The 67,803-nt window shown below is 63.4% G+C and overlaps 2 protein-coding genes across 2 annotated transcripts in view; one reads left to right on the forward strand and one right to left on the reverse strand.

Moving 5' to 3' along the window:
- The window catches only part of TOLLIP (toll interacting protein), a 15,035-nt gene extending 5,162 nt beyond the window's left edge, over nt 1–9,873 (forward strand). The window contains exons 2-6 of the mRNA XM_052661866.1: nt 2,833–2,982; nt 4,623–4,805; nt 5,428–5,580; nt 6,152–6,242; nt 7,956–9,873. Coding sequence (XP_052517826.1) covers nt 2,833–2,982; nt 4,623–4,805; nt 5,428–5,580; nt 6,152–6,242; nt 7,956–8,167 — 789 coding nt within the window. The 3' untranslated portion in view covers nt 8,168–9,873. The remainder of the gene's footprint in view (nt 1–2,832; nt 2,983–4,622; nt 4,806–5,427; nt 5,581–6,151; nt 6,243–7,955) is intronic.
- A 1,883-nt stretch (nt 9,874–11,756) lies between these two features.
- MUC5B (mucin 5B, oligomeric mucus/gel-forming) lies at nt 11,757–51,575 on the reverse strand. Its single transcript, XM_052661712.1, is given in 61 exon segments — nt 11,757–11,849; nt 11,852–11,884; nt 12,022–12,139; nt 12,224–12,379; nt 12,425–12,468; nt 13,014–13,124; nt 13,514–13,621; nt 13,738–13,824; nt 14,148–14,264; nt 14,635–14,672; nt 14,752–14,856; nt 15,225–15,405; nt 15,662–15,693; nt 15,967–16,067; nt 16,265–16,334; nt 16,405–16,586; nt 16,677–16,905; nt 17,128–17,314; nt 17,672–17,919; nt 18,677–18,848; nt 19,118–19,299; nt 19,413–19,708; nt 19,710–19,812; nt 19,815–19,983; nt 19,985–20,115; nt 20,118–25,360; nt 25,445–25,951; nt 26,225–27,359; nt 27,492–29,486; nt 29,982–31,709; nt 31,938–33,273; nt 34,021–34,202; nt 34,413–35,549; nt 35,761–35,958; nt 36,033–36,076; nt 36,167–36,314; nt 36,499–36,627; nt 36,897–37,053; nt 37,907–38,146; nt 38,533–38,712; nt 39,515–39,628; nt 39,706–39,844; nt 40,178–40,329; nt 40,433–40,533; nt 40,641–40,693; nt 41,110–41,243; nt 41,245–41,366; nt 41,582–41,708; nt 42,658–42,752; nt 43,086–43,250; nt 43,547–43,684; nt 44,006–44,075; nt 44,183–44,293; nt 44,550–44,624; nt 46,546–46,655; nt 46,884–46,974; nt 47,084–47,198; nt 47,302–47,563; nt 47,866–47,916; nt 48,353–48,406; nt 51,506–51,575. Coding segments are annotated over 61 exon segments (20,001 nt in total).
- Nucleotides 51,576–67,803: the final 16,228 nt, after the last annotated feature.

Raw genomic sequence — 67,803 nt, forward strand, 5'->3', positions numbered from 1 at the left:
GGTGCCGCTCGCTGTCCGCCAGCGGCGTGGCCTGGTGCCCGTGTGGCTGGCGGTGCCGTCTCTCGCGCTCGCCCTCTGGTGTCCTTGTGCACACTTAATGCCTCCTCTCAGCCCCCTGCCTGGGGCTTGTGTGGACTGTCCGCAGGGCCGGGGCAGCCAGACGCTTGGGCTTCAATGGCTTGTCCGAATCTGGGCTGTTTAGGAAGTTGGGGCGGCCTGCAGGATAGGATGGCACCCCACTCCAGTACTCTTGCCTGGAAAATCCCATGGATGGAGGAGCCTGGTAGGCTGCGGTCCATGGGGTTGCTGAGAGTCAGACACGACTGAGCAACTTCACTTTTACTTTTCACTTTCATGTGTCGGAGGAGGAAATGGCAACCCACTCCAGTGTTCTTGCCTGGAGAATCCCAGGGACGGTGGAGCCTGATGGGCTGCCGTCTATGGGGTCGCACAGAGTCGGACACGACTGAAGCGCCTTAGCAGCAGCAGCAGCAGCAGGGTAGGAAGGGGAGGAGAGCTGGCCTCCGGGAAGAACGGGGCTGTTCGCAGTGACACCTGGCAGAGGGCAGGGCTGGGGGCTCCATGGAGCCCTTTGGGAGCCGCCCCCTCCTCAGCCGGGTTTGGAGGCGCTGATGATACCCGCCTTCGCTTTGGTGGCTTCCAGGTTTTTGCTTCTCTTTCCTTGAGGCAGGAGGACGGTGGGGTGGGCAGGGAGGGTGAGCGGCATGGAGACCCACGCCGTGGCTACAGTGACCCGGGTGGTGATGGTGGGGGTCGCAGGCCTCAGCGGGCACGTCCTGTGACCTCTCGGGGGTGGGGTGTGTGTGGCTTGCTCCTCCCCACAGGCCACTGAGGCTGCTGTCCGGCTGGTGGGGCCGTTATCAGCCACCCCGGGGCAGGGAGCCCCCAGGGCCTGCCCTGGCCCGCTGCTGACTCAGGCCTGTGCCGCCCGTGGCGCCTGCAGGTAGGCAGCTGCCTGGACTGGGAGTCTCTGGGTTCTGTGCTGCTGCACCAGCTCTCAGCTGTGACAACCCCCCGCCCCCCACCCAGGCCTGAGCCTGGCCCGCTGTCCAGTGGCTCCCGTGTGGGCTGTGCGGACCCAGAACCAGCATGAGGACGATGAAGGGGGTGCACAGCCCCGGGAGTTGGCTCATGGCAGGGCACACAGGGGCTGGAGGAGTGGAGCTGCCGTTCCTGACCATCACCTGGCCCTGCGCGGCCTGTTCCCCGCGGGGTCCTCGGGTGGGTGGGCGGCCGCTCCGAAGGAACAGCGGGCGTGGTCACCGGGAGTCAGGGCTGAAGCGCCGGGCAGGCCAAGGCGGGGCTATGGGCAGCAAGTGGCCCGAGGGCTCTCGGCGGGTGTGTTGTGGGCACAGGGGGTCTGGTCTTGGCGCCGTGGAACTGGGAACTGGTGTGTCCCGGGTGCCTCAGCCCTTCCCGAGGGTGCGGCCGCAGGGTGTCACAAGCTGCCTGCCTCCCGGGGCCCCGGGCTGGGGCCTGCTCTGCTGCGCCACCGCCCAGGAGACGCACCCCACAGCACCTTGGGGAGCAAAGGAAGGTGCTGAGCTTTTCCTGGCAACGCGGGCTCCAGGGCGCCTGGGCCCTGCCCTGCGCTGGGCCTTGAGGCAGCGGAGCTGGGGGATGCGGAGTGGAGCCCGGTGTCCCCAGGGAGCAGGCCACCGGGGACAGTGGCGAGAGTGCCCGTCAGAAGGGCCTCTCTGCCCCCACAGTTCCCGTCTGTCCCGCTGTTGGCATCAGACTCTCGGGGCCTCTCTTCGTTGTACGGGTGCTGGTTCCTGGGTGAGCGCCAGCACGCAGGAGTGAGGGCACCCTAGAGCCGGCAGGCACGCTCCCAGGCAGGTGGATGCCGTCTGGACGCCCACCCCATGCCGTCTGGTCAGCCTCATGGGAGCCTTGGCGTCTGGCACCGTCTGGTGGTCCCTGGCAGCCACTGTCCATAAATGCAATCGCCAGGGCTCACCATGACATGCAGGGTCTTCTCTCCCGTGTTCCCTGAAGCCGCCACGTTCTTCGGGCCCCTGCGCAGGGGTCTGGGGCCCCTGCGCTCTGGGCACTGAGGGGGGCTGTGGCCCTGGTTCCCCACTGCAGCCACGCCTCTGTCGTGGGTCCTGGGCCCTGGCTGCACTGTGCCCCCCGGCCCTGCACCCCCCCCACCTGGCAGAGAGCAGAGGCGGGGGGTCCAGGTTCCTGAGCACCCGGGGGGTGGGCCGCCTGCCCTGGGGGGCATCTCTCTGTGCTCACCGCCCCGGCGGAGCCCAGCTGGCCCGAGCTTGGTCTCCTGTGGTCTCCTTGGAGTTGTCGCCGTCAGACCGCACACCCTCCGCGCGCGGGTGTGTGCCCAGGCGCCGGCGCCCTCCCGCCGCCTTCCCTCTCCAGGGCTGGGTCCCGTGGCCTCTGCTGGTCACTCTGCCGGCTTCTTGGTCCCCAGGGCGCTTCTGTGTATGAGCTGTTCTCCCGAGGCGTCTGCACAGAGGCAGCTCCGAGTCTCTGGGCATCTGGGCCTCAGGCTTCACCCAGTGAATACCTTGCGGTGGAGAGGCGTGCTCGCCATGGTCCTGGTCTGTGGCTGGGACCGCCAACACGCGACAAGCGCATCTGAGGCCTGAGAGCGGCTTGCAGCCCCAGCGAGGATGCGAGATGTGCTTTCAGGCAGGGACGTGCTTGGGCCTCCACGGAGCCCCATGTGCTGGGCGCCCTGCCCCCGGGAGCACAGGCCCTAGGGGGCCTGCAGGCTGGAGCCCCAGACCTGCGTGGTGCAGCAGGGGGCTGGGCCAGGGCGGGCGGTCCTTCGCTGATGCCGTGGTCCTGCAGGTGTACGTCGGGGAGCTGCCCCAGGACTTCCTGCGCATCACGCCCACGCAACAGCAGCAGCAGATCCAGCTGGACGCACAGGCCGCGCAGCAGCTGCAGTACGGAGGGGCCCTGGGCACCGTGGGCCGCCTCAGCATCACCGTGGTGCAGGTGGGTATGGCCCTCGGAGCCCATGGGGCCGAGCGCGGACGCTGAGGGTTGGGGGCAGCAGTGGGCGGCCCTGAGGCTACTGTGGAGAGCGTAGGTTGAACTGGAGTCCCCACCCTTGGGGTGGGGGCAAGGGTGGGGTATGGGGGGCAGCGAGCAGCGTGGAGCAAGTAAGTGGGAAGCAGACAGCTCGTCCCGAGCTGGGTCCAGGGCTCCCTCGGGCTCTGTGTCAGGAAGATCGTGGGCAAGGCTGGAAGGGCCCCGCATTTGGCCTCCTGGGGGGATCCAGCCCAGTTCGAGAGCTCTCAAGTTGGGGTGGGAGGAGGGTGTGTGACCCCGCGGCCTGTCGCCGGCACCAGGGGTGGTGGGCAGTGGCCAGAATGGGGAGACTGCAGGAGCCAGGTGGGGAGGAGAGCCACACTTCAGTGTCGGACACGTTCAGTCGAGGGTGCTTGAGAGGATGTGCCTGAGGCTGAGAGGACTTCAGGGGGAGGTCCTGCGGTGACATGAGGCGCGTGTCTGGAGGTGGGCCAGCTGGTCCTACGTGGAGGGGCGGCTCTGGGGCATGATCGCGGGCAGGCGCGCCGGAGCTCGGGGTGTCAGCCCGAGAGGGGTGCAAGGAGGCTCCCAATGGGCGGGGCTTCCACAGAGCCTTCGTCGGGAAGAGATGGCGTCTCACAGGCAGCAGGCTCTAGGGGCTTTTAAAAAGAATCGGCCTGTTGAGTGTGATATACGTGTCAGGACGCACTGGTTTGAATTAACGTGCTTTTGTTTCTGTGACCTCTCGACACGTGTGTCCACCCCTGTGATAAGAGCATTTCTCCAGCACCACGGAAAGTTCCCTTCCCTCTGGCTGTCATGGGCCTACCCTCAGGCCCCAGGGTGCTTCCTGGAGTCTGTCCGTTGCTCAGCAGAAACCAGGGCGCTAGCCCTGGTCACCGTGACGCGTGGGCTCCAGGGGATCAGGCCCCTCGGAGCGGATTCCCGGCCCCCCGGGCACTGGGCAGGGTCAGTCACTGCTGAGAGAGTCCTGCCTGGTCAGGGGGCCCCCGACCCCTGCTTCTCTGGGGCTCAGACTATGTCCCAGGACGGCCTGCCCTCTCCACGCCCCTCCCCAGGAGTCGGGGGGACCCAGCCCCGCCCAGCAGCGGGTGTGTCCTGAGACGCTGGGCCCAGCCCAGACCACCTCCTTGTTCCTGGGCCCCGAAGCACAGTTGTCCTCGGAACGGGCTCTGGGACCCCACAGACAGCACAGTCTGAGGACGCTCAAGGCCACTACCTGAAACAGTGCAGGTTTGCACGTGGCCTGCACAGATCCCATGTACTCAGAGCCATCCCTGGGTTACTCATGACACCTAGCATGCCGAACATGCCGCGTGAGCTCAGTTGTCATAGGGTACAAGGCTGTAAACCCAGTTGCTGGTGTGGCAGATTCAGGTTTTGCTTTTGGAAGTTTCTGGAATGTTCTTTCCTGGTCCAGCGCCTTTCTCTTTCACTTTGGACCTGTGGTTGTGGAGGGCCGACAGCACAGTGGTGGCCGTGTCCAGTGGGTCAGCACCCAGAGCGCCCTGGAAGCCGTGGGTGGCGGGGAGGCTCCCAGGCTCACGGCTGCGGCCCCGTCTCACGCGGCGGCTTTGTTTCAGGCCAAGCTGGCGAAGAACTATGGCATGACCCGCATGGACCCCTATTGCCGCCTGCGCCTGGGCTACGCCGTGTACGAGACACCCACGGCCCACAACGGCGCCAAGAACCCGCGCTGGAACAAGGTCATCCAGTGCACCGTGCCCCCGGGCGTGGACTCCTTCTACCTGGAGATCTTTGACGAGGTGGGCACCACGCGGGCCACTGCAGCGCAGGCTCCCGGCTGCTCCAGAACGCCGGGCGTGTGTGCAGGCGCGGTGCTGTGGTGTGACAGGTGCTTTGTGCCCCCAGAGTCTCTGGAACCTACACTCAGACACGTCACCACCATGTCCGGAGTGTGGGCGTCGCCTGACCAGTCAGGCCAGGCACTGCTGTCCGCACGTGGCTCAGGGCTGACACGGTCAGGCCCTGGCAGGGTGGGCACTGGCCTCTTTGTGGGGGAATGGCAGGAGCCTCCTGAGTGTCCCCGGGGTGTCGGGAGCCCCAGGCCCTTCTCAGCCTGGCCCTCCACGTGCCCCAGCCCTTCTGAGGCTGGCTCAGAGTGGGGTGGGCGGCAGGGCTGGGAGAGGCTGCGGTCCTCAGGGATTGGGGTGGAGCGGGAGGGGAAGGCGTGGTTCAGGGGAGCGCGTGTCTGCGGGGGTCTGGCCCCGCGGGTTGGTGCAGGCGACGGTGGTGGCTCACCGGAGCCCCCTCCCTCCGCGTGGACCCGCAGGAGGGCAGCAAGGCGGGTGCTCCATGCTGTGCACACCCTGCGGGGGGAGGGCCCTGGGGGCTCTGGGGTCACGTGCCTTCTCCCGTCTCCCCCAGCGGGCCTTCTCCATGGATGACCGCATCGCCTGGACGCACGTGACGATCCCTGAGGCACTGAAGCAGGGCAAGGTCGTGGACGAGTGGTACAGCCTGAGCGGGCGGCAGGGCGACGACAAGGAGGGGATGATCAACCTGGTGCTGTCGTACACGGTGAGGCCGCCGCTCCTGCCCCGGTGCTCCCCGTGCGGGGGGCGGGGCGGGGGACCTGGGCTGGGGGACCTGGGCCGGCTGACCCCTAGCCTCGGGGCCTCCGCACTGGTACCTGTTCACCCCTTCCTGGCACTGGACCAGTTACTGTGGGTTCCCACATCAGCACATTTCTGCTGGGAACATCCTACCTGTTCAGCAGACGCTTCCATGTGGATGGGACGCTGCTGCTGTGTCTAACTAACTGCAGCCAGAGAGAGGCTGTCCTGGGACGGCAGGGGTTTGAGCCTGAAACTTGTGCTCCGGCTTACAGCCTTGAGCAGCGTCCTTTGTTGATGGCCTCTCAGTCATGGTTCTGCAGCTCTGACGACAGACACCTTCCACCTGAGTTGTCCTCTGCCCGCAGAGGAGCCTGTGGGGAGGCGGTGTGAACGGGCGTCTGAGGATGGGGACCGGGCGCGTCCCTGCCTCGACCGTGGGGCCCCAGGCCTGGTGCTGCCCCCCACCCCAGCTTTTGGTGAGGCTGGGGGGTGTGTTCTGCTGTGACCCTGGGGTCATCTTTGGTGTGTTTCAGTCGCTGCCGGCTGCCATGATGATGCCGCCTCAACCCGTGGTCCTGATGCCCACCGTGTACCAGCAGGGTGTGGGCTACGTGCCCATCACAGGTGCGTCTGCCCTCCTTGCGGCGCGTCTCCTGGGGTGGCGTCAGAGCAGGAGGAAGGTGCGTGGGGTGTCAAGCTTAGAGGCTGGGCCTGGTCTGCAGGCGGTGCCTGGAGAGCCTCCCCAAACCGGGGGTCTGCTGTCCTGTGTCGGCTTCTCCTGCACGCATAGGGGATAGGATTGTTTTTTTCTCTGTCAGCGCAAAGAAGTTGAGTTAAATGTATGGAGATGGGGAAGCATGATTTCTGAGTCGCTGTAGCACAAGGTCACGTCCTTTCGGGTGGATGGACGGACTGCACGCCTGAGCCTTCCTGTGTCTGTCGCGTTCATTCCCCGTGCGCGGCTCTCTACCTCTCGTGGTGTTCACCTTTGTGAGCCGGCGGTTCACGTGCAGCAGAGTCAAGTAGGGTGTGGCTTTTCTCTCGGATTTCTGTGCCTTCACGTCAGCCTGTGGTCGGTTCCCACCCAGGCTCTGATTGGAAGTGACTCAGTCCCCCTGGCTATGAACGTCTGTAGGACGGAGTGGGACGCAAGCGTGGGAGGCTCAGAGCCTGGGAGACGGGTGAGGATGCAAGGATGCTGTGCACACGGTGGTGGCCGTGTCCCTGAGAAACCTCTGAGCTCTTGAGCAGAGTGCGGGGAAGAGTGAGGGCTGGAGCGGGAGGGAGGGGCCGGGGGGCAGCGGGAGGGGGGCTGGGCCCCGCGGCTGCCTCGGGTGCACGTCCGGCCCCGCAGGCAGCCGTGTCCATCGCAGGCTTGGTCCCACCCCTGCGGCCGGCACCCCTGTACCTCAGCGCTTGTCGGCTCTTCTGCTGGTTTTGGCTTGGAGGGTTTTGAGCTGCCGTTAAGGTCTTCTGAGCTCAGACAGGAAAGGAGACCCTGTGAGCTGTTGGGCCTGGTTGGGGGACTGTGCTTTTGAGTTTCTAAAGACGGGTAGTTTTGCAGCCGCTTCCGCCCTTCCGAGCGCTGTCTGGCCAGGGCTGTCTCTGAAGCCGCGGGACCTCAGCAGCACTGTCTTTCCTTTTGCTGGTCTGTTTTCCTCACGAGACAGTCGGAGCTTTGACTTGGGTTCTGGTGGCTCCAGATCTGAGTCTTCCAGCAGCTGAGATGCCTTGAGCTTCTCAGCGTCCACACGGGAGTGAAGGGGTGCGGCTGGTGTGGCGAGCTGACACCGGAGCCCCACGTGCTGCCCGTGTGGAGCATGGGGGGGGCTGCCGTCCCCAGGACGCTGGGCCCAGTGAGGTCTCCTTCCTCGTCGGGGTCTGACTGGGACTGGGTGCCCAGCTGGGAAGGCCTGTCCTGGAGCGCCGGCAGAGGGGCCGGCGGGGGAGTCTCGGTGCTCGGGGTTGGGGTGGCAGCTGGGGGTGGCCGTGGTGGGAGGGGTTGACCCCCGTGGTGTAAATGGCTGAGGTCTGCTCACCCCCATTTCTCCTCAGCATCTGGCCTATCTGAGAGGTAATGTCCGGGGCTGAGACCTCTGGGGTCATGTTGGGGTGAGGGGGAGATCTCTGGGGTCGTGTCGGGGGTGGGGGAAGACCTCTGGGGTCATGTCGGGGGTGGGGGGAGATCTCTGGGGTCATGTTGGGGTGAGGGGGAGACCTCTGGGGTCATGTCGGGGGTGGGGGGAGATCTCTCGGGTCGTGTTGTGGGGGAGACCTCAGGTGAGACCTGGGCCCCGCAGCAGAGGGGCTGCCCGCTGAGCTCGCCTCTGCTTGCAGGGATGCCCGCCGTGTGCAGCCCCGGCGTGGTGCCCGTGGCGCTGCCCCCAGCCGTGAGCGCCCAGCCCCGCTGCCGCGAGGAGGACCTGAAGGCCATCCAGGACATGTTCCCCAACATGGACCGGGAGGTGATCCGCTCCGTGCTGGAGGCCCAGCGGGGCAGCAGGGACGCAGCCATCAACTCCCTGCTCCAGATGGGCGAGGAGTCTTAGACATGCCCGCCGTCTCGCCGCCTGCCCGCCCGCCCAGCTGCCCCGAGCACTGTCCCCAGCAGATCCCCGTGAACACGCCCCGCGTAGCCCCTTCCTCGGACGTTCGTGTTGCCGTCCTCGCCCTCGTTGGGATGCATGTGGTTTTGGTTCTTGGAGCCGTTCTCCACGTGGTCGGGGCGGGTGGGGTGGCTCTCCTCTCGCTTTCTGAAGGGTGGAGGCGGCGCGTCCCTTGCACACGCCCACTTCCTGCCGGCCGTCCTCCCGGGAGGCTCTCCTGGGAGCAGCTCCCCCGCAGGGCCTCGGTGCTGGGCCCCTTCTGGGTTGACAGGTGGTGTCTCATGATGCCACCTGCCTGGGTAGACACACTAACGTGAGGCACAGAGAACCCACTAACAGCTGCTATGGGTCGTGTTAGGGCTTCAGGACAAGAAGCTCCGCTCCTCCCCGTGGTGGTCTCCCTGGGCGCCTCGCTGGGGTCGGGTGGACCTTGCCTCGGGGCCCAGCCTGGCGTCTGCAGCCACGTCCTGAGCCCGAGGCCCCGTAGTCTTTCCTGCTGCCTCGCCCTCCATGCCATGTTGTCCCGAGGGGTCGCCGCCCCCAGACGCGCTCTGACTGCAGAGCTCGGTGAGGTGGGTGTTGGGAGCAGACCCAGTCCTCGTCCTCGTCTATCAGAGGTCTCTGTGAACTCTCAGCTCACTGCCGACCTTGTGTAGGAAGCTGGGCCCCAGGCTGGGTCAGCACAGTGACCGCCGGCACTGGGAGGTCTTCCCGAGGGGCAAGAGGCAATCTGCGGTGTGGGCGGCATCCTGCCGCCTCCGGCCGTGGACACCGAGGATGGGGCCAGCTGGGTGGAGCCCCATGGAAATGAGAACACGGTGCGGCCAGCCACGGTTGCCGCTCTGCTTGGAGGCCTTGCCCGGCCTCTGGACATGGAGACAGACCCCACCCCGAGGCAGTGAGGACTCAGACAGACCCCAGTCCTGTCCCCAACGTAGGCTTAGCGTGAAGCTGGCCAGCGGTCAAGCCAACCAGACCCCTCCTGTGGCGGCCCGGTGGCAGGGAGGCTTGCGAGGGGGGTTCAGACCACCGGTGCCTTTGCCGCAGGCGCTCGGTAGATGCGTGAGACCAGCGGCTGCACAGCCGCACGCTGTCTGCAGCAGGGTGACCACACAGCGCAACTCTGATGGCTGACCCCAGCCCGGGCGGCCCCATGCTGCCTCCTCACCACCGCCTCCCCCTGCCTGGGCCTCCGAGGACAGGAGACTTGGCTTCAGGGTGGGTGAGACCTGCCAGCTCGGGGTCCTTTGTCGCGGACGCCTGCTGCTGCACTGGGTCAGAGGAGGGCGCATCTGTGGGGCCTCGAGACGTCCGGTGGCCCTGCTGTCCCTGCTGCTCTGCTCACGTCCGTGCTCGCATCCAGGCCACCCCTCGGGGGACACTCAGCACGGCGCCTGTGGCTGCCGGGCCCAGGACTGGGGCGCCTGGGGCAGGTCGTTGTTGCTTGGTGTCGGAGAGGAGAGGCGTGTACAGCAGGCTCCCCACCCGACTCCCGTTTCAGGAGCCCTGCCGGGTGTTGACAGAAATGGTCCTTGGAGCTTTGCGTTTCAGATCATTCTGTTGGGGTCCAGGGTCCAGATTCCTCTTTGATTGTAAGATATGTTTGTACCTTTCAGCCTTCTAACTTAATAAATGATCTATGTAAAAACAGAGAAGTCCGGTTCTTCAAAGAGAGTTTACTGTTTTTCTTCCGCTTTAATCTGGCTTGTGATAAGCCAGTTGGTGAAATGGTCACCAGCAGACTAGTGAGTGAAGGCACAGGGCAGAGGCTGGACTCTGCCCGGGAGCCTGGAGTGTGAGCATGGAGCTCAGAGTGTGTGCACGGAGCCTGCAGGGAGCAAGCCTACAGAGGATGTTAGCACCCTCGGTTCCAAGGTGAGCTCCGACCTGCGGAGCGCGAAGACAGTTCACACACAGGCGCTCCAGTCTCTGGAGAGTGAAGACACTTCACACGCGTGAGCTCCAGTCTGCGATAAAAACAATTCACACACGTGAGCTCCGGTCTGTGATAAAAACAGTTCACATGCATAAGCTCCGGTCTGCGATGAGTGAAAATAATTCACACGCGTGAACTCTGGTCTGTGATAATTCACACACGTGAGCTCCAGTCTCTGGAGAGTGAAGACACGTCACACGCGGGAGCTCCGGTCTGCGATGAGTGAAAACAGTTCACACACGTGAGCTCCGGTCTGTGATAAAAACAGTTCACGCGTGAGCTCTGGTCTGTGGCAAATGACAGTCCTCAGGTGCCTCGAACACATGCTTAGTTCTGGAAGAGGTCCATGGGTGTAAGGAATCCGCTGTGCCTTGAGGATGACCGAACTACAGGGAACGCTGCTGTTTCACTCGGAAATTAGGAGACTCAGGCCAGGGCAGAGCCCAGCCACAGTCGCCCAGGAAATCAGACTGAGACGGGGGAGTGCACAGACCCCAGTGGCGGCCGGAGGGGGGCTGCCAGCTCCGACTGCAGTCTGTCCGTAAGCTCGTCAGCCCTGCTGGACCGTTTCCAGTCCAGCCCCAGGGGGGTCCCGCCCCGCCTAGACCTTAGTGGTTAAGTAGGAAAGGCCATGAAGAAACCCAGCCCCCACCTTCCCTGGGCGCTGAGGACCGCAGCCCCTGGGGGACGACAGCACGAGTCACTGGTTCCCAGGTGGGCACCTTGGGAGGGCCCCAGCGCTGACAGCGGAGCCAGGCCCTGTGGTGTGCGGGGCCTAGAAGACCCTGCTCTCACCCACCGGCCTGGCTTGGCTGCAGCCAGCGCTGCCTTGCCCTCTGCGGGGCAGCCTCCCCTGTCTCACAGGGAGGTGCCCGTGCCATGCGGGTGGGTCAGGCCAGGCCTGCCACCCGCCCCTCGCACCCAGCTCGTCCTGCCCCGCCTGGTGCAGACCGCTTTCTCCAGTCAGGATGGAACAGCGCAAAAGAAAGGCAGCGGCCCCTGCCCTTGGTGGAGAGGAGACAGCAGCGGCAGAGACGGGGCGGGCCGGCCGGTGACAAGTGCCTGCAGGAGGTGCGGACAGCGTGGGGAGGGTCTCCTGCGTGGACACACTGTGACCCCCCCAAAGGCTCATCCAGTCTTTGCGCCTGTGAACAACTTCCTTCTAAACCCTTCATGTTTGCAATCATGGTGACTGTTTCTGAGCCCTCGTGCCACCCCGACTCCGCCCGTTAACTCCCAAAGCCTGAGACGGACCCTGGGGGCCTCCTTGCCGCCTGCTCCGCCCGCCCCTCCTGGGGGTTCCAGCAAGAGCCTGAGAGGCGGGGTTCAGGGACAGCCTGGCCACCCCCCTCCCCCGGACGGCGGGGGAGCTCAGGGACGCAGCTGGTGGGAAGAGACACCAGGACCAGGAAGCGTATGTGATGCTCGGCCTTTATTTGCAAAACGGGCTGTGTGAGCACGGCATACTGTGGGGGCCACTCCCTCCCTGGCCTGCCCCTTGGCCCTCGTAGCCTCAGCCCAGGGTCCAGACACCGGCAGGCAGCCAGCCTGGCTGATGCAGCTCCCTGGAGGCAGCCGGCCTTGCCTGGCCCGGCCTCAGTCTGTGGTTCGCTGTAGGAGGTAGCCAGTGGGGGTCTGTGCCCCGGGGCCTTCGAGGGGCACGGAGGCCGCCGTGGGGCCCGAGAGCAGCAGCGGGTGCGGTTTTCTCCACAGCGTCGCCGCCTCTTGACGCCGGTGGGGTTGAGCCTGGGTGTGCCCGTGTTTCAGATGACGGTCACCTGACCCTGACGGCTAGGGAGGTGGCCAAACAGGCGCGAGGGGCTCTGAGGGCAGGACCTCGGGTCCTCAAACCGACCCCCACTGCGCTTATCACCCTGCAGGGCCCGGGTTTCACCAGGGCAAGTGCAAAGAGGGCGGGGGCAGCAGTACCCATGGAAGGCGTGCGTGGGCGCCCGTGGTTTCTGTGGTTGGGGGGGTGCCTGGGGGGCGCAGAACGTCAGACAGCGGTGGACCCCAAGGTTGGGAAGGTGGACGCGCTCTCCTCGAGAGTCTGGGGCGAGGACGCGCAGGCTGGGACGCAGCTGCACTCGTCCACGTGGGTGTAGGTGTGCTGGAAGGCCGTCCCGTCGGGGCACTGCATCGTCACCACCTCCTGGTGGGTCCTGGTCTCCTGGCAGCAGCTGCAGCTGCACTGCCTGGCCTGTGTCTCCATGGAGTACCTGCAGACGCACGGCCCTCAGGACCTGCCCTCCCGCCCACACCGCCCGGCTCCTGGCCTCTCAGAGGTCTGGAGACAGTGGCCGGCTCCCTAAGGAGCCGGGGCTGCTCGCACTGGCCCGGACAGCGCTCTGGGTCACTGAGAACCCCAGCCTTCCCCAGCCAGGCCCCGCTCTTTCCCAAACCAGCTCCTCAAACTTGCCACCCGTGGCAGACCCCTCCTCTGGGAACCTGCCCTGGGCCGTCCACCCAAGTCCAGACCCTTCCTCCTGCCTGTTCTGCCTGGACTCACAGCGGGCCGTGGCCTGGATTTCTGGGGGTTGGACTCTGCCAACAGCTCTGCCCTGACAGTCCGGCTTAGGGAAGGCGCAGATTCTGCCCGGCGCCAACACAGGCAGACCTCCCCGTGGTAGCCCTGGTGCTCTGACCCCCGTGGCCCCGCCCAGCTGTCTCAGGCCTGGCGCCGGGGGTTAGGGAGGCTCAGGGTTTCTGCAGCCCTGCTGGGCGGCCCTTCCCTCTTCCCTGTGGCAAGCTGGGCCCTCCGGCCTCAGCCCCAGCGCAGGGGGTCCCGCTAAAGACGGTCACGTGGGGCACCGGGTGGTGACCATGTGCGTGTCTGGGGCGGGGGTGGAGGGCAGGGGCGGCTCACCGGGACACTTGCGGGCAAGAGCCCTCGCAGAAGGAGACCTTGACGGCAGTCTGGGTGACGCAGCCCCGGTGTCGCAGGACCGTCATGTTGGCGTGGACCTGGCAGGCATCTGCGCAGAGGGAAGGCAGTGGGGGCAGGTCTCCGAGGGCCATGTAACCTCCCGCTCGGGGTGGAGGTTCTGGCGGGGGCGGGCAACTTTGGGAGGAGTCAGTGGGCGGAGCTGGCAGTGCTGAGAGGCAGGAAGGTGAGCCTTGACTTACCCGTTTGCACACAAGAGTAGCAGCAGCCGATTTTCTTGAGGATGCCCTGCAGGGGGAGGGGGCAGAGGCGGGGCTGGAGTGGGCGGGGCTCCGTGGTGGGCGGGCGGGGCCTCTGGTGATGGACTCTGGGAATGGGTGGGTGTGGGCTGTGGTGTGGGCGGGGCTTCTGTGCCAGGAGGCCCGGCTGGCTAGCCTGAGCCCCAGACACACACCTTGCAGGGGGACACGTCGGGGCAGACCACAGGCGTTGGGGTCAGCATAGGGGGTCCGTCCCTGGCCTGGCAGTGGTACTCCGTGCAGTTGTCCACAAGGCTGTTGATCCAGGTCTCGTTGAACTGGAATGAAAGGGGGAGAATGGGTGGGGGCCGGGCTGGGGATTAGCTGGAGGGCGGAGAGGAGCTAGTCAGGAGGGTCTCTTCAGGGCAGGGGCTGAGACTGAGTGCTCCCTTACCTGGACCAGCTGACCATCTGGTGCAAGGCAGGAGGTCTGCACGCACTTCCCACAGCATTGCCCGGCCACCGTGGAGTACTCAAAGCCCTGGGCAGAGGGGTGGTCACGTCCCACACCCAGCCCTCCTGCTCTCCCGCCCATCCTGGGGCACCCCCTTTCCTCTGTGAGGCGTGCCCCTGCCCAGCCACAGGGTCCTCTCTTAGCCTAACGGCGCCTTCTCCACTTCGGCCCTCCAGAACCTGATCCTAGCAGCCTACAGGTCTGCCTGCAACCCAAGGCCCCGTACCCCACCCTCCTGCTTCACTCCCTCCTTTTGGGAAGAAAAAGCCTCCGTGAAGGCTGAGCTGGAGGCCCTCCCGGGGGCCCAGGGCCCGGTGATGCGGCTCCCCAGGGACCTAGCCTGGCCTCACCTGGAGGCAGGTGGTGTTGCAGGCCTCCTCCTCACACCACACGGTCGGGTCCTCACTGTCTATGGACAGACAGGTGCACGTGTGGCACGGAGTGACCCCTGGGATGGTCGCACCAACCTGCAGTGGACAGAGTGAGGGGAGGTGACCCTGAGGGGGCACCAGGGCCAGGCCACCTCCCTGTCCCCGCGAGACCCACAGAGCGGTCTCCTTCCTCTTCACACGGGATCAGAGACGTGACCCTGGATCACATAGACCGGGGCAGCGGGGACCCCGGGCAGGTGGGAGGGGCACTCCTGCCCTGAAGCTCTTGCTGGGAGAGCCTGAAGCTAAGCTCCCAGTGGCTCTCGACAGCAGCTGCCTCTGAAGGGCCCAGAGCCTCGACCCATCCGCTGTCATGGTGAGAGGGGCACAGGGGTCCTCGGAGGATGTGCCGAGTCTGGAGCCCACCCTCTGCCCTGTTCCGACTGCCTGGACGCGGAGCCCTTACCCCGTAGAACGTGCCATTGAAGCTGCACAGCAGAGGCTCTGGAAGGAAAGGGGTTGCTGAGGGCCTGCCGGGCGGGCCCCAGCCCCAGCCCCACTGCCCCCCAGCCTGGAGACTCACCGCAGATGAAGGTGGGGCAACAGTCACCCTCCACCTGGGTGCGGACAAGCTTCTCTCCCCGCCTACATGCAGGGGGGCTCTGGGGGCATGTGCTCGCATTGCAGACTGCGGGAGAGTCAGGGGGCTGCCTGGGGTGCCCCTGCGCCCCTCCTCCCGCAACTGTGGTTCCCGGGGTAACACCGCCCCACGCTGGACCGGAGAGGCCCTTTCCAGAGGAGCTGATGGCTCCCTGCGGCCCTTCTGGGCCACACTCTGTCGTCTCCCCAGTCTTCCCCAAGACCCTGCCTGGTAACAGGGACACCAGAGGCCGCCAGCTTCATTTTTAGGTGGAAAAGTGAAGGAGCGAGAGGCCCCTCACCTCAGGGTTCAGCCTCAGCCCGGCCACAGGACCCCGAGGCACTCCCGCCCTGCTGGTCAGGTGGCTGGAGCCAGACACCGTGCCACCCACCCGCCCACTGGGGTGCAGGCCTCACCACACAGATTCTCCACGCAGCATGGGTTGTCCGCCAGAGGCCTGCTCACGGCCACGAAGCCGGCCCGGCTGCATTCCTGTGGCTGGTCTGGGGCCGGGCACTCCATGGGCACGCACTGCACTGACACGGTGCCCTTGTCACACACGCAGTTCTGGCAGTTGCTGACCCACCGTTCTCCAGGCTGCGACAGACCAGATCAGGGTCCCCAAGGGCCCCAGGTGGCACCCTGGCCTCTGGGGCCGCGTCCAGCAGCAGGTCGGGCCCCGGCCTCCCTGTCCCAGGAGCAGCCATAAGGCTGACATGGCTCACACCTGGGGGTGCCACACCCGCCCCTGCCCCGCCACCCAACCCCGGGCAGAGCCAGGGCCCTGGAAGGGGCATGCCCGCCCTCCTTCCGCTCAAGTGAGGAGCCAGGCCGCTGAGCGCGGAGCACTCACGACTTTGGGAAGCCCATCCGGTCCCACACAGGCTACAAGGCAAGAATCGGGAGAAGGGGGTTAGTGGGAGCACTGGGGTCGGGGCCCAGCCGGCCTGGCCACCCCTCCCCCAGTGGAGGCCTCTTCTCCCTGCTTGGGGCAGGGAGAGCTCGAGGGGGCTCACTTAGGAGGGGGCTCAGGAAGGCTCCAGGCCACGCTGAGCTGCTGGCAGGACTGGGCAGGACTGGCCCCAGCCAGGGTCTGCCCGCCCCGGGGCCCCTCCCGCTCTCCAGGGCTGGGGGGGGGCCTGGCCACGGGCTGCTTACAGCACTCGGGCACACAGATGTCCCTGTGGGAATTGAAGAGGATGTGGCCGTCGGGACAGAAGCAGCCCTCTGCCAGCCCCACGCTCTGCAGACTCTGGCCCCTGCAAGGCAACGAAGGCAGGCTGAGGGGAGGGCGGTGGGCATGGTGCAGGCCCAGGGTAAACCTCGGGTCCGGGGCCGAGGTCGGGGGCAGGGCACCCCTGAGATCTGGGTCTCCTCCTGGCTCCCCACCAGGTCCTCTGGGCCGGCCCAGGAGGCCCGCTGTCCCCGCCGTGCTCGCCCTGCCAGCTGGGCTCACCTGGAGTCGCAGGACTCTGGCTGCACAGGGCCGCAAGACTTGTACACCTTGGCGGGCGGGCAGGCTAGGTCTGGGGGCACACAGACAGGTGTCAGGCAGGCCGAGGAGGCCAGGGCCCGCGGCGGCCACGCCTGACTCACCACACAGCCCGTGGGTGGCATTGCGCCAGTCGGCGCAGACGCCCCGGGAGCGGCAGAGCTCTGCGTAGGTCTCCAGGCTCTGGCAGAGCACCTTGCGGCCGTGGCCAGGCCAGCAGCTGTCACTGACACAGGCATTGAAGTACGGGCCAGGCGGGATGAGGCTGTGGCACCCGGCGAAGACCCTGCAGGCAGGGCCCATCAGAGGCTGCAGCGGAGGCCCCTCGGGGTGATGGCGCCCCACCACCACCACCCAGCCCAGGCGGAGAACTCACGAGCTCAGCATCAGCTCGCAGAGGGGCTCTGGGGGGCATGATGGGTGGATGGCGGGCGTGCTGGTTCCCGGCAAGAGGGGGCTGGTGGTTGGGGGCAGGCTGGTGGGCTCTCCGCAGCCCTCCCCGCTGCTGTCGGAGACCAGCCAGGACCGGGCCATGTCCCGGCAGGTGCGGGCCATGGTGCCATCCGGCCGGCGACATTCATCCCTGCGGTTGTTGGTGCAGGTGCCTGGGGAGGGCGGGGTTCGAGGGGGGACACACACTGGACCATCCTCACCTTCCCGCTTCATCTCCCAACCTCCCCAGCAGCCGCTCAGCTACCAAACAGGGCTTCCCGCCTGGGGCAGGTGCGGGGGCCGGTGTGCGTCTGGGGTCCCCTGGGGGGACTGCGCCCGCAGTGGTGGTGCCGGCCCCTCGCCGCCCCCGCAGGCGTCCTGCAGGCCCCACTCACCGCACTGGCCCTCAGTGTTGTGACGGAAGTGGCTGTACGAGAGCCGGGCCTGGAAGACCCTCCCGTTGAAGGTGATGCTGACACCGATGGCGGGAATATCGACGCGCATCCCGGTGGCCCCGGTCAGGGTCACGGCCACGCCGTTCTTGCTGAAGCTCTGCCTCACCCGAGTTTGGTCCAACAGGATCTGGGGGCGTGACCGGGGGACCCGTGACGGGGGCTGCAGGCCTGCCTTCGGGGCTGTCCTCCCACGTGCTGGGCCCCCCTCCTTGGCACTCGTGCCCTGAAGAGCAGATGCCCACCTCGGGCTGGGGTCAGGCTCAGTGTGTTCGGGTCCCGGGTGCTCTCGGCTTCGGGCGCCCCCCGTGCTCCATCCCTGCCCTCTCTGGAGTCACCACACTAGGGCCCCCAGGTCCCAGTGTGCCCTCTGTCTTCCCCGAGGCCCCTGAGGCTCTCTGGCGGGGGGGTGACTTGGTCTCTGTGCCCCAGGGCCCCCCTAAACCAGGTCGGGACTGGCCACCACCGCTCTGCTGCCCGCGCTCACCAGGCTTTCCTCCTGCCCATCGGCGCTGGTGGTGGTGGAGAGGACGACGTCCGTGGACTGGTAGTGGGTGCTCAGGGCACGGGGGCAGTGGGCGGCGGCCTCGCAGAAGCGGTTGTGCAGCAGGACGCGGAAGTTGCCGTGGCGTGACTGGATCTCGCGCACGAGGACGTAGGTGCAGTTGTCCCGGAAGGTGTAGGAGGTGCCGTCGAAGGTCTCATAGTGGCTACTCCCCCAGCCGCTGCAGACGCCTGCAGGCGTGGACGGGCCTTACCCAGTGCCACCTGGAGCTACCACTTTGGGGGTCGCTCAGCCCCGGGGGCCTCCGTCCCTCCTTCGGGACACGAGTGGACCCGGTTGGATGGGGGGCCCCCGGACATGTCCACCCAGAGCCTGTGGACGTGACCTCCTTTGGGGAAAGGAGGGTCTCTGCAGCTGTGATTCAGTGAAGGCTCGGGGGGGAGGTCATCCTGGATGACCAGGGTAGCCCTCAGTCCATGACAAGGGTCCTTCTAAGAGGCAGGGAAGAAGCTGCGTGGTCACTGGGTAGAGGTGGGGCCACAGGCCAGGTGCACCCAGGGCCCCAAGTCTGGAGGGCCAGGCAGGACCTCCCACCCTTAAAGCTTTGGGGACGGCTCGGTCCCTCTGACTCTTTGCTCTCTGACTTCTGGCCTCCAGGACCATGAGAATCAACTCCTGCTGTTTGCTTGGGGGGGGGGGAGGTCATTTGTTTTGGCTGCCCCAGGAGCCCAAGGACTGTAAAGCCACCCACCTCCTCCCGTGGGCCGTTCGGCCATGGAAGCTGCTGAGGACCCTCAGGACGCGATCCTCTCAGCGCCTCACCTTCACCCCTACTCTCCCTGCTCTCAGAAACCCCCGGGTTCCCTTCAAACCGTCAAGCCTGATGGGGATGGGCCCAGCGACCCCAGGCCTAGGGCATGGCGGGTGTGTGCACGTCTCAAACGCCACCAACCCTCCCCCCACCCAGAACCAAGGGCGGGCGCTCACACTCGCACTCGTAGCGGTAGGCACAGTGGTGGCTCTGATTCTGCACCTTCACGGGCAGGTGCCCGTTCACGCACGTGATGCTGCTCATCGGCCGTGGCCCCAGCAGGGTGACACGGTTGTCACCTTCACAACGGGCCACCGTGCAGTCCTCCAGGAACCAGGACTCATTCACCTGTGACAGAGCACAGCACTCACGGGGTGGGCTGGCAGGACCCCTTCTCACTGCCCCCACCTCAACCGCAGGAACCCCCCCCGCCCCCCCGCCTGGGGCAGGGCAGCCACTGCCTCCTGGCTGGGCTTGGACCCTGCATGCCTTCCTCCAGCCAGAGCGACCCGTGGAGTGGCCACTGAAGGCTGGGGGTGTGCCAGCAACCTTGATAGATGCCCGGGCCCCGTGCACACAGAAGGGCCTGGCAGGTCCTGGTGGAGTGGGAGGCACACCTTTCGAGGAGGGACTGTGCGATCACAGCCGCTAACTGGGGTGGTTGGGGGCACAGAGGCTGAGGTCCCTGTGGGTGAGGAGGTGGTGCAGGCGCCCTGGAAGCGGTCAAGTTCACAGCGCTGGTTACAGATGGCTAAGAAGGGGCAGCCTGCCCCGTCTGTCTTGTTGTAGACAATGTCCCCTACAAGGTCAGAGGCAACAGGTCAGCCAGGGTGGGGCCAAGGGCATGAGGACACAACCAAGGCAACCAAATGCCAGGGAGGAGGTCTGCAGGAGGGTTGGTACTTCACATACCAGGTAGGAAGAACTTCCCAAAGGCGTGGCAAAGGCAGGGTGTGGTGGGGCTAGGCGAGGTTGCGGGAACAACGGAGGGCACCAGGCTGCCAGAGGTCTCTGAGGACGAGGACGGGGTAGTGAGTGGAGACACAGGAGTAGTCAATAAGGGGGAGGCTGAGATACTGGACAAGTCTGGCTTGGTGGTCATGGGTGAGGACCCTGGGAAGGGAGACGGACTAGAGATGGACATCCTCTCGGTGGTCACCACGGAGGCGGATCCTGTCACACTCGTGGGGCTGGAGACCCCCTCTGTGGTCACTGTGGAGGAAGGTCCTGTCACACTCGTGGGGGTGGAGACCCCCTCTGTGGTCACTGTTGAGGAAGGTCCTGTCACACTCGTGGGGGTGGAGGTCCTCTTGGTGGTCGCCACGGAGGAGGGTCCTGTCACACTCATGGGGGTGGAGACCCCCTCTGTGGTCACTGTGGAGGAGGGTCCTGTCACACTCGTGGGGGTGGAGACCCCCTCTGTGGTCACTGTGGAGGAAGGTCCTGTCACACTCGTGGGGGTGGAGGTCCTCTTGGTGGTCGCCACGGAGGAGGGTCCTGACACACTCGTGGGGGTGGAGACCCTCTTTGTGATCACTGTGGAGGAGGGTCCTGTCACACTCGTGGGGGTGGAGACCCCTTCTGTGGTCACCATGGAGGAGGATCCTGTCACAATTGTGGGGGTGGAAGCTCCCTCCGTGGTCACTGTGGAGGAGGGTCCTGTCACACTCGTGGGGGTGGAGACCCCCTCTGTGGTCATGGTGGAGGAAGGTCCTGTCTCACTGGTGGGGGTGGAGACCCCCTCTGTGGTCACTGTGGAGGAGGATCCTGTCACACTGGTGGGGGTGGAGGTCCTCTTCGTGGTCGCTGTGGAGGAGGGTCCTGTCTCACTGGTGATGGTGGAGACCCCCTCTGTGGTTGCCTTGGAGGAGGGTCCTGTCACACTGGTGGGGGTGGAGACCCTCTCCGTGGTCACTGTGGAGGAGGGTCCTGTCACACTTGTGGGGGTGGAGGTCCTCTCGGTGGTCACCATGGAGACGGGTCCTGTCTCACTGGTCGGTGTGGAGACTCTCTCAGTGGTCACTGTGGAGGAGGGTCCTGTCTCACTGGTGGAGGTGGAGGTTCTCTCCCTGGTCACTGTGGAGGCGGGTCCTGTCTCACTGGTGGGGGTGGAGGTCTTCTCAGTGGTCACTGTGGAGGCGGGTCCTGTCACACTCGTGGGGGTGGAGACCCTCCCCGTGGTCACTGTGGAGGCGGGTCCTGTCACACTGGTGGGGGTGGAGACCCTCCCCGTGGTCACTGTGGAGGCGGGTCCTGTCTCACTGGTGGGGGTGGAGGTCCTCTTTGTGGTTGCCTTGGAGGAGGGTCCTGTCACACTGGTGGGTGTGGAGGTCTTCTCAGTGGTCACTGTGGAGGCGGGTCCTGTCTCACTGGTGGGGGTGGAGACCCCCTTGGTGGTCACTGTGGAGGAGAGTCCTGTCATACTTGTGGGGGTGGAGGTCCTCTCAGTGGTCGCTGAGGAAGGAGCTGGAACACTCGTGGGGGTGGAGACCCTCTTTGTGATCACTGTGGAGGAGGGTCCTGTCACACTTGTGGGGGTGGAGACCCCCTCCGTGGTCCCCTTGGAGGAGGGTCCTGTCACACTGGTGAGGGTGGAGATCCTCTCAGTGGTCACCATGGAGGAGGGTCCTGTCACACTGGTGATGGTGGAGACCCCCTCTGTGGTTGCCTTGGAGGAGGGTCCTGTCTCACTGGTGGGGGTGGAGACCCTCTCCGTGGTCACTGTGGAGGCGGGTCCTGTCACACTGGTGGGGGTGGAGGTCTTCTCAGTGGTCACTGTGGAGGAGGGTCCTGTCACACTGGTGGGGGTGGAGACCCCCTTGGTGGTCACTGTGGAGGAAAGTCCTCTCATACTTGTGGGGGTGGAGGTCCTCTCAGTGGTCGCTGAGGAAGGAGCTGGAACACTCGTGGGGGTGGAGACCCTCTTTGTGATCACTGTGGAGGCGGGTCCTGTCACACTGGTGGGGGTGGAGGTCCTCTTTGTGGTCACTGTGGAGGAGGGTCCTGTCACACTTGTGGGGGTGGAGGTCCTCTCGGTGGTCACCATGGAGATGGGTCCTGTCTCACTGGTCGGTGTGGAGACTCTCTCAGTGGTCACCATGGAGGAGGGTCCTGTCACACTGGTGGGTGTGGAGGTCTTCTCAGTGGTCACTGTGGAGGCGGGTCCTGTCTCACTGGTGGGGGTGGAGACCCCCTTGGTGGTCACTGTGGAGGAGAGTCCTGTCATACTTGTGGGGGTGGAGGTCCTCTCAGTGGTCGCTGAGGAAGGAGCTGGAACACTCGTGGGGGTGGAGACCCTCTTTGTGATCACTGTGGAGGAGGGTCCTGTCACACTTGTGGGGGTGGAGACCCCCTCCGTGGTCCCCTTGGAGGAGGGTCCTGTCACACTGGTGAGGGTGGAGATACTCTCAGTGGTCACCATGGAGGAGGGTCCTGTCACACTGGTGGAGGTAGAGGTTCTCTCCCTGGTCGCTGTGGAGGAGGGTCCTGTCTCACTGGTGATGGTGGAGACCCCCTCTGTGGTTGCCTTGGAGGAGGGTCCTGTCTCACTGGTGGGGGTGGAGACCCTCTCCGTGGTCACTGTGGAGGCGGGTCCTGTCACACTGGTGGGGGTGGAGGTCTTCTCAGTGGTCACTGTGGAGGAGGGTCCTGTCACACTGGTGGGGGTGGAGACCCCCTTGGTGGTCACTGTGGAGGAAAGTCCTCTCATACTTGTGGGGGTGGAGGTCCTCTCAGTGGTCGCTGAGGAAGGAGCTGGAACACTCGTGGGGGTGGAGACCCTCTTTGTGATCACTGTGGAGGCGGGTCCTGTCACACTGGTGGGGGTGGAGGTCCTCTTTGTGGTCACTGTGGAGGAGGGTCCTGTCACACTTGTGGGGGTGGAGGTCCTCTCGGTGGTCACCATGGAGACGGGCCCTGTCTCACTGGTCGGTGTGGAGACTCTCTCAGTGGTCACCATGGAGGAGGGTCCTGTCTCACTGGTGGGTGTGGAGGTCTTCTCAGTGGTCACTGTGGAGGCGGGTCCTGTCTCACTGGTGGGGGTGGAGACCCCCTTGGTGGTCACTGTGGAGGAGAGTCCTGTCATACTTGTGGGGGTGGAGGTCCTCTCAGTGGTCGCTGAGGAAGGAGCTGGAACACTCGTGGGGGTGGAGACCCTCTTTGTGATCACTGTGGAGGAGGGTCCTGTCACACTTGTGGGGGTGGAGACCCCCTCCGTGGTCCCCTTGGAGGAGGGTCCTGTCACACTGGTGAGGGTGGAGATACTCTCAGTGGTCACCATGGAGGAGGGTCCTGTCACACTGGTGGAGGTGGAGGTTCTCTCCCTGGTCGCTGTGGAGGAGGGTCCTGTCTCACTGGTGATGGTGGAGACCCCCTCTGTGGTTGCCTTGGAGGAGGGTCCTGTCACACTGGTGGGGGTGGAGACCCTCTCCGTGGTCACTGTGGAGGCGGGTCCTGTCACACTGGTGGGTGTGGAGGTCTTCTCAGTGGTCACTGTGGAGGCAGGTCCTGTCTCACTGGTGGGGGTGGAGGTCTTCTCCGTGGTCACTGTGGAGGCGGGTCCTGTCTCACTGGTGGGGGTGGAGGTCTTCTCAGTGGTCACTGTGGAGGCAGGTCCTGTCTCACTAGTGGGGGTGGAGGTCTTCTCAGTGGTCACTGTGAAGGCAGGTCCTGTCACACTGGTGGGGGTGGAGGTCTTCTCAGTGGTCACTGTGGAGGCAGGTCCTGTCTCACCGGTGGGGGTGGAGGTCTTCTCAGTGGTCACTGTGGAGGCGGGTCCTGTCACACTGGTGGGGGTGGAGGTCTTCTCAGTGGTCACTGTGGAGGAGGGTCCTGTCACACTGGTGGGGGTGGAGACCCCCTTGGTGGTCACTGTGGAGGAGGGTCCTGTCACACTGGTGGGGGTGGAGACCCCCTTGGTGGTCACTGTGGAGGAAAGTCCTGTCATACTTGTGGGGGTGGAGGTCCTCTCAGTGGTCGCTGAGGAAGGAGCTGGAACACTCGTGGGGGTGGAGACCCTCTTTGTGATCACTGTGGAGGAGGGTCCTGTCACACTCGTGGGGGTGGAGACCCTCCCCGTGGTCACTGTGGAGGCGGGTCCTGTCTCACTGGTGGGGGTTGGGGTGGAGGTGGTGATGGCCGTGCTGGGGCAGTAGCTCTTCTCACAGCAGAGTAAGCGGATCTGGTAGTTGAGGCACATCTGGCCGCTCTGGTCCTGGTTCCGGCACACCAGGCCCACCTCTCGCTGGCACAGTACCACCTGGCCCAGGTCTGTCAGGGGGGTGTCTGGCAGCTGCTCAGCCCGACACTCCAGCTTCAGAGGCTGCTCGCAGACAGCCCCACCGGCTGCCCGGATGTTAGCATACGTCTCAAAGTCCCCCCCATCAGCCCCTGGGTGTGGGTAGCTCTGGTCCATCCAGTCTGTCCAGGCACACTGGTGCTCACAGGTGGTGGACGCAGTCCCTGGGGATGTGGGGACCAAGGTGGTCCCAGAGGTGTGGGCCTTTGGGGAGGACAAAGTGGCCACAGAGGTTGTGGTGGTGGTGGGGGAGCCCAGGGTAGTGCCCAGTGAGGAGATGCTGGGCTCAGGCCCCGGAGGGGATAGGGAGGTTCTGGTGCCCGCCCCTGTGCTGGAGGTAGCCTGGCCTGTGCTGAGTGTGGTGACTGGGGGTCTGGTCGTGGTCTCAGAGGGCCTGGTGGGGAGCTCTGTGACTTGTGTGGTGCCCTTGGAGGTTGTGGGTGGCAGGAAGTGGGTGTGAGTGGTGGGCAGGCTGGTCACAGAGGTGGACTCAAGAATGTGGGAAGTCACCAGAGTGACTGTGGAGGGGGCACCAGTCCAAGTCGGCTTCGGGGTTGTGGGCAAGGCCTTGGAGGTGGAGAACGGGGACCAGGCTGTGGTGGAGGTCGGAGGCGATGGCCCTGTTGCTGGGGAGCTGCCAGGGGGCAGGGAAGTGGACCGCAGGCCAGGGGAGGCTGTGGTGGGGCAGTGTCGGACATCATCACAGCAGTACACACGGATGTTGTAGTTGAAGCACATGGTGAAAGGCCCCCTCTGGTCCACGTTCCTGCACACCAACCCTGTCTCCAGGCTGCAGGTGAGTACCTGCCCGATCTGGTCGATGCTGACCTCGGGGTAGCTCTCTGCCCGGCATTCGATCTTCTCTGGATCCTGGCACATCTTGCCGCCTGCAGCCCGGATATTGGCATAGGTCTCGATGTCGCCACCTGTGACCCCCGAGGTGGGGAAGTCCACGTCGAACCACTCTGTCCACGTGCACTTGGGTTGACAGCTGGTCGTGGCCTGGCTGGTGGTGGGCCCGGTGGTGGCCGTAGCGGGCACTGGGGTGCTGGTCCTGGGGTGCTGGGTGGACAGGGTGCCTGTTGTGCTCAGTGGTGCTTCTGTCTGCGGCCCAGCTGTGGAGGTTTGAGTCGTTGCCAACACCGAGGTGGGCCCCTGTGAGGTTTCTGGAGTTGGGAGGCCCGACGTGGCTGTCCCCAGGGTGGTGGACCCTGTGGGTCCTTGAGGAGTTGCTGGGAGTGTGCTTGTGTGGCCTGGACTCGAGGATGTCGCTCGGGTCGTGAGTCCCGTGGAAAGGGCAGGCACTGGTGTGGCACTGCTGGCAGGGGACCCAGGAACCACTGTGCTCCCCGTCTGTGTTCTGGTCTGTGTGGGTGTTGGCACAGCAGTGGAGGTGGTGCTGGAGGCAGTGGAGGCAGTGGGCACTGAGCCAGCGGAGATGGTGGCAGTGGGCACTGTAGCAGTGACAACCGCGGCAGTCAGGGCTGCGGCATTGGAGGTGGCAGCTGTAGAGATGGTGGCAGAGGAGGGGGTGGCCGTGGGCACTGTCGCTGTGGTGGCAGTCACAGTGGGCACTGTAAGAGAGGTGGCAGTGGTGCCAGGGGCTGTGGAGGGGGTGGCCGTGGGCAGTGTGGCTGTGGTGGACGTGGGCACTGTGGCAGTGGTGGACGTGGGCACCGTGGCGGTGGTTGCCGTGGGCACTGTGGTGGTGGTGGGTGTGGGCACTGTGGCGGTGGTGGAGGTGGGCACTGTGGCAGTGGTGGACGTGGGCACTGTGGCGGTGGTGGGCGTGGGCACTGTGGCAGTGGTGGTGCTGGACATGGGCACTGTGGCAGTGGTGGACGTGGGCACTGAAGCTGTGGCGCTGGTTGCAGTGGGCACTGTGGCAGTGGTGGTGGTTGCCATGGGCACTGTAGCTGTGGTCGCCGTGGGCACTGTGGTAGTGGTGGACGTGGGCACTGTAGCTGTAGAGGTGGTTGCTGTGGGCACTGTGGCAGTGGTGGATGTGGGCACTGTAGCTGTGGTAGACGTGGGCACTGTGGCAGTGGTGGACGTGGGCACTGTAGCAGTGGCGGTGGTTGCCGTGGGCACTGTAGCTGTGGTCACCATGGGCACTGTAGCAGTGGTCGCCGTGGGCACTGTGGCAGTGGTGGACCTGGGCACTGTGGCTGTGATCGCCGTGGGCACTGTGGCTGTGGTGGACGTGGGCACTGTGGCGGTGGTTGCCGTGGGCACTGTGGCAGTGGCGCTGGTTGCCGTGGGCACTGTGGCAGTGGTGGACGTGGGCACTGTAGTGGATGTGGGCACTGTGGCGGTGGTTGCTGTGGGCACTGTGGCAGTGGTTGCCGTGGGCACTGTAGCAGTGGTGGTTGCCGTGGGCACTGTAGCAGTGGTGGTGGTGGACCTGGGCACTGTGGTGGTGGTGGACGTGGGCACTGTGGCGGTGGTTGCCGTGGGCACTGTAGCAGTGGTGGTGGTGGACGTGGGCACTGTGCCGGTGGTTGCCGTGGGCACTGTGGCGCTGGTTGCCGTGGGCACTGTGGCAGTGGTGGACGTGGGCACTGTAGCTGTAGCGGTGGTTGCCGTGGGCACTGTGGCAGTGGTGGACGTGGGCACTGTGGCAGTTGTGGTGGTGGTGGACCTGGGCACTGTGGCAGTGGTGGACGTGGGCACTGTAGCTGTGGAGGCAGTGGCCGTGGCCGTGGGGGACGTGGTGGCCGTGGGCGGCGTGCAGCGGCTGCTACAGCACAGCACACGCATCCTGTAGTTGACGCACATCTTGAACAGGCCCGGTTGCTCCTCGTTCCTGCACACCAGGCCGAAGCGGACGTCACAGTGCACTCGCTGGCCCACCTGCTCCAGTGGCAGGCCCGGGTAGTTCTCAGCCTCACATTTTATCTCCTGGGGCTGCTCGCACACAGCCCCTCCCGCAGCCCTGACCTTCTCATAGGTCTCAAAGTCGCCCCCGCCCTCCTCGTACTTGGGGTAGTCCACGTCGAACCACTCTGTCCACGTGCACTTGGGTTGACAGCTGGTCGTGGCCTGGCTGGTGGTGGGCCCGGTGGTGGCCGTAGCGGGCACTGGGGTGCTGGTCCTGGGGTGCTGGGTGGACAGGGTGCCTGTTGTGCTCAGTGGTGCTTCTGTCTGCAGCCCAGCTGTGGAGGTTTGAGTCGTTGCCAACACCGAGGTGGGCCCCTGTGAGGTTTCTGGAGTTGGGAGGCCCGACGTGGCTGTCCCCAGGGTGGTGGACCCTGTGGGTCCTTGAGGAGTTGCTGGGAGTGTGCTTGTGTGGCCTGGACTCGAGGATGTCGCTCGGGTCGTGAGTCCCGTGGAAAGGGCAGGCACTGGTGTGGCACTGCTGGCAGGGGACCCAGGAACCACTGTGCTCCCCGTCTGTGTTCTGGTCTGTGTGGGTGTTGGCACAGCAGTGGAGGTGGTGCTGGAGGCAGTGGAGGCAGTGGGCACTGAGCCAGCGGAGATGGTGGCAGTGGGCACTGTAGCAGTGACAACCGCGGCAGTCAGGGCTGTGGCATTGGAGGTGGCAGCTGTAGAGATGGTGGCAGAGGAGGGGGTGGCCGTGGGCACTGTCGCTGTGGTGGCAGTCACAGTGGGCACTGTAAGAGAGGTGGCAGTGGTGCCAGGGGCTGTGGAGGGGGTGGCCGTGGGCAGTGTGGCTGTGGTGGATGTGGGCACTGTGGCAGTGGTGGACGTGGGCACCGTGGCGGTGGTTGCCGTGGGCACTGTGGTGGTGGTGGGTGTGGGCACTGTGGCGGTGGTGGAGGTGGGCACTGTGGCAGTGGTGGACGTGGGCACTGTGGCGGTGGTGGGCGTGGGCACTGTGGCAGTGGTGGTGCTGGACATGGGCACTGTGGCAGTGGTGGACGTGGGCACTGAAGCTGTGGCGCTGGTTGCAGTGGGCACTGTGGCAGTGGTGGTGGTTGCCATGGGCACTGTAGCTGTGGTCGCCGTGGGCACTGTGGTAGTGGTGGACGTGGGCACTGTAGCTGTAGAGGTGGTTGCTGTGGGCACTGTGGCAGTGGTGGATGTGGGCACTGTAGCTGTGGTAGACGTGGGCACTGTGGCAGTGGTGGACGTGGGCACTGTAGCAGTGGCGGTGGTTGCCGTGGGCACTGTAGCTGTGGTCACCATGGGCACTGTAGCAGTGGTCGCCGTGGGCACTGTGGCAGTGGTGGACCTGGGCACTGTGGCTGTGATCGCCGTGGGCACTGTGGCTGTGGTGGACGTGGGCACTGTGGCGGTGGTTGCCGTGGGCACTGTGGCAGTGGCGCTGGTTGCCGTGGGCACTGTGGCAGTGGTGGACGTGGGCACTGTAGTGGATGTGGGCACTGTGGCGGTGGTTGCTGTGGGCACTGTGGCAGTGGTTGCCGTGGGCACTGTAGCAGTGGTGGTTGCCGTGGGCACTGTAGCAGTGGTGGTGGTGGACCTGGGCACTGTGGTGGTGGTGGACGTGGGCACTGTGGCGGTGGTTGCCGTGGGCACTGTGGCAGTGGCGCTGGTTGCCGTGGGCACTGTAGCAGTGGTGGTGGTGGACGTGGGCACTGTGCCGGTGGTTGCCGTGGGCACTGTGGCGCTGGTTGCCGTGGGCACTGTGGCAGTGGTGGACGTGGGCACTGTAGCTGTAGCGGTGGTTGCCGTGGGCACTGTGGCAGTGGTGGACGTGGGCACTGTGGCAGTGGTGGACGTGGGCACTGTGGCAGTGGTGGTGGTGGTGGACCTGGGCACTGTGGCAGTGGTGGACGTGGGCACTGTAGCTGTGGAGGCAGTGGCCGTGGCCGTGGGGGACGTGGTGGCCGTGGGCGGCGTGCAGCGGCTGCTACAGCACAGCACACGCATCCTGTAGTTGACGCACATCTTGAACAGGCCCGGTTGCTCCTCGTTCCTGCACACCAGGCCGAAGCGGACGTCACAGTGCACTCGCTGGCCCACCTGCTCCAGTGGCAGGCCCGGGTAGTTCTCAGCCTCACATTTTATCTCCTGGGGCTGCTCGCACACAGCCCCTCCCGCAGCCCTGACCTTCTCATAGGTCTCAAAGTCGCCCCCGCCCTCCTCGTACTTGGGGTAGTCCACGTCGAACCACTCTGTCCACGTGCACTTGGGTTGACAGCTGGTCATGGCCTGGCTGGTGGTGGGCCCGGTGGTGGCCGTAGCGGGCACTGGGGTGCTGGTCCTGGGGTGCTGGGTGGACAGGGTGCCTGTTGTGCTCAGTGGTGCTTCTGTCTGCGGCCCAGCTGTGGAGGTTTGAGTCGTTGCCAACACCGAGGTGGGCCCCTGTGAGGTTTCTGGAGTTGGGAGACCCGACGTGGCTGTCCCCAGGGTGGTGGACCCTGTGGGTCCTTGAGGAGTTGCTGGGAGTGTGCTTGTGTGGCCTGGACTCGAGGATGTCGCTCGGGTCGTGAGTCCCGTGGAAAGGGCAGGCACTGGTGTGGCACTGCTGGCAGGGGACCCAGGAACCACTGTGCTCCCCGTCTGTGTTCTGGTCTGTGTGGGTGTTGGCACAGCAGTGGAGGTGGTGCTGGAGGCAGTGGAGGCAGTGGGCGCTGAGCCAGCGGAGATGGTGGCAGTGGGCACTGTAGCAGTGACAACCGCGGCAGTCAGGGCTGTGGCATTGGAGGTGGCAGCTGTAGAGATGGTGGCAGAGGAGGGGGTGGCTGTGGGCACTGTCGCTGTGGTGGCAGTCACAGTGGGCACTGTAAGAGAGGTGGCAGTGGTGCCAGGGGCTGTGGAGGGGGTGGCCGTGGGCAGTGTGGCTGTGGTGGACGTGGGCACTGTGGCTGTGGTGAACGTGGGCACCGTGGCGGTGGTTGCCGTGGGCACTGTGGCGGTGGTGTACGTGGGCACTGTGGCAGTGGTGGTGCTGGACGTGGGCACTGTGGCAGTGGTGGACATAGGCACTGTAGCTGTGGCGCTGGTTGTTGTGGGCACTGTGGCAGTGGTGGTGGTTGCCATGGACACTGTAGCTGTGGTTGCCATGGGCCCTGTGGTAGTGGTGGACGTGGGCACTGTAGCTGTAGCGGTGGTTGCCGTGGGCACTGTGGCAGTGGTGGACGTGGGCACTGTAGCTGTGGTGGTGGACCTGGGCACTGTGGCAGTGGTGGACGTGGGCACTGAAGCTGTGGCGCTGGTTGCAGTGGGCACTGTGGCAGTGGTGGTGGTTGCCATGGGCACTGTAGCTGTGGTCGCCATGGGCACTGTGGTAGTGGTGGACGTGGGCACTGTAGCTGTAGAGGTGGTTGCTGTGGGCACTGTGGCAGTGGTGGATGTGGGCACTGTAGCTGTGGTAGACGTGGGCACTGTGGCAGTGGTGGACGTGGGCACTGTAGCAGTGGCGGTGGTTGCCGTGGGCACTGTAGCTGTGGTCACCATGGGCACTGTAGCAGTGGTCGCCGTGGGCACTGTGGCAGTGGTGGACCTGGGCACTGTGGCTGTGATCGCCGTGGGCACTGTGGCTGTGGTGGACGTGGGCACTGTGGCGGTGGTTGCCGTGGGCACTGTGGCAGTGGCGCTGGTTGCCGTGGGCACTGTGGCAGTGGTGGACGTGGGCACTGTAGTGGATGTGGGCACTGTGGCGGTGGTTGCTGTGGGCACTGTGGCAGTGGTTGCCGTGGGCACTGTGGCAGTGGTGGTTGCCGTGGGCACTGTAGCAGTGGTGGTGGTGGACCTGGGCACTGTGGTGGTGGTGGACGTGGGCACTGTGGCGGTGGTTGCCGTGGGCACTGTGGCAGTGGCGCTGGTTGCCGTGGGCACTGTAGCAGTGGTGGTGGTGGACGTGGGCACTGTGCCGGTGGTTGCCGTGGGCACTGTGGCGCTGGTTGCCGTGGGCACTGTGGCAGTGGTGGACGTGGGCACTGTAGCTGTAGCGGTGGTTGCCGTGGGCACTGTGGCAGTGGTGGACGTGGGCACTGTGGCAGTGGTGGTGGTGGTGGACCTGGGCACTGTGGCAGTGGTGGACGTGGGCACTGTAGCTGTGGAGGCAGTGGCCGTGGCCGTGGGGGACGTGGTGGCCGTGGGCGGCGTGCAGCGGCTGCTACAGCACAGCACACGCATCCTGTAGTTGACGCACATCTTGAACAGGCCCGGTTGCTCCTCGTTCCTGCACACCAGGCCGAAGCGGACGTCACAGTGCACTCGCTGGCCCACCTGCTCCAGTGGCAGGCCCGGGTAGTTCTCAGCCTCACATTTTATCTCCTGGGGCTGCTCGCACACAGCCCCTCCCGCAGCCCTGACCTTCTCATAGGTCTCAAAGTCGCCCCCGCCCTCCTCGTACTTGGGGTAGTCCACGTCGAACCACTCTGTCCACGTGCACTTGGGTTGACAGCTGGTCGTGGCCTGGCTGGTGGTGGGCCCGGTGGTGGCCGTAGCGGGCACTGGGGTGCTGGTCCTGGGGTGCTGGGTGGACAGGGTGCCTGTTGTGCTCAGTGGTGCTTCTGTCTGCAGCCCAGCTGTGGAGGTTTGAGTCGTTGCCAACACCGAGGTGGGCCCCTGTGAGGTTTCTGGAGTTGGGAGGCCCGACGTGGCTGTCCCCAGGGTGGTGGACCCTGTGGGTCCTTGAGGAGTTGCTGGGAGTGTGCTTGTGTGGCCTGGACTCGAGGATGTCGCTCGGGTCGTGAGTCCCGTGGAAAGGGCAGGCACTGGTGTGGCACTGCTGGCAGGGGACCCAGGAACCACTGTGCTCCCCGTCTGTGTTCTGGTCTGTGTGGGTGTTGGCACAGCAGTGGAGGTGGTGCTGGAGGCAGTGGAGGCAGTGGGCACTGAGCCAGCGGAGATGGTGGCAGTGGGCACTGTAGCAGTGACAACCGCGGCAGTCAGGGCTGTGGCATTGGAGGTGGCAGCTGTAGAGATGGTGGCAGAGGAGGGGGTGGCCGTGGGCACTGTCGCTGTGGTGGCAGTCACAGTGGGCACTGTAAGAGAGGTGGCAGTGGTGCCAGGGGCTGTGGAGGGGGTGGCCGTGGGCAGTGTGGCTGTGGTGGATGTGGGCACTGTGGCAGTGGTGGACGTGGGCACCGTGGCGGTGGTTGCCGTGGGCACTGTGGTGGTGGTGGGTGTGGGCACTGTGGCGGTGGTGGAGGTGGGCACTGTGGCAGTGGTGGACGTGGGCACTGTGGCGGTGGTGGGCGTGGGCACTGTGGCAGTGGTGGTGCTGGACATGGGCACTGTGGCAGTGGTGGACGTGGGCACTGAAGCTGTGGCGCTGGTTGCAGTGGGCACTGTGGCAGTGGTGGTGGTTGCCATGGGCACTGTAGCTGTGGTCGCCGTGGGCACTGTGGTAGTGGTGGACGTGGGCACTGTAGCTGTAGAGGTGGTTGCTGTGGGCACTGTGGCAGTGGTGGATGTGGGCACTGTAGCTGTGGTAGACGTGGGCACTGTGGCAGTGGTGGACGTGGGCACTGTAGCAGTGGCGGTGGTTGCCGTGGGCACTGTAGCTGTGGTCACCATGGGCACTGTAGCAGTGGTCGCCGTGGGCACTGTGGCAGTGGTGGACCTGGGCACTGTGGCTGTGATCGCCGTGGGCACTGTGGCTGTGGTGGACGTGGGCACTGTGGCGGTGGTTGCCGTGGGCACTGTGGCAGTGGCGCTGGTTGCCGTGGGCACTGTGGCAGTGGTGGACGTGGGCACTGTAGTGGATGTGGGCACTGTGGCGGTGGTTGCTGTGGGCACTGTGGCAGTGGTTGCCGTGGGCACTGTAGCAGTGGTGGTTGCCGTGGGCACTGTAGCAGTGGTGGTGGTGGACCTGGGCACTGTGGTGGTGGTGGACGTGGGCACTGTGGCGGTGGTTGCCGTGGGCACTGTGGCAGTGGCGCTGGTTGCCGTGGGCACTGTAGCAGTGGTGGTGGTGGACGTGGGCACTGTGCCGGTGGTTGCCGTGGGCACTGTGGCGCTGGTTGCCGTGGGCACTGTGGCAGTGGTGGACGTGGGCACTGTAGCTGTAGCGGTGGTTGCCGTGGGCACTGTGGCAGTGGTGGACGTGGGCACTGTGGCAGTGGTGGTGGTGGTGGACCTGGGCACTGTGGCAGTGGTGGACGTGGGCACTGTAGCTGTGGAGGCAGTGGCCGTGGCCGTGGGGGACGTGGTGGCCGTGGGCGGCGTGCAGCGGCTGCTACAGCACAGCACACGCATCCTGTAGTTGACGCACATCTTGAACAGGCCCGGTTGCTCCTCGTTCCTGCACACCAGGCCGAAGCGGACGTCACAGTGCACTCGCTGGCCCACCTGCTCCAGTGGCAGGCCCGGGTAGTTCTCAGCCTCACATTTTACCTCCTGGGGCTGCTCGCACACAGCCCCTCCCGCAGCCCTGACCTTCTCATAGGTCTCAAAGTCGCCCCCGCCCTCCTCGTACTTGGGGTAGTCCACGTCGAACCACTCTGTCCACGTGCACTTGGGTTGACAGCTGGTCATGGCCTGGCTGGTGGTGGGCCCGGTGGTGGCCGTAGCGGGCACTGGGGTGCTGGTCCTGGGGTGCTGGGTGGACAGGGTGCCTGTTGTGCTCAGTGGTGCTTCTGTCTGCGGCCCAGCTGTGGAGGTTTGAGTCGTTGCCAACACCGAGGTGGGCCCCTGTGAGGTTTCTGGAGTTGGGAGACCCGACGTGGCTGTCCCCAGGGTGGTGGACCCTGTGGGTCCTTGAGGAGTTGCTGGGAGTGTGCTTGTGTGGCCTGGACTCGAGGATGTCGCTCGGGTCGTGAGTCCCGTGGAAAGGGCAGGCACTGGTGTGGCACTGCTGGCAGGGGACCCAGGAACCACTGTGCTCCCCGTCTGTGTTCTGGTCTGTGTGGGTGTTGGCACAGCAGTGGAGGTGGTGCTGGAGGCAGTGGAGGCAGTGGGCGCTGAGCCAGCGGAGATGGTGGCAGTGGGCACTGTAGCAGTGACAACCGCGGCAGTCAGGGCTGTGGCATTGGAGGTGGCAGCTGTAGAGATGGTGGCAGAGGAGGGGGTGGCTGTGGGCACTGTCGCTGTGGTGGCAGTCACAGTGGGCACTGTAAGAGAGGTGGCAGTGGTGCCAGGGGCTGTGGAGGGGGTGGCCGTGGGCAGTGTGGCTGTGGTGGACGTGGGCACTGTGGCTGTGGTGAACGTGGGCACCGTGGCGGTGGTTGCCGTGGGCACTGTGGCGGTGGTGTACGTGGGCACTGTGGCAGTGGTGGTGCTGGACGTGGGCACTGTGGCAGTGGTGGACATAGGCACTGTAGCTGTGGCGCTGGTTGTTGTGGGCACTGTGGCAGTGGTGGTGGTTGCCATGGACACTGTAGCTGTGGTTGCCATGGGCCCTGTGGTAGTGGTGGACGTGGGCACTGTAGCTGTAGCGGTGGTTGCCGTGGGCACTGTGGCAGTGGTGGACGTGGGCACTGTAGCTGTGGTGGTGGACCTGGGCACTGTGGCAGTGGTGGACGTGGGCACTGTGGCAGTGGTGGACGTGGGCACTGTGGCAGTGGTGGTGGTGGTGGACCTGCGCACTGTGGCAGTGGTGGACATGGGCACTGTAGCAGTGGTGGTGGTTGCCGTGGGCACTGTGGCAGTGGCACTGGTTGCCGTTGGCACTGTGGCAGTGGTGGACATGGGCACTGTAGCAGTGGTGGTGGTTGCCGTGGGCACTGTGGCAGTGGCGCTGGTTGCCGTGGGCACTGTGGCAGTGGTGGACATGGGCACTGTAGCAGTGGTGGTGGTTGCCGTGGGCACTGTGGCAGTGGTGGACGTGGGCACTGTGGCAGTGGTGGTGGTGGACCTGGGCACTGTGGCAGTGGTGGACATGGGCACTGTATTGGACGTGGGCACTGTGGCAGTGGTGGTGGTGGACCTGGGCACTGTGGCTGTGGTTGCCGTGGGCACTGTGGCCGTGGTGGACGTGGGCACTGTGGCAGTGGTGGTGGTGGTTGCCGTGGGCACTGTGGCAGTGGTGGACATGGGCACTGTAGCTGTGGAGGCAGTGGCCGTGGCCGTGGGGGACGTGGTGGCCGTGGGCGGCGTGCAGCGGCTGCTACAGCACAGCACACGCATCCTGTAGTTGACGCACATCTTGAACAGGCCCGGTTGCTCCTCGTTCCTGCACACCAGGCCGAAGCGGACGTCACAGTGCACTCGCTGGCCCACCTGCTCCAGTGGCAGGCCCGGGTAGTTCTCAGCCTCACATTTTATCTCCTGGGGCTGCTCGCACACAGCCCCTCCCGCAGCCCTGACCTTCTCATAGGTCTCAAAGTCGCCCCCGCCCTCCTCGTACTTGGGATAGTCCACGTCGAACCACTCTGTCCATTGACAGCGAGGCTCACAGGTGGTGGTGGCCGGGAACACAGAGCTGCTGCCCTCTGGGGTCGTGGTTGTGGTCAGCTTGGTGGTTGCGGTCTGGGAGGTGAGCACTGCCGTGGTTGGGTGGGTGGGTGGTCTGGTGGGCGTGGTCTGGGAGGATGGAGGCTGGCTGGTGCCACAGGGCACATAGTCGCAGCAGAGGACCCTCAGCTTGTAGTTGTGACAGAGGGCGGGGCTCTGCTCGCTGTTGAGGCAAGTCAAGCCCTTGTCCTGGCTACACTCCACCTTCTGGCCCAGCTTCTCCAGGGGCATGCCTGGGAATAGCTGTGCCTGGCACTCAATGTCCACGGGGGCCAGGCAGACCTGGTAACCCCTCTGCCTCAGGTTCTCGAATGTTTCAAAGTCTCCCCCGCTCATGCCTGGCTCTGGATGGCTTCCGTCATACCAGTCGGACCAGTGGCAGACCTTCCGCACACACACAGTGGAGGGGGTGGGGGCCAAGCCTGTGGGTAGAGGGCAGGGGTCCCCATCAGCCTCCTCTGCATCCTTGCCAGCCATGCCCAGAGGAGGGGTGACTCATGTCCCCTTGCCCCAGGGTTGGCCCCAGACCATCCTTTGCATCCAGGACTCCTGCGCCAGGTGCTTCCTGGGCCCTCCCTCAGCACCCAGACCACTGTCAGGGGCCAGGCCCAGTGGTATGCCCGCCAGGCTCACCTGTGGTGGAGGGCAGAGCTGCGGTGCTGGTGAAGGTGAAGGGCGTTGTAGACGGGGTTCCGGGACACTCCATGGCCCTCCGGACGATGGTCCCGTTGTCTCTGCAGATGGCGATCAGGCAGGCGCCCAGCCCGTCTGTCGTGTTGTAGATGACGTCCCCATAGGCATAGGTCCTGCCCTCATAGGTGCACGTACAGGCTAAAGACGGACAAGAGCAGGGCTCAGTCTGAGCCCCCAGCTCCTAGGCCCCAAACCAACCGGGCCCCCCTTACCCTCGGGGCTGTGAGTGCACTGGAGGCCGCTGGAGGTGCAGGCGCTGGGGGAGGGAGAGAGAAGAGCTCAGAGCCAGCAGGGCACGAGCCTCAGTGTGCCCGCCTGGCCCCGCCCCGCACCCACACTGGCTCACCAGCTCTGACAGTTCTCCGTGGTGGGAACCCTCGTGCCAACATCATAGTAGTTCCCATCTCTGTCGTAGCAGCCGCTGCACTGTGCCACACACTCCATCCGGTCCTCGTTGAAGAGCGGCTTGCTGGGCGGGCACTCCGGGTAGCAGCCTGGGTGGGCAGGGCAGGGAGAAGACTCACGGCTCGGGCTGGGCAGTGTGCGCTTTTGCTGAGCCGCCGTCTCTGCCTCCCTGTCCCAGGGGCGGACATGGGGCAGCAGGAGCCCCTGGCCCCCTCGCCTGTGTGCCCTCCTGGGGTGGCGAGTTGTGGCCTCCCCACAGAAGCCTGTCCTCACCTTCCAGGCCTGGCAGGTCCATCAGGCAAAGCCCACTGGGGTTCCGGCAGGTCTTCAGACAGGGGGCCCCGCAGGGCTGGTAATGCCACTCGCACTCCCCGTGCGGGTTGTAGTAGTCGCAGAACAGAGCTGAGCAGAGGGGAGAGAGGCTGTGGGCGCCTGCCGGGCTCACCCTCCCAGAAAGGAGGCATCTCAGGCTTACTTCTCATCCCTGCCCTCAGACTGGCCCCGAGGGAGCCTTCCCCTTTGGGGGCAATGTGTCTGTCTGGTTTTTATACACAAGAGCACGTGCACACACAGGCAGTACACGCATGCCCTTGTGTGTGCACACATGCCCACCAGGCCCCCCAGCGGCTGCAGCTGCACCTCCGCCCACCCCCAGGGGCAGCCCAACTCACGGCAGACGTCCGGGGTCCGCCAGGACACGCACACGCCCGCTTCGTGGCAGGCCTGGGCATAGGCGGCCACGGCCGTGCAAAAGCACTCGCAGTCAGCCCCCGAGTCGCAGGCGCAGGCGTCGCTCACGCAGGCCTCGTGGTACCTGGTGGAGTCGACCTGGGGCGGGGCAGCGGCCGCTCAGCGAGGTGAGTCCGCAGCCCCTGGACGGCCGGCTGCCCGTGAGCAAGCCCCGCTGCCGTCTGGGCGCCGCCTCGGGGCTCCCGTCGCCTCTCTGGCCTCACCCCGCCACCCTTCCCCTGCCTCTGCTCGGCGCCACACTTGGCTGCAGGCCAGCCCCCCCGTGACCCTGCTGTGACCTGTCCTGTCTCCGCAGGGCCAGGGGGTGCCCACCCCGGTCCTCCCTCCCAGCCAGCAGAGGCCGGGGAGCCCAGGTCTTGCATTTGCCACCACGGGCACTGCCATCCGAGTCAGAGCCCGCTGTGCCACTTCACAAAGGATCGAACGGGCAGGGCACTGCGGGAGGGGGGGGTGGAGGTGGGGGGCTGCGATCCAGGAGGACCTTGGGGCCTCACACAGGCCGGCCAGCCCAGGGCAGACCAGTCCCACTGGCTGCCTGCTCATCGCCGTGCACAGCCCGGGTCCCGAGATCCGCGTCAGCGACTGCACCCTGCGGCCCCTAAGCAGTAGGATGGGCTGTGGGGAAGGGCCTGAGGCCATCATGAGTCTCTGCTCCCGGGGGGCTGGGCCGGGTGGGAGGCGCCCTGAGGTTTGTCCATGTTGGGGGCTGGCAGCTCAGGGAATGTGCCGGAGGACAGGAGGTGACCCTCAGGGCCCAGGAATTTCCAGGGGGTGAGGCTGAGTGTGGTCAGGGAACATGGGTGGGACTGGGGATGCCGGCACCTGCCAGAGGGGAGGGCCACACAGCGTGTCCTGCACAATGGTTGGGGTCAAGGCCGTCCTCAGAGGGCCAGCTCAGGCCAGACGCAGGTCCCACCCCGACCCTGCCCACCTGAGAATGGCAGGCGCTGAAGGTGGCACTGTTGATGATGCTGCACTGCTTCTGGGCCCACGACCTTCGATACGGGTTGGCGGTGCAGGGGTCCCTGGGGGCCAGAGCGTCCGGGCACGACGGGGAGAATTTCCAGCTGTTGCCAAACTCCAGCACGTCGCCCACCACAGACTGGCTCCGCGTGGTGAAGTCGTTGAGGGCGTTGTCGTCGAAGTTCCCGCACAGCCCGCAGACCCTCCCCTGCAGGGACAGGGCACGTGGGGCAGCGCCCGGGGAGACACAGAGCCTGGCCCAGAGGCACGGCTGCAGGGCACCCCACTCCCTCAGGCAGCACCCAGCAAGCTCTCAGGAAGGCAGGGGCACTCGGGGTCCTGCAGTGGGCAGGCGCCTGCCTCGCCCATAGAGCCTTAGCCCAGCGGGCATGGAGCGGCTGGGTGCAGGGACCAGGGAGCCAAGAGCGCCTTCCCCCCAGGACTGACATGGCCCCTTGGGAACTGGGCGTGTGCCTGCGCCCTCCCCCACCCCAGCCCTCAGCAGTCTGTCAACTGCCAGACCACACTGCTGGGCCTGCTCTAGGAGTGAGAGCTCCGCGCCCACCCGGGGCTCCCGCAGCCTGCGGCCCTCACCTTGTATTCATGGCGCAGCCGGATGATCACGCTGGTCTTCCGGTCCCAGGACACAACCACGCCGCTGTGGGTCTCCACAGTCAGGTAGACGCCCATGTACCGGACCCTGTAGGGCAGGTCTCCACCCGGCCCCCTCTGCAGCACCCTGTGGGTGCCCTCGTGCAGGATCAGCTCGTAGCTCTGCAGAGGGGCATGGGGAGGTGCCACCTGTAGGGAGCTGAGGGACCAGCTCTGGGCCAGACCCCCCTCCCTGGTGTGGCCCAGGCGGGCACCAGGGTGCTTGGGGGCATGAAGCATGGGGCTGGCGTTAGGAGTGAGCTAGCCTCCCGGCATTATCCTTGAGCTGGAGGCGAGAGGCTGGGGGGCAGCAGAGGCCGAGGGGGAGCTTGGGGGCCGTCGGTGATGGGGGGAGTACACGGCATGCAGCCCCTCCCAGCCCCTCGGACCCCTGCTTCCTCACACATCTTCCCACCTCAGAGCAGGTGGGGACCGCCCCCGGCCAGCAGCTGCACTCTGTGCTGTGAACCCCGACCTCCCTCTGCTAGAAGGGGTCACCCCAGGTGTGGTGGCCTGAATGGAGGCCCCCTCCCAGAAGGTGTGTCAAGTTCTAAGCCCCAGGACCCACAAGTGTGCCCTGGTTTGGGCAAAGGGTCTTAGATGGGATAAGTGAAGGGTCTGGAGATGAGACCATCCTGGATTTAGGGAGGGCCCAGACCCAGGGACAGGACGGGGGCAGGACGCAGAGAAGGGGCCGTGTGAGCTCAGGGCAGAGACTGGGGGGACGTGGCCACAAGCCAGGAGCCCCAGAAGCTGGATGAGGCAGGAAGGACCCTCCCCTGGAGCCTCTAGAGGGAGGCCCAGACCCAGGAGAGAACGCCTCTCCTGGGTGTCAGGACCCTGGGCTGTGGTCTGGAGGCCTGAGGCCCCCGCGGGGGCTCGGACAGGACTGCAGAGGGAGGGGGCGGCGCCCAGGCTCCCTCACCCCCAGGAAGATCTTGATGGCCTTGGAGCAGGTGACGCCCGTAGTCCCGCAGGGCACGTTCTCAGTGACGATGCGGAAGGTCCCGTTGGCGGTGTCACCGCCCCCACAGTAGTCCTGCGGTGGGGAGGAGAGGGTCGTGGTCAGGGCCCCGGCACCGGCGTTGTGGCCCTGCGCAGGGAGGAGCCGCATACCTGGGCCAGCGTGTACTCGCAGCTCCCCTCGAAGCCGTAGCGCTCGCCGTCGAAGGTGAGGAAGTGGCCGTCCCCATAGGCCACACAGGTGCCCAGGCAGGGCCGGTCGCTGCACTCCCACCTGCGGCCCCTGCAGGTGCTGCAAGCAAGGGGAGGCGGTGCCGTGACAAGGCCGTGGATACAGCCCCTCTTCCATAAAGTGGGAGGCGGTGCTGCCCCCCCAGGGCTCCAGGGGTTCACAAAGCAAGGAGCATGGGGCCCCAGGGTCCCGTACCCCACACCCTGGGTCGCGGTCTTGTCTCCTGGCCCAGCCTCAACCTCAGTGCCCGGGGTGCAGGCACAGTCATGGGGGCGGCTTTAACCGGCCCTGCCACCTGCTGGGCAGAGGAGGCCAGGCCCTGGGCACGGTCCAGGGGCCGCCAGGGAGCTGCGCTGTCGGCCCACACCGCCCCTCCGTGGCCCCTCCACACACCAGGTGTTACAGTCGACCTTGATGACCTCCCCGGGCTTGTAGGCAGCCTCGTTGTGCATACAAGGGCAGTCCTCCTTGGCCACGCAGCCTCCGCTCCCGTCGGACAGCAGCCCCACGGGGCAGACACAGCCCGACACGCAGTGAGTGCTGAACTGTGGACAGGCGGGTGTCGTCAGCAGTTCCTCTGGCCCGGCTCAGGGATGCCGCCCACCTGGGCCCCCCAGCAGCACAGCCACACCCTTCAGGCCGACTCACACAGTCCACGTCCAGGGTGTGGCAGCTTCGCACGCACTCGGCCCCCGGTGCATCCGCGGAGGTGTTGCTGCAGTCAAGGAACACCATAGGGGCCACGCACCCTGCAGAGACAGCCACGCTGGGAGGGCCTCCCGGCCAGCTGCCGCCCTCCCCTCGGTCATGGGGGGAGCATGGGACCCCAAGGGCAGAGGTCCAGGGGAGGCCGCACCTGTGCTCTGCTCCGTGGCCCCCAGACAGCTCAGCCTCCCGCTCACACACGAACTACGAGAGACGAGGGTGGGGGCAGTCTGGGCCACTGCCCCACTGCCCCCACCCAGACCCCAGCCGGGACCCGGGCCTTGTTGTGAGCCGGGGGCGGGCACCTTCTGCGGGGCTGCGATGAGGACCCCACCCCCCACCCGAAGGCACTGGGGGAGTGAGCGGAGGTGCCAGCAAGGCCCCTGGACTTGGCGAGGGTAGGGGTGGGGTGCAGCAGGGAAGAGGGGAGGCCGGGGCAGTGGTGCACCCAGGCCGGCCCTCCGCAGGCTCCACACCCGCAGGACACCTCCCCGGGCCAGAGGGATGGTCCCTGTCACAAGGGCTGAGGGGCGGGCAGGGTGAAGGCCGCTCCGCAGGGAGCCCCTGTGTTTCCGTGTGAAGCAGGTGGGGTGGAGTGGCAGCGGAGAACGGCCCCTCACCACACCACGCCGTTGTCGTGAACGACCTCCCCGGGAGCCACCACCGTGCCGCCCAAGTAGCAGGGACAGGCCTCGGCGGGGACGCAGTCGCCCGCGTCGTCCAGGAAGGTGCCCTGGGGGCAGACGCAGCCGTCCAACGGGCACGAAGGCCACGTCGCAGGAGACGTCGGGCTGGCTCAGGGAGCGGCAGGTGGGCTGGCAGCTGTCCACCACGTGGGCGTAGCTCTGGGTCTTCGGGCAGCTGCTCGCGTACTTGGCTGGGGGTGGACGGGGTGACACGCAGGTCAGTGGCCGGGTGGCCCGTCCCCGCTCACCTTGGGCACGTCCAGACTGGGGCTGGAGTGGCCCGAGGCTCGGCTTCCCCTCTGGGAGTGGGGAGAGGCCTGAGCTCTCGCTGAGGACACGCGGCAGGGGGTGTCCCAGGGTGCCCAGTCCCCCCCCACGCCCGTCTAGCCGGCTGGCGGACACTCACTGCACACGCCGTCCCGCCAGCCGCGGAGCAGCACACCGCGGGCAGCGCAGGCCCAGACGTAGGAGGACAGGGCTGCACACATGCAGTCCTCACTCTTCTCACAGTTGCAGGTGTCAAACAGGCAGTTCTGAGGGCACATCGGGGCGTCAGGGACCCCAGCCCACCAGAGACCCTCCTCTCCCTGTCCATCCTTCCTGGGACCCCCATCTGGGCCGGAGACACGGGGCATCCCCAAGCTGGGCATAAGGCCATGGGATTCGGGGGGAGTGGATGCGCTGCCCTGAGGGACGGGAGAGGCTGGGCTGTGTAGGGACAGGGTTGATGGACGGCTCTGCGTGGGGCCAGGACAGCGTCCAGCCTGGATTCTGGATCTGTCACAGGTTGGGTTGCCTATGAGGAGCGTGGGTTGCGGGAGGAGACTAAAGGCAGAAGCTGGAGGTAGGGCGGCAGTGGGGGAGGATGCTGGCAGGCCCACAGCACCCCCAAAGTGGGCCTGGGTCTTCCAGCCGTGGACACACATGCCCCGGGACAAGAGCCTTGTGCACATGAGGGTTTTGGCTTCCTAAAAGGTGGCCTGTGAGCCAACTGTGGTGGGTGGAGTTGCGTCCCCAAGAAGAATGTGTCCCTGTTAGGCCCCTGGGCCTGAGAACGTGGCCTTGTTGGAAACGGGCCCCTTGCAGGTGTGCAGAAGCTCAGATGAGGTCATTAGGGTGGGTCTGAACCAGCACACCTGTTGTCCCCACAAGGAGAGCTTCGAGCGCAGACACACAGGTCTGGGTCCTCGTGGAGACGAGCAGAGGACGGTGCCGCCTTGTGGCCCCCAGAGGTTAGGGAGGCAGGAAGGCCCTGGGGCCCTGCCAGCTCCGTGATCCAGGACTGGGGTGCGGGGTAGAGGCCTCCAGCTGTCACCCCCCACCCCGCACCCAGTCTGTGGTCCTTTGTCACGGCCACCCCAGGCAACACACACACCAGCCGTGGCTGTGTCCCTCGAACGGGCCTGACCCGTGGCCGTGGAGGTGTGGACCGTCCCGCTCCCGGCACCCCGCCCCACCACGGGTGCTGGCCAGGGGTCTCACCGAGTGGAAGGGCCCAGGGCTGACGACGGAGTGGCAGGGTGAGAAGGGCCCGGCAGGGCGGGTCAGCAGGGAGCACCAGTGCAGGGCGTAGTTCTCTGGATGGGGGGCACACGGCCGCCAGTCATGGGCGCGGCTCAGCGCTCACCACCTTCCTCCCACACTGCCTCCCCTGCACCTGCCCACCCGCCCAGCCCCGCTCGGCGCCCCCAGGCCCCGTGGCCAGTGCCTCCCCCAGGGACACTGATTACGGGCTCACCGGCTACGCTAAGTGGGCACTGCTTACAGGGCAGCAGGCGCCTTCTGGGGATGAGCCCCCAGCCTGCCGAGGACCCTGCATTCCCCCCACCTGGTCACCCCCAGCCCCAACCTCACAGCTCCCAGGCCCAGACCCGGGTAATCCGAGGGCCCCGGGGCTGCTGGACACACACCGTTCTCCACGCTGAGGGAGCAGGGGTCCTCGAAGCTGTTCTTGACGTTGGGGCAGGCGGCCTGGGTCTTCCAGGTGTTGGCAAAGGCTGCGGCTGTGGCCTCCACCACACCGCCGACGGTCCGGAAATCGTCAGCCTGGTTCTGGTTGAAGTTCCCACACAGGCCTGTGGGCAGGGGTGGGGGGGTTGGGCATCAGGGGGCTGCCCAGTCCGGCCCAGGCTCCCCACACCTGCAGGGACCACCACAAGGTGACCCCACCCAACCAGAGTCCTGGGATTCCAGAACTATTTGCAGATGGCCTCTGGTGGAGGGGTAAGGTCAGCCCCCACGCTAAGCCCACCATGAGGGCAGCGTGCCCTGCGCTCCACCCTCGCAGGTGCTGTCCCGGGCCAGGGTCCTCGCCTCGCAGGCCGCGTCCCCCCCTGGCTGCCCGTCCGCTTCCGCCCCCCGCCAGCCTCACCGCACATCCGGCCGCGGTAGGCGGGGTCCAGCCGGAGGAACACCTGCATGAGGGGCGTCAGCTGCACCTGCAGCTGCAGCCAGGGGCCCGTCTGCACCAGGATGAAGAAGGACGATGGCCTGAAGACCGTGATGTCCGCTGCGGGGGGTGGGGGCGGTCAGAGGCTGGAGGTGGGCAGCAGCCTGAGTCTTGGGTCTCAGGACCGCCTGGCAGGAGCCCGGGCCACGCCTCCAGGGCCCAGAAGCCGGGCAGGAGCTCGCGTGTGCAGGAGATCATGACCGCTGACCCTCCTGCGGGGCCGGGCACTGAGAGGGTGCCACGCGGATCCCCACAGAGCCGCCGTGAGGCACCCCCAACCATGCAGCCGAGAACCACATAGACCTGGGAGGGGCCGGGCTGGCTCTGTGCCGCCACCTGGAGGCCTCGCCTGGCCTCACAGAGCTCCCCGGGGCCACGTACCCACAGACACGGGCAGCTGGGTGTAGATGGAGTTCACGAACACCCCGCCGTTGGCCTGGATCTGGACGGTCTGGCGAGAGGAGGCGGGGCTGCGGTCAGTGAGGGGAGGAGCCAGCCTGGCGCCCCAGCGGGGGACCGCCTGCCCCCGCCCCTCTCAGCCCCCAGCTGGGGCCTCACCGTGTCCCCTCCGTTCAAGCTCAGTGTCACTGTTTTGAGGCAGTTCTCGTTGTCCGTCAGGCCACACTTCCGCAGGTCGGCCAGCACGGTGAGCGTGCTGTCCGCACATACCTGACGGGGCAGGACAACCCACGTGCTGGGTGGTCAGCCCTCCACCGGGCAGGGAGCCCCATGCCCAAGAGGCCCCTGCAGGGGTGGGGAACTCGCATGCGGTCACCTCGGGACCCCTCGTCTCCGGGCCCCACGAGTGTGAGCTGCTTCTGGGAATGGAACCCCGGGAGCTTCACCACTCTGATGGCCATCGGGGGACCCTCCTCGGGGCAGCGAGGGGCCAAGGGCCTCGGGAGGCCCAGCAGGCGGGGCTCACCTTGGTGAGGACGTAACTGCAGTCCCCGTGTACGTCGTAGAGTTTCTCGTCGTAGGTGGAGATGTGGGACCCGCCCTGGACGGAGCAGGTGCCTGGGCACGGGAGGTCCTGGCACTGCCAAAGTCCCCCGGAACAGGTGCTGCGGGGAGAGGGGGCAGAGGGGATGTGGGGAGGGATGGTGTGCCCCATCCCGGCGGGGTGGGGCTAGGGGCGGGGCGGGTACCAGGGCGGGGCCGGACCAGGGCAGGGCCGGAATGGGACCAGGGCAGGCCGGGGCGGGCCGGGACCGGGGCGGGACCAGGGTGGGGCGGGGCCGGGGCGGGGCCGGGGCGGGGCCGGGGCGGGGCGGGGCCGGGGCCGGGCCGGGGCGGGGCGGGGCCGGGGCGGGGCCGGGGCGGGGGGCCAGGACCTACCAGGAGCTGCAGCTGGTGTTGAAGGAGGCCCCAGGGGCATAGATGCGGCCGCTGTGGGTGCAGGGGCACTGCCGCAGGGGCAAGCAGCCCGTGTGGGTGACGTCGTCCAGCACCGTGTCTGTGGGGTGGGGCACGAGTTCTCAGCGGGGGCTGGGGGCAGGTGTGGGAGACATTGATGGGAGGCAGACACGGGGAGGGGGCAGAGACAGTCGGGGGGGGGGGGCCATCCCCGAGGGCCCGGAGCACCTGCCTGGGGGGCAGAAGCAGCCGTCCACGCAGTGGTCCTCGCACAGCTGGGAGCGCTCGGGGTTGGAGCAGGTGTCCACGCAGGGCGAGCCACACTCCTGGTGCCGAGTGTTCAGGGGGCACGTCTGGGCTGTGGGGGGGAGGTGGTGCTTGGCCCAGCAAGCCACCCCTGCCCCCCCCACTCGCCATGTGCCACCAAGGGCCCGGGAGACGAGGGCCTCTTGCCCAGTCTAGCTGCCTTCTGGGTGAGGCGGGAGGGGAGGGGAGCGTGGGGCCCATGACCTGGGGACAGCCTCCAGCGCCCACCTGGGTTCAGGGGGAGCCCTGCTCAACGTGCCACGGCCACCCTCTGGCGCCCAGATACCCAGGCCTTGCACCACCCCCTGCTCTCCTGCCTTCCTCTCGCTGTGGGCCCACAAGGGACTCTGCCTGCCGGGGGTCCCCAGCCAGGGGCCAGGCGTCGTGCCCGGGGCCACCTCCCCGGGGCCACCTCCCCGGGGCACTCACGGCAGAGGTCAGGGCCCCTCCAGTTCTGAGGTTGCCCCCCAGCGTGGGCGCACTGGCGGGAGTACTCGGCGAAGGTGGCACACGGGCAGGTGGGGCAGCGGCACAGGTCCTGGGTGCAGGCGGCCACGTACACCTCGGCGTCCACCAGCCCGTGGCACGGAGCGAAGGCGGAGCCCAGCAGCGTGCTGCGGCAGACGCCCTCCTGGGAGACAGAACGGAGGCTGTGTCCTCCCTGGGGCTTGTGCGGGGACCCCACCCTGCAGCCTCTCCCAGGCCAGGGAGCCCCCTCCCCCAAGGCCCCTTCATCCCTCGCTCTTCATCCTCTCATCCGTCTCTCCACCCACCTCTCCTTCCACCACTCTGTCTGTCCATCCAGGCCTCCACCCAGTTGGCCAGCTGTCCACCTACCCCCCCCCCCCGCCCCCGCCATCCTTCTCAACCCCTGACACCTTGCCATGCTTGGTGTGGAGTCTGCTTGGTGACCCATGACCCTGGACTCCCACCGGGCTGCAGGACACACCTGCCCAGGAGGGGTGCAGACCCCACCCTGCAGAGAAGGGGCGGCAGAGGGGCCTACCCCCCAGCCCCTACGGCAGCCCCAGTGGGGTCAGCACCGACCTGCTGATGCCCACCCTCCTTCACCCCCACCCCTGATCAGTTCCAGGGCCTCATTTACAGCTGCTGGGTTCCGCTCATTTCAGGGATCCTGGAGCCTCTAGGCCACTTCCGGAGGTGGGATCCGCCCAGCTCATTGGAAGGGCTTTTCCCTGGCTCCCCAAGTGCCCCTCTTGGTGGGTCTGTGTCTGGGGGCGCCACGGGCAGGCGCTCACCTCATCTGTGCAGTTGTCAGCAGCGGGAGAGGGCAGAGGGTCCTGGCACTGCTCCGTGGGCCCATCCAGTTTCTGCAGGTTCCCAAACTGTAGTGGGCTCAGCCTGGCGTCTGCAGAGAGCAGGCCCTCTTTGCAGACCTTGGGGAGCTCTGAGGGCAGAGCTCCTGCCTGTGCTTAGGACCCCCCCAAACCCCCCCTTCTGAGGCATCACTGGAACTGTTGACACCCCTGACTTGACCCCTGCCCAGTGCCCCAGTGAGACCCACCCCTGCACCTCCAGCTTCCCAGGGACTGTGCTAGGGTCGGCCACCCGCCACGCCTGGACCTGGGGCACTCACTGTGGGTGTAGAACTCGCTGACGGCCCGGAGCCCGTTGAAGTCGCCGCACAGGCCACAGGTCTGGTTGCCGTACTTGGGGTCCAGCTCCAGCTGGGGGCAGGGGAGGGGCAGCTCCAGTCTCCGCCGGCCCCCTCACCCAGCCCCTGGGCCCCCCCCCAGCCCTGGGGGGCCCCCCAGTGGGAGGCGTGGGCACCCTCACCAGGGCGCTGTCTTCTCCGTTCCACATGAAGGTCAGCATCAGCCGGATGTTGATCCTGACGTAGGCGCTGCTCCGCTCCACCAGGAGCCCCGCGCGGCTGTAGGGCAGCTCCTCCCTGGACAAGAGTCCGGTGCTCCCATGCGTCCAGCCCCCTCCCCGCCAGCTCCGACCCCCGCCCGCCTTGGAGCCGGGCCCCTCTGCGCCCCGGCTGTGCTCACCGCCACCCGTTGATGAGGACCGAGCCGTTGGAGACCTCCAGCACGAGCCCCTGAGATCTGAGGACGATGTGGGTGATGGTGGGCCTGGAGCCCAGCAGGCCGCGGCGGAGCTGCAGGTTGAAGTCCTCGTAGGCCGAGCCGCAGTGCGCGGAGAAGACGTAGTTGCACAGCCCGGGGAAGCGGAAGACGTCGCCGTCGAAGGTCTTGTAGTGGAAGTCGCCCCACGTGCTGCACACCCGCCCGCCGTGGGCCGCATTCACGGCTGTGGGGAGTGTGTGGTGGTAGGGGGGCGACATTCCCTGGGGCCAGGCCCCTGTGTGGGGTGGGGAGCCACCGCCCCCTTCCTCGCTCCCCTCTGCCCTGGATTCTCGCTCCTGCCCAACCTTGAGGGCCTCACCCCAGCACCTGGGCTGGCCCCCAGGAGAACCATCCACAGGGAAGGCGCCCAAGGCCATCCAGCTCCTCAGCTGCCCACACTGTCCCGGCTTTATCCCCAGGTCTGTGACCACCCCAGAAGCTGGCAAACACCCCCAACCCTGTGGGCCATGGGCGGCGTCCACTTACGGCTCATGGTGGGGAAGACAGTGATGGGCGGGATGAAGGTCAGGTGCCGGGCTGTGAAGGGAGCCAGGTCACACCCCGAACGTGGCCAGGCGGGGACCAGCCACCGTCCGCACCCCCAGGACCCCTCACTGGCTACCCTGGGGCAGCAGGGGGCCGCAGGCCAGCCTGAGCCAGCCCAGGGCGCCCAGGACGAACGCTGTCCCTGTACGGCGCTCCCCGTCTGCCCACAACACGCTCCTGCCCAGGTCTGAGTGTGTCCCTGCTTGTGTGTGTGTGAACATGTGAGCGCGGGTGGGCAAACGCGTGCACACGCATGTGTGTGAGCGTGTCTGAGCCTCTCTGCTCACTGTCTGTTTTCTCAGGGCCTCTGCTGCCCCCTCCTGTGGGCAGACGGGTCCGGGGGGTCTCCGCGGCACGAAGCTGATGTGGACAGGGGACCCCCTGCCGGCTCCGTGCCGGGCCCTCCCTGCCACGCCCACCCTCTGACCAGTCATCTCCGGCTGCTGACTTGTCCAGCTCTGCAGCTCGCGGTCCTGGGTCTCTGCAGGGCAAGGGAGTGGGAGTCCATGAGAAGCTGGCCGTCAGGACCCTGCCCCGGGGCGGCGTGGTCTCCGAGGCTGCAGGCTGGCAGCCATGGGAACCGCGCCCCGTGCCCGGAGCTGACCGCCCCCCATCTGCACGTTGTGCACCTCACTGTGGCTGGGGTAGGAGGAATCAGGAAAGGGTGTCGGCTCGCTGACCCCAGGCCACCCCAGAGAGAGCGTCTGGCCCCCTCCACACACCCCTCGGAGAAGGACAAAGCCTGGCTTTGTGGGGAGAAGGACACACTGGTTGGAGAGGCTTAGCAGAAACTCAAGACTACAGCCAGCTCCACCTTCGAGCCCCCAGCCCCATGCAGGCGGGAGGCCTGGGGGCCCAAGGCACCTCATGTCCCCCACCACCGGGGGCGCCCCTCCTGGGTCCAGGTGCCCCCGCCACCTCGGTGGGCAAGACTGAGCCCCCTCCAGGCCCCTCTCTGTGAGGCTTGGCCAGGGGCACCCCGCACACACAGCCCCGGAATTCCTTCCTCACGTCGGTAGGGCTCTCCCCGCTCCTCCCAGCCTATGCTGCATGGGGAGACGGAGGTGAGGCCCGGAGGTCCGCGTGTCCCTGGAGGGGTGCTGCCCGGCGAGGGGTGCTGGGCCAGCTCTGCAGCTGCCGCACCAGGCTCAGCTCCCTACGCTACCTTCCGGCCAGGACACTGGCCCGAAGGCCGTGGGCACTGGCCCGGTGCTTCTCTCTCCTCCTCAAGGCCCTGTTGACCACGCTTCTCCCTGCCCACCCTGACCCCTGGCCCTGACCCCAGGCCCGCAGCCTCTCCTGTGTGTACCCCTTGTTTTACCCACCCCCGGGTCGAGAAACCAGGGGCACACGGACAGGCTCACACGGCACCCCTTCCAGGACCAGGTGACCACCTGTGAACCTGGCTGGTCCAGAGCTCGGCCAGGGAGATGCCCACCACCATCCACCCCATCTACTGCAGTCCGGGCACACATCCCCCGACGGAAGCCCCTCCACTCAGGGCCAACCTCACCCCCCACCCCCTGGGGGCTCAGCCCAGGGGACACCAGCGCGAGGCGGTGGATACACGGGATCCAGGCTGACGTTCCTGTCGGCCTCCTGTCTGCGCTCGGACATGGATTAAAGACAGGAGCAGCTTTGTGTCCTGAGGGCGCTGCAGCAGTCTCCGCAGGGGCGGAGGGGCTGAGCCCCGTCTGAGCGAGACTGGGGCCACATATTTCCCACCCCTGGGGCAAGGGAGACACTTGCACACACGCAGAAAGGCTCCTTGAGGGTGAAAGGAGAGGCACCCCCACCAGAGGGGCACCCCCCATAGGGGCACCCCCACCAGAGGGGCACCCCCCAGAGGGGCACCCCCACCAGAGGGGCACCCCCATCAGAGGGACACCCCACCAGAGGGGCACCCCCACCAGGGGGCACCCCCCAGAGGGGCACCCCCGTCAGAGGGGCACCCCACCAGAGGGGCACCCCCACCAGGGGTGATGCCACACTCTCCCTAGGCCTCGACTCAAATCTGTCTTGGAGGAAAGTTGTGCACGTGTGTCAGGGAGGGTCCTGGGGCAGTTAAGCATGTGGAGAAAGAAATCAGATAATTGGCCAAAGGTGAGCAAAGGCCTGGAAGACTGCCCTCCATAAATGACTTAGCTGCCTCTCTTCCTGGTGGCTCAGACTGTAAAGAACCTGCCTGCAATACAGGAGACCCAGGTTTGATCCCTGGGTCAGGAAGATCCCCTGGAGAAGGGAGTGGCAACCCACTCCAGCCTTCTTGCCTGGAGAATCCCATGGACAGAGGAGAGCCTGGAGGGCTACAGTCCATGGGGCCGCAGAGTCGGATGTGTGACTGACGCGCCTCACTGTGGGGTCGCCCGCGCCCTTTCTGGGGAGGGGGTGGGTTGTATGGGACTCCTGCCTGGTCTCTGTCGTGACTAAACAAAGCATTTCTCTGTGCGCGTTCCCACGCGTCATGCTGTGGCCCTAATAATAAGCTCTGTGCCTTCATTTACAGCTTTTGCCTGCTTGAGAAATGCATTTTTTTCCCTGAAGGCAAGGGCCGAGGGGAGTTTGCGTCCTGCCTCGAGGCCCCGGTGGGCATGTGGCCAGGATTCCTGCTTCTCATCCAGACCGCCCGGATCCAGGTCCTCAGGGAACTGAGATCTCCCTGTGGCCTCTCCCACATCACAGTAGCCACGGTGAGCGTCTCCTAGCAGGAAGGAGCCCTGTTTGAAGGACTTGCCCTCAACAAGAGAAGGGAAGTGTGCTCACCGCAGGCCTGCTGCCCCGGGGCTGAGCAGGGCCACGGCTGGCCAGACAGGCCAGCCGGGCACCCGAACCGCACAGCAGGTGCCAGGCAGCATCTGGTACCCTCACCAGGAGTTGCCACGATTCAGCCCCCACCCCAGGCCTGCCCGCCCTCCAAGAAAGGCGGCCTGGGGCAGAGGCTCTACAGACTGTCTGCCCACCCCTTCACCGCCTCCTTTCCATCGGTGGAGAGGGCCTCAGGCGGTGCCCAGCTGCCCAGACCCCTGAGAATGGGGGCCCTGCAGGAGTGACTGTGGGGCCCGGGCCCAGGCCAGCCCCACTGGGCGCTGCCTCCCCCGGCAGCACCCCTCGTGTGGACAGTGAGTGTTATGCCCTTGGTGCTTCCCCGGCTCCGGGGCCAGATGGGCGGCTGCAGGCGAGGAGGGCAAGAAAGGCCACAGGGCAGGTGTGGCTCCTGGAACAGCCGAGGGTCTGATGGGGCTGCCTGGAGGCCACTGCCTGGGCCAGCACCGAGGGCAGAGTGGGAAATGCAGACCCCCGTGGGCACCTTTTGTGCTGACTCTGCCCGCTCGGCTCTGCGATGGTGGTGGGGGACCCCACAGAGACCAGAGAGACCCCCCGGCCCAGACCCCTCACCCAGCACCAGCCCCTCCCATCCCCGAAGCCAAGACCCTCGGTTTCCCCTGAGGTTCTAACTTCTCCCAGCTCAGGCTGCCCAGGAGTCCAGGACACGCAGGGCCCCGTGGAGGACACGCTGCCCACTATGGGCCTGCGGGGGCCACCTCTGCTGTGCCGGGAGAGCGAGGGGCTGCACCCTTACCTGCCGTGCCCGCCGAGAGCAGGGCCACGAGGGCCCACAGCAGCGCTGGGCACCCGCTCGGGGCACCCATCCTGGGGCTGGCGTGGTGGGCGGGCGGCCAGAGGGAGTGGGGCACGCTGCTCACTCCCCTGGGGGCCCTGGGGCTTATGTAGCAGGAGGCCTTGGCCCCGAGCCCGGCTCCCGGGCCACGCAGGGCACGGTCCTCCCCCACGACAGCTGCGTGTGTTTGCTCTTGGGGAGGGCCGTGGCACGCAGGAACGCGGAGGAGGAGGGATTTGTGGTTCTGGGCCCCAGAGACGCGGGACCCCCCCACTTTTCCCCACCCCACCCCCCAGCAGCATCGGAGAGTCAGAGGGAGGGGGTGGGGGGCGGGGCCGGCGGAGCCCCCTGAGCAGGGTCACTGTGACCACCCAGGCCCGCTGCTGCCGCGCCCGCTCCCGATAGGGTGGCGATGGGCTGGATGAGGGCAGACCCTGGGCCCGGGCAGTGCCCCCATGCAGAGGAGGAGGCTGTGCGGGCGCCACTTCCGAGGAGCGGGAAGGGCCGGACATCTGCTCCCCGCAGGAGTGCGGAGGCTGTGGGTGGGGGAGCGCCTGTCCCCAGGCTCGCAGGGGTCCCAGAGGCCCCAGCCGTGCCAGCAGGACCTGTCCAGGTCTCTGGGCTCCTCTCCATCACCAAGTTCAAATTCAAGGGGAAACTGGCCTTAGGAGTGAGGTGAGGGCCAAACAGAACGCAGGCCAGGAGCCAATCCTGGCATGCGGGCTGGGGTGTTCATCCTCAGGGCTTGCCTCTCCCTCCCCACCCGGGGTCCCCGCCAACAACAGGCTGAGCAGGGACCCATGTCCACAGGGACGTACTCCTGGCCCCCAGCAGGGCTGATGGGGCACCCTGGGGCTGGGGTTCTCCAGACCCCAGCGCCCACCCCAGATGCGGTCCCTTAAGGCCTAGCTCCCCGGGCCGGCGTGGCTGGTGGTGGCGGTTCGATGGTGACCCCCGCCCCGGGCGCCGACTCGCCCGCAGCGCCCTTCTTCCAGCCCAGCCACGCCTCTCTCCTCGGGGCACCTCCTCTGCCTTGCCACTGGCCTCCTGACCGCAACCCTGACGTGTCTGAGCTCAGAAGGCCCAGGGGTGCCCGACCTGCCCGCTGGCGGGGGGCGGTTTCCAGGTTTGCGCGGTGAACACTCAGCACCTGTACCCACTTCCCTCAGCCACCCCGCCTTCGTCTCCCCAATGAGTCCACAGACGTGGAATTTCTGGGGCAAAGGGAAAAACCCACCTTAAAGCTGTGGGCATCTTTGGCCGCCATCACCCCGCCGCCCTCAGCTTGGCCAAGGGCCCCGCAGGCCCTGCTTCTCCTCTTGGCTCCTGGTGTCTATGGAGCGCCTCTGGCCCCAGCGAGAGTTGGGCGTGGGGGGCCCTCCTGCCGACCTGGGTTCTGGGTCTCAGTGGGAGCTCAGGCTGCCCTCCCGCCCCACGCTCACTGTCACCCTCTGGGCTGGGGCTGCGTGGTCTCCTAAGTTCTCTCTCAGGGACCCAGGGGTGCCGGCAGCAGAAAGCACAGCTGGAGGGGCTTCTGGGGGAGGGGTCTCTGGGGGAGGGATGGGCCGGGCCCCACAGGACCGGCCTGGGGGTGCCCTGGGGCCCCTGCCACCCCTGTGTCCCCAGGCTGCGGCTGTGCCCGGCCTCCCTGTAAACACGGGGCTCTGCACCTGGTCCCTCGTGTGTGCGGGGGGGCACACTGCAGACCTCTGGAAGGAAGGAAGGAAGGAAGTGGGAATCTGGTCCCCGGCCTGCACCCCCGTGCCCAGCCTTCTCCCGCCTCCCCGAAGGCCCAGCTCTTGGTCTGTGCCCCCAGCCTGACCCCAGTTGGACACCGTCAGAGCTAGCACACCCCTCCGGCTGTCCTGCGTGGTCAGAATCCTGCAGCCACTCGGGGCGGCCCCTGGCCCCCACCCCCACCACGTGGGAGCAGCTGAGCACCTGGGCACTCGAGGGCGTTCTCTTCAAGCTTAGAGGTTATCCTCTGCACCCCCCACCCCACCCCACGCCAGAAGGAGTGCTCCACGTAGCCAGGCCCTGGCCCATCTGCTCACGGCTGGCAGACAGTAGGCACTCAATAAATGCACCAGAAGAGTGAGCCCTCGCTGCCCTGTGCACCTCCCCCCACGCCATCAGCATCCTTGGGCAGGGTCACCGTGGGCGGGGTCGCGGGATTGAGACATCCCGGATGTAGGCCACAGAGCCCAGCCTGTTTGCTCAGCGAGTTTGCCCCTTCACAGTTGAGAGAGCGGAGAACAGAAGGACAAGGAAGCGGTGTGCAACACTGCCGGGAAGGGGGCCGGGGCCAGGCCTCCTGGGGCTCGGGGAGGCCACGGGGAGTGCCAGAGACCTGCCCTGCCTGGGGCACGCCCTGCCCCGCACTCAGCCCGCAGGCCGCAGGCAGCCCAGCTCCCACCTGCAGAAGAGACCCCCACAGACAGAGCCCAGAGCCGGGCTGCCCCGGCCAGTCCCCTGGCCTTGCCGGAAGCCCCGGGAATGGGTTGTCACCAAGGCTTGGGCCCTTCTCTGCTCATCCCTCCCTGCCCACCTGCCTCCCACCGCAGCAGCGCCAGGTCAGGGCCGCAGGTGCTGGGGGGCATCAAGCCTCAGGCATTTGCTGAGTGCTGGCGGTTTGCCCTGCTCTGCGCTGCACTCCTTGGAGGGTCCCGGACGATGGGGCACAGCCTGGGGGCTCAAAGGCCTGGCTGACTCTAGGCCTGCCTAGGGCCTGTCTGGCTGTCTGGGGCTGCAGACTTCTGCTCCCCAGAGTGCCAGGCGTCTGCAGAATGGAAACCCACCCTTCTCAGACCAGATGGGGTCCAGACAGCCCAGGTCTATGCCTGGGGAGGCGGGGGAGGGGCGATCAGGCCCCCCTGGGAGACCCGGTCCCCAGAGCGTTCCCCCTGCTGAGAAGGGCTGTGCCCACTCCCCTAGCCCCACCCAGGGCTGCAGGAGATGAGGATGCCCCCCCCCACAGGGGGCCCCTGCCCATCTTCCGCTTTTCCCGTCCTCACACAAATCCCTATTCTTGCCTGATTCCTCTCCCCTCCCACTCTCCCTCCCGCCTTCCTTTCTGCCTTCTAGCAAATTCTGATGCATACCGAGGGATACCTCCCAGGGCCCTGGGGATCTGACGCCCCAAGGAAGAGCAAGTTCCCCCTGGAGCTCACAGCACAGAGCTCTGTGTGGGGTGGGGCAGAGTGCGTTGAGCAGAAGGACGTGGAGGAGGCAGCCTTCTGCTTAGGAAGCGGCAGGTGCAAAGGCCCTGTGGCAGGGATGACGGTGAGCCTTGAAGGGTCTGAAGGCGCCTGGCATGGCTGGGGCAGCTGCAGGAGGAGGCGGGACACGGTGGGCGAGGTTGGATGAGGGGAGGAGCCAGGGCTTCCCGAGAATTTGGGGTGCGAGCTCCTGGAGCACTTACAGCGTGGAAACCACTGGGGATCTTGGTTTTGTTTCCAATCAGCCTATGAAGTGTCCCTGCTGTCACCAGTCACTAAGTCACGTCTGACTCCTTGCAACCCCTTGCCCTGCAACATGCCAGGGTTCCTGTCCTTAACTGTCTCCTGGAGTTTACTCACACTCATACATAACATAAAATTTGCCATTTTAGTTCAGTTCAGTTCAGTCTGGCTCAGTGGGTAACGCGTCTGCCTACAATGTGGGAGACCCGGGTTCGATCCCTGGGTTGGGAAGATCCCCTGGAGAAGGAAATGGCAACCCACTCCAGTACTCTTGCCTGGAAAATCCCATGGGCTGAGAAGCCTGGTAGGCTACAGTCCATGCGGTCGCAAAGAGTCAGACACGACTGAGCGACTTTCCTCCTCAGTTCAGTCGCTCAGTCGTGTCCGACTCTTTGCGACCCCATGAATCGCAGCACGCCAGGCCTCCCTGTCCATCACCATCTCCCGGAGTTCTGGCATTAAGTACATTCATGGTGTGTGACCGTCACCGCCATCATCTCTGGAACACTTTTATCATCCCTCAGAAACTCTGTGCCCGTTAAACAACTCTCTTCCCCTCCCCTGGGCCCTGGTCTCACCCTACTTCCTGTCTCTGTGGATCTGACTCTTCCGGGTCCTCTAGGTACTGGATTATTCGCTCTGCACAATGTAAGTTTCATCCACGTGGCAGCTTATGTCAGAATTTCCCCTTTTAAGGCTGAATAGTACTCTATTGTGTGAATATACGACATGTCACACATTCGTCTCTTGATGGGCGTTTGGGTTCTTTTTACCTTTTGGCTGTTGGGAATAAGGCAGCTGTCGGAGCCCCTGCCTTCAATTCCTCTGGGTATGTACCTAGGAATACTAAATCGTATTGTCTGTGTTTAACCTTCTGAGGAATCACCAAACACAGAAGCATTCTACATCCCCAGCAACAGTGCCCAAAGGTCCCAACTTTCCCACATGCTTGCTGACACTTGTTATTTTTCCGCTTCTTAAGCGTTTATTTGGCTGCACCAGGTCTGCGTTGCGGCATGCAAACTCAGCTGCAGCGTGTGGGATCCATTTCCCTGACCAGGGATCAAACCCGGGCCCCCTGCATTGAGGGCATAGAATCTTAGCCACTGGACCACCAGGGAAGTCCCTATCCCCTTTTTTAATAAACAAGATATACTCACTTGCTCAGTCAGGTCTGACTCTTTGCAGCCCTACGGACTGTAGTCCACAAGGCTCCTCTGTCCAGGGAATTTTCCAGGCAAGAATACTAGAGCGGGTTGCCATTTCCTCCTCCAGGGGATCTTCCTGACCCAGGGATTGAACAGAGTTTCAGGTATCTCCTGCGTTGTCAGGCAGATTCTTTGCCATTCAGTAGCACCTGGGAAGCCCTCCTTTTGATAACAGCCGGCCTCTCACCAAGGGCTTGATGTGTGCTTCCCTAATGGCTGTTGAGGCTGAGCGTCTCTTCGTGTGCTGATTAGCTATCTGGACACCGTCTTTGGAGAAATGTCTATTCAAGTCCCTGGCTCAGGTTTGGTTGGTTGGTTGGTTGGTGGTTTTTTATTTTTGAGTTGGGTTGTTTCTTTTTTGTTGTTATAGAGTTTAGGAGTTCTTAACATTCTGACTCTCCAGTGGACCACATCTTGTCAGAACTCGGATATGCAAATGATACCACTCTAATGGCAGAACGTGAAGAGGAACTAAAGAGCCTCTTGATGTGGCTGAAAAAGGAGGATGAACAAGCTGACTTGAAACTCAGTATTAAAAAATTAAGATCATGGCATCCAGCCCCATCACTTCATGGCAAATAGAAGGGGGAAACGTGGAAGCGAATGATGGATTTTCTCTTCTTGGATTCTAAAATCACAGCAGATGGGGACTGAGTCAAAAATTAAATGACGGTTTCTTGGAAGGAAAGCTATGACAAACCTACACAGTGTATTAGAAAGCAAGGACATCACTTTGCTGACAAAGATCTTCATGCTCAAAGCTATGGTCTTTCCACTAGTCAGGTACAGATGTGAGAGTTGGACCATAAAGAAGGCCGAGTGCAGGAGAATTGATGCTTTCAAACTGTGGTGCTGGAGAAGACTCTTGAAAGTTGCTTGGAGAGCAAGGGGATCAAACCAGTCAATCCTAGAGGAAATCAATCTTAAATATTCAATGGAAGGACTGATACTGAAGTTGAAGTTTCAATACTTTGGCCACCTGATGCGAACAGCCATCTCATTGGAAAAGACCCTGATGCTGGGAAAGATTGAAGGCAGAAGAAGAGGGCAACAGAGGTTGAGATGATTGGATGGCATCACTGATTCAGTGAACATGAACTAGGGCAGACTCCAGGAGACAGTGTGGGACAGGGAGGCCTGCCACGCTGCAGTCCAGGGCATCACAAAGTCAGACATGACTTAGCAACCGAGCAACAGTATTCTGAATATAAATCCCTAACCAGATACATGATTTGCAAATATTTTATCCATTTTGTTTGTCTTGTCCTTTGATGCAAAGAGGTTTCAATTTTGATGTAGCCCAATTTATCAATTTTCTTTTGCCACCTGTGCTTTTGGTATCATATCCAAAAATCACTGACAAATAGAACACCACAGGAATTTCCCGCTAATTTTCTCCTGAGAGTTTCATTGGTTTAGTTTTTACTTTAGAGCCTTTGACCTAATCTTCATATATGGTGTCAGACAAGAGGCTAACTTCACTTTTACTTGTGGGTATCAATTTTTTCCCCAGGACCATTTGCTGAAAAGACTGTTCTTTCCCTCACAGAATGGTCTTGGCATACTGATTGAAAACCGGACGACACCGACTGACTGTGTGTCCCAGGGCTTATTTGTGCCCTAGCTGCGCTGCTGCGAAGCCACCTCAGTCGTGCCCGACTCTTAGCGACCCCATGGACTGCAGCCCACCAGGCTCCTCCGCTCGTGGGATTTTCCAGGCAGGAGCACTGGAGCGGGGTGCCATTGCCTTCCCCGTATTTCTGCTGTAGCTGCTATTCCATCGGTTTACATGTCTGTCTGTATGGCAGTACCACAGTGTCTTGAGTACTGTAGCTTTGTAACAAGCTCTGAAATCAGGAATCAGGAAGAATTCGTCCTTCAACTTTGTTCTTCCTTTTCAAGAGTATTTTGTCTGTTCCCTTGAGATTCTATATGAATTTCTGGATGGACTTTTGTATTTCTGCAAAAGCACCATTGGGATTTTGATAGGGATTATGTAAAACCTGTAGACCTCTTTGGGTAATATTGTTACCTTATCAGTATTCAGTCTTCAAATCCATGGATATGAGATGCTCCTCTATTTATGTGTTCTCGAATTTCCTTTAGCAAAGTTTCGTAATTTTCATTGTGCGAGTCTTTTGCCTCCTTAGTTAACTTAATCCTATGTATTTTTTTGATGGTATTCTGGATGGAATTATTTTCTTAATTTATTCTTTGGGTTGCTCCTTGCTAGTGTATAGCAGCTTGATGGATTCATTTATTAGCCCTGTTTTAGTCCATTTCAGCTATAAAAAAAATAACACAGACTGGGTTGCACACAAATGACAGAAATTTATTTCTCACAGTGCTGGAGGCTGGAATTCAGCCAGCATGACAGGGTTCTGGTGAAAGTTCTCTTCCTGATTTCAGACTTCCCACTTCTTGCAAAGTCAGCAGGAGCTGTGGATCTCTCTGGAACTGCTTTTATAATGCACAGTCCCATTCAGGAGGCCTCCTCTCTCGTGACTTAAGCATTTGCTAATACCATCACTGTTGAGGGTTAGAATATCAACATGGATTTTGGAGGGGAACATTCACATCATAGCAAGCTTGAGTAATTTTTGGTGGAATTCTTAGAAATTTATACATATAAGTTCATGTCATTTGTGACCAGGGATAGTTTCTTTATTTTCCAGTGCAGGTGCCTTTTATTTATTTATTTTTCTTGTCTAATTGCTTTGGCTAGAACCTCTAATACTGCATTGAAGAGAAGTGGTGAATATATCATTGTCTTGTTAATGATTTTAAAGGGAAAGATTTTATCTTTCAGCCCTGAGTATGATCTTAGCTGTGAGGTTTTCATATATGGCCTTTGTTACATTGAGTTTCCTTCTATTCTTAGTTTGTTGAGTTTTCTTTTTTAAAATCATGAAGAAGTATTGAATTTTGGCAAGTTCTTTCTCTGCTTTGAGATGTGGGGTTTTCCCCTTTTCATTCTATTAAGGTGGTGATTGGTTGGTTTTGTACGTTGGGCATCTTGCATTCCAGTAATAAATCTCACTTGGTCATGGTCCAGAAACCTTTAAATATACTTCTGAATTTTTTTGCTAGTATTTTGTTGAAGATTTTTGCATAACTGCTCATAAGAGATATTGGCCCATATTTTTCTTTGCTTGGACCAAAGTTTTCTTTGTTGACAGGTTTTTGATTGCTGATTTGATCTCCATACTAATTAATTAATATCAACCTCAGATATGCAGGTGATACCACTTTAATGGCAGAAAGTGAAGTGGAACTAAAGAGCCTCTTGATGAAGGTGAAAGAGGAGAGTGAAAAAGCTGGTTTAAAATTCAACATTCAAAAAACTAAGATCACGGCACCTCATGCCATCACTTCATGGCAAATAGATGAGGAAAATATGGAAACAGTGTCAGATTTCATTTTCTTCGGCTCCAAAAATCAATGCAGATGGTGACTGCAGCCTTGAAATTAGAAGACACTTGCTCCTGGGAAGAACAGCTATGGCAAACATAGACAGCGTGTTAAAAAGCAAAGATGTCACTTTGTCATCCTGCTGACAAAGGTCTGTAGAGTCAAAGCTATGTTTTGAGTCATGAGAGTTGGACCACAAAGAAGGCTGAGCCCCAGAGAATTGATGCTTTCACTGTGGTGCTGGAGAAGACTCTTGAGAGTGCTTTGGACAGCAAGGAGATCAAACCAGTCAATCCTAAAGGAAATCAACCCTTTCAAATCAACCCAATGAATACTCATTGGAAGGACTGATGCTGAGGCTGAAGCTCTAATACTTTGGCCACCTGATGTGAAGAGCTGACTCACTGGAAAAGACTGATGCTGTGAAAGATTGAGGGCAGGAGGAGAAGGGGGCCACAGAGGATGAGATGATTGGATGGCACCACTGACTTAATGGAGATGAGTTTAAGCAAACTCAGGGAGATGGTGATGCAGAGAGAAGCCTGGCGTGCTGCAGTTCATGGTTCACAAAGAAGCGGACATGACTTTAGTGACTGAACAAGTCACTAAACTATTTAACAACAGCCATTTAAAGGCCGGTTCAGTTTGTCTATGTCTTCATGAGTAAGTTTTGCTAGACTCTTTGTTTCTCAGAATTTGTCCCTTTATTCCAGGTTATCAAACTTGTTGGCGTGTTATGGCTCATACTGTTCCCTTTAATCACATTTGCTGCCGCTGCTGCTGAGTCGCTTCAGTCGTGTCCGACTCTGCATGGCCCTATAGATGGCAGCCCACCAGGCTTCACCATCCCTGGGATTCTCCAGGCAAGAACACTCGAGTGGGTTGCCATTTCCTTCTCCAGTGCATAAAAGTGAAAAGTGAACGTGAAGTTGCTCAGTCGTGTCCGACTCTTCGCGATCCCGGGGACTGCAGCCTACCAGGCTCCTCCATCCATGGGATTTTACAGGCAAGAGTACTGGAGTGGGGTGCCATTTTAGGCAAGCTAAATTGCGTGTGAAACTCTAATCCCATATAATCCATCCTCTCCTTATGTTACTGGCGCAACAAATTAAATCTTTATTGATTGTGTACTAATAACAGACATATTTTCATCTTTTAAAAAAAAATTTAACCACACTTCTTGGCTTACAGGATCTTAGTTCCTTGACCAGGGATTGAACCTGCGCCCCAGCAGTGAGAGTGCCAAGTCCTAACCACTGGACAGCCAGGGAATTCCCACATTTCTCTTTTAAAACATGGAAAATAAAAGCTGGAGTTACAAGCAAAATTACAATGATACTGATTTTTGTATTTGCCCACATGCTGAGCCTGATTGGAGATCTTTACTTTCTTATAGGGCTTTGAGTTACTGCCTAGTGTCTTTTCATTTCAACCTGAAGGGTTTCTTTTAGCATTTCTTACTGAATAGGTTTCCTGGAGGCTCAGCTGATAGAGAATCTGCCTGCAGTGTGGGAGAGCTGGGTTCCATCCCTGGGTTGGAAAGACCCCCTGGAGAAGGGAACAGCTATCCACTCCAGTCTCCTAGTATTCTGGCTTGGAAAATTCCTTGGACTGTGTAGTCCCTGGGGTCGCAGAGTCAGACATGACTGAGCAACCTTCGTTTACTTATAGAATAGGTTCAGTGGTAATGAACGCTCAGTTTTCATTTATCTGGGAATGTCTTAATTTCTGTCTCATCGTCAAGGAGCAGCTTGGCCAGATACAGGATTCTTGGTTGACTGTTTTCTCTTTCACCATTTCAAGTGCCCCATTCAGTGCCTTGGTGGCTTCCAAGTTTGCTGAGAATAAATCAGCTGATAATCTTGCTGAGAGTGACTTGCATGCCTCCTTTCTCTTGATGTTTCTGAGATTTTTTTCTTTGATTTCTGGCAGTTTGGTTATAATGTGTATCAGTGTGGGGCTCTTTGAGCTTATCCTACCTGGAGCTGCTTAAGCATATTGGAAGTTTTCATCCATTATTCCTTCACATAATATTTTTGTCCCTTTTGCTTCTCTGCAGGGACTCTCATTATGCTCATGTGGACCCACTTGGTGATAATCCAGGAGTCCCCTAAGCTCTATTCACTTCTCTTCATTCTTTATTTCCTGCTCCTCAGTTTGACCATTTCAGCTGTTCTGTCTTCAAGTTCACCGAACCTTTCTTCTGCTTGATCAAGTCTGATACTGAGCCCCTTTGGTGAATTTTCCGTTTCAGCCATGGTACTTTTCAGCTCCAGAATTTCTGCTTGCTTTTTTAAAAGAATTTCTATCTTCCTGTTGATATTCTCATTTTGTGCATGTATCATTTTCCTGATAGCCTTTATTTCTGCCCACGTTTTAATTTCCCTTTTTGAGCATAGTTAAGGCAGCAGTTTTAAAGTCTTTGTCTAGTAAGACTGATACCATCACCTCCTCACGGATGATTTCTGTAAGTTTATTTTGCTCCTTTGAATAAGCCATATTCTCTTATTCCTTTGTAAGCCTTTTATTTTTTCGTTGTTGTTGAAAATTGGAGAATTGACCATATGGTAACTCTGGAAATCAAATTCTTCCCTTTCCCAGTATTTTATATTCTTTTTCTTTTCCTTCTTTCTTTTGTGTCGTTTTGAAGACTGTACTGGCCCATTTGTTTTGAAACTTTCCCAAACAACTGTTGTAAAGACTGATGCTCGTTGCATGCGATCACGGGCTCTCTGGTTCTTCAGCTGGTGTTTGGACAGAGATTCCCTCAGCAACAGGAGCTTCCCCAGTCTTCACAGCCTGGGTCTGTCTTTTGACACTTGGGTAGACTTGCTCTGAGCCTGGGGACAAGCCTAGGATGCAGGCTCGCTGGGCGTGAGTGCGTCTTTCTAAATTTCCACATGTGTGTGGGTGCTCTCAAAAGTCCTAACTTCTCAGAGCGTCTTACTTCAGCTCCTTCAGTCCGGAGATGCTCCATTATATTTCCCGAACTGTAGGCTCTTGCCACAGGAGTCTGTGGGTCTATAGCCACCTCACAGCTTTTATGAGCTGTGCATGCCACTTTTGCTACTTGGGTTTCAGATTAAGCAAAACAGAAATGGGTGCCTTGCATCATTCCTTCATGTAGTCGCCAGATGTTCCCAGCCATTTGCAAATATGGGTTTCTCTGCTCCTTCTGCCTTGGGGTGGGGGAGGGAAATGGAACTGGGTTGGCAATTTAAGCCCCAAACTGCCCCTGCACTGGGGACAGGCAAGGGTGAGTAAAAATGCCAATAAACTTTCCTACTCTTCTGAAGATGGCCTTTTCTGGCTTGGACATTAGCTTGGTTTTTGTAAACCACTGCCTGTCTTCTAGAGTTCGGACAAAGTTAGTCCTGACAGTCTCCCGTCTTTTCCAGTCTTTCTGTGGAGAACAAGATCTTAGAGATTCCAAGCCCATCACAGAGTCATTCTGAAAACACAAGCGTGTGTGACTAAACTGGTATAAATGAGTAAATGAGAAGTAGACACATGGGGGAGTAGAGGAAGGTCTTCCTACTGCAGGATCCAGCCAAGAGTGGGAGCAATTAGGAAAGCGTCATGGGTGCTAACACCTTACATGGTCCCCAAGCATCTCCCACAAGACCGTATTCATTCCAAGGGTGGGGAGGAATCGCTTTCCAGTGGAAAATCTGACAGCCTCGCCTGAGCTGAAGTGAGCTCCCAGTAGTGGGTCCAATTGACACCATGCGCCTCCAGATACGGGACAGCAAGAAGGACACACCCCCACTCTGCCGAATGCGAACTCCAACCTCAGCACAGAAAGCCCACGGGCAGACCCAGACGAGGGGGCGCTCCACCCGGTAAGCAGCCCACACTCCTCAGGAAGGGTGTGGTCGAGAAGCCCAGAGAAAGGCTGGGGCCAGATTTCAGGTTAGAGGTGACCCAGGAGTCTGGGCTCACGTGACACGCGGCCCTCAGTCAGACCCCAGGCTGGGAGGAAGGCGTGAGAGCAGGGCGAGAGCCGGGCGCAGCAGCGCGGACCAGGGCAGATGGCAGTGCTGCGCCACGGCCGGCCCCGCCTTACTTCTGGGAGACACACCTGTCTCTTTAGGGCGAAAGAGCATAGCTTCTCAAACTCCAGGTGTTGCAGAAAAAATGTGTAGACACAGAGAGAGCAGAGGGCAGGCACAGCACAGCCCAGGAGCAGACAGTTCACCAGAGGGAGCCGAACGCAAACACTGGGGAATCTGGGCTGATGGCGGCGGAGCTCGCCGCGCTGTTTCTGCAACTTCTCCGTAAACTGGAAATCGTATCCCAGAGTTCTCCAGAAAGCTCCATGCTGGCAGTGGTTTGGAGAGTGGACTAGAAAGAGACCACTGGAGGCGCCACTGCAGCTGGACATGGCGGGGACCTGGTGGTGAGCTGGGGGAGGACCGGGGGAGACGGGGGAAGTGGGGGGGCAGAAACAGGGGAGAGCGAGGGAAGGCCCGGAAAGAGCCGGCCTGTGCAGGGGCCCGTGGTGCAGCAGGTCCCCAGGCGAGCGCAGGAGGGGCCCCCTCTCCCCTCTCCCCCACTTCTCCTCAGCCCTGTAAGCCTCCTGGAGAAGCGGCACCCCACACAGGCCAGGGTCTTGGCGAGGGCCGTGGGGTCCCCCTGAAGGGCAGAGGCCAGGCGAGGTAGTAGACGTGGACGGCAGAAAAGGTCGGGCCCTGGGCCCACGTTTGCTCAGGATTAAGGCAGAGTGAGGGAGGATAAACAGTGGCAGGCGGGGTGTCCTGGACGTCAGCAGAGATGACCAGGTGTCAGTGGGCAGCGTGCCTCCTGCCTCCAGGAAGCGCAGTGTTGACTCAGCACCGCAGGCTGGCAGAGGAGCCCCGGCACAGCCCCACGCCACCTGGAGCACCCCTGCCCGCCCACCAGCGCTGCCCGGGGCGCCTGGCCTTCCCTGAGGCTGCACAGGCCAGCCGTCTGCACCCAAGCCCCGCCTGCTGCCCTCTCCCCCGGCCGCAGGGCCCAGCGGTGCCCAGTGACTGGAGAGGGAGGCACACCGCTGTCCTGGGTCTGGTCCCGGCCCCGGGTGGAGGGAGCCGGGCCGCAGGGCACAGTCCTCCTGGGGGCCTCGCCCTCCTAGGGGTCACAGGCCAGGGCCTTATCCATGACACCCGGGGGCCCCCAACTTCACTCCACTGAGCTTTCTTGGGGAGGCTGAAGGGTTCCCTCCCACCCAGATACAGTGTTCATGTTCTGCCAGGACCCCAGCCTCCCCCATCTGCGACGTGGTCAGTGCAGTAAGTGGGGGGACACCCCAGAGATTGGTGAGCTTGAACTCTGTCCTGTAACAGGAGGGGGGCTCACAGCTGGGGTCCTGTGTCCAGGAAAGGCGCTGAGGGGCGAGTTGGACTAGCAGGGTGTCAGATGGAGGCCTCTCAGGCACCCTAGCTGGACCCTGCTGGACCACCTCCCCACGTCCGCCCCCAGGCCTGCCCAGCAGATCTGCTGAGCACTGCCGGGCCCCCTCGAGCTCAGGGGGGCTGGCAGGATGGTGGGGCCAGCAGGGGGGCAGCAGCGGCCGAGCCGCTCCCCCACAGCCCCTGCCGGGACCCCTTTCCTGGGGAGGCCGCCTGGCCTCTGGATAAGGGTCTTCTGCCGAGCGGCGCAGCCCTTGCCCGAGCTCCCAGGGCTCTGGGGCCCCCCCGCCACGCCCTGGGCCTGTCGTCCACGTCTGCACGTCAGGCCAGAGAGTGTGTGAGCGACACTCACATCCGGGTGAGCCGAGCAGAGACGCAGGAGCCAGCCCTGCAGCTGTGGCTGGAAGCACAGTCTTCCCAACGCCCAGCGCTGCCCCGGGACAGCTGTCTGCAGGGGCCCTGGGAGGCGGGGGGCTGGGGGGGAGCCCTGGCAGGAGGGGGCACCAGTGGGAGCTCCAGGGGGCCCCCGGGCCGGGCACAGCCCCGCGGAGCGTGGCGTCCGCCCAGGCAGCAGTCCCGCGCCCTCCGCTCTCAGCAGGACCGGGTCCCTGCTGGCTTCACACACACTGAACAGCCCCCTCCTGGAGCCACGGAGGCTCGGCCGTTGGCGGAGGACACGGCGTGCACACAGTCGGCAGGAAGCAGAGACCCCACCCCAGGCAGGAGGCCGGACCCACTTCCTGGTCCTGGAGGCTAAGGGCCAGGAGGGGGTCCAGGAAAGAGCAGGTCTGGAGACAGGACGGGAAGGCCCTCCACTGAGGGCTCAGCGTGGAGTCTGTGAGGCTGAGGCTGAGCCCACGAGGCCCAGGTCACCCTCTCACCTGGGGAACAGTCTCGAGACGCCCAGGCTGCCGGGGGGCCGCCGGCTCTGTGGACACTGGTGCCCCCCGGCTTAGCTTCCCTGGAGAAAGCCGGGCGGGAGGGGCCAGGGTGGGGTGGGGGAGGGGCTGCCTCACGCCCCCGGGGGCTTCTAGCCCCGGCCTCCGGTGGCCAAGTCGCCGAGCGGAAGGGTCTCCTGAAGTGGGCGGCACCTGTTGATGGCCGTGCCCCCAAGGGTGCCCCTGCTTCTCGCTGCGTGGGGTGGGGCTGTGGCACTGCAAGGCGGGGTGGCCCTGAGCCCGTCCTGGGTGCTGGGCGCCCTCAGGGCCTGGCCCCTGGGGAGTGGGGCATCGAGTCTCCAGGCCCCGCCGGGCGTGGGGGCAACACCCAGGCTGCTGCAGTCCACGTCCGGCCGCGTCAGCTCTGACCTGCCCTGGGCGCTCTCCCGCCCGCTGTGCCTGGGCAGACCCCTGCTGGGCAGCGTGGGCCCTGGGGGTGGGTGCTGGGGGGGCCCTGGATCCCAGGCTGACTGCACAGAGCCCCCGGGCTCCTGGCTGGAACACTCCAGTCGCTCCTGCCACGTTGCAGTTCTGGGCTGGTCTGCAGGCAGCTCCCATGTCCCTCTGTCCATCCTCACGTGGCCCTGGGAACCATGTCCTTTGAAACCTCAGCCATGGACACGTTTTCCTCCAGAAGCCAGGACCCAGGGGACAATGGTAACATGCTGACGTTCTGTTTCCATTCTATTCTGCAAAGAAATAAAACCCTGGTGGGCGCCTTGAGGTGAGTTCCGTGAACCATGAGACAGCCGCCAAGGCAGACAGTGACCCAGGTCAGTCACCCCGTCCACGGTGACCCGGGTCAGCCACCCCGTCCACGGTGACCCGGGTCTGTCACCCCGTCCACGGTGACCCCCAGTCAATCACCCTGTCCACAGTGACCCTCAGTCACCCCGTCCACAGTGACCCGGGTCAGCCACCCCGTCCACAGTGGCCCGGGTCAGCCACCCCGTCCACAGTGGCCCGGGTCAGCCACCCCGTCCACAGTGGCCCGGGTCAGCCACCCCGTCCACAGTGGCCCGGGTCAGCCACCTTGTCCACAGTGATCCCCGGTCAATCACCCAGTGGCCCGGGTCAGTCACCCCGTCCACAGTGGCCCAGGTCAGCCACCCTGTCCACAGTGATCCCCGGTCAATCACCCCGTCCACTGTGAAGGGAGTTACTGTCATCAAAGCCCAGGGATGTTGCCAATGTCTGGTGTGTATCTGGTGTTTTACATCCCGTGGAAGACTCACTCCCCACCTCCCGTCTCCCTGTGGCCTCAGGGGCCTCACCTGAGTGATGCTGAGTCTCCTGGAGTCCAGAGTGAAGGGCATCTCTCTGCCCATCCCCCCACCCATCTTTCAGTTCAGTCACTCAGTCATGTCAGACTCTTTGCGACCCCATGGACTGCAGCATGCCAGGCTTCCCTGTCCATCACCAACTCCCGGAGTTCACCCAAACTCATGTCCACAGAGTCAGTGATGCCATCCAAACCACCTCATCCTCTGCTGTCCCCTTCTCCTCCTGCCTTCAGTCTTTCCTAGCATCAGGGTCTTTTCCAATCAGTCACTTTTTCACATCAGGTGGCCACAGTATTGGAGTTTCAGCTTCAGCACCAGTTCTTCCAATGAACATCCAGAACTGATCTCCTTTAGGATGGATTAATTTGACCTCCTTGTAGTCCAAGGGACTCTCAAGAGTCTTCTCCAACACCACAGTTCAAAAGCACCAGTTCTTGGGCACTCAGCTCTCTTTATGGTCCAACTCTCACATCCATACATGACTATTAGAAAAACCGTAGCTTTGACTAGATGGACCTTTGTTGGCAGAGTAATGTGTCTGCTTTTTAATATGCTCTCTAGGCTGGTC

The sequence above is a fragment of the Budorcas taxicolor genome, chromosome 25, assembly GCF_023091745.1.
Source record: "Budorcas taxicolor isolate Tak-1 chromosome 25, Takin1.1, whole genome shotgun sequence".
Classification (NCBI taxonomy): Eukaryota; Metazoa; Chordata; class Mammalia; order Artiodactyla; family Bovidae; genus Budorcas; species Budorcas taxicolor.